We start from the raw sequence: 72,089 nt of genomic DNA, 5'->3' as shown, positions 1-72,089 counted from the left end.
GCAGCATTGTAAATAGTGGGACTTTCACAGTACCCCTGGCATAACCGGGTAAAAGTCCAAGATCTCCCTTCAAACTAAAAAGCAAACCAAAATGGGCTATCAGGGTGCACTGGCGACAAGTCAACCACTGAGAAAAACTGTGCATCTGATGTAATTTGAGACAAAATAGTGTGTGGGTTGGGCACAGTAGGAGCATGTGGCTGAACTGCAGCATTCACCGCTTGGAGGTCCTGTACAAAACGCCATTCATCTGGCTGGCCAGCATCTTTAATCTTTTTAACAGGAAACAATGGAGTAAGCACAGGTGAATTTTCAAAAGGAACAATAACGCCTGTTTTCTGAAAAGATTGAAAAACAGGTTTAATCCCTTTAATTGCTTCAGGCTTAAAAGGGTATTGTTTTTTACATGGACAAAAGTCTGATTTAGGGGTGACAATTACTGGTTCACAGCCTTTTATCAACCCCACATCATATTTGCTCTTAGCCCAAAGATCATTGGGCACTTCAGCCAACATGGGTATCGAAGACAAATCTTTTTCAGATAAAAAACATGCTTCAAAATGTGATTCTGTGGTAGGAATTAAGTCCACAGTTCTTTGACAATGCATTGTACTCAAAAATGTTTTTTTGTATGCTGACAATCGTTCAGAAAACATCAAATTTGGATCAGCAGGTGAAACGGTCCACTCCATTTCTTTCTGACATGTAGCAACAAACTCTCCCACACCTTGTCACTGCCAGTGTGTACATTTGGCCAAGGAAATGTGAGGGCGAGTACCACAAACATTAAAAAAATCGAAGTGCTCTGGAGTGAGCGACACAGCCAATAAAGTAGGCGCACATATTTTTTCACTTCTTCTCATAGTCATTGTCAGGCCCCGAAGAAATGTGTGATGTGCAGTGCAAATCAGTAGGTTGCATGAAATCAGAAAGGGGTGAAACTAACGCTTTTGCTTCTTCCACTAGTTGTTGTGAAAAAGGAGAGCTGGGAAGTTTCCACTCATAAGCATATGTAAGTGCCGATGAATCAAACTGCACTGCTGTGAAAACTTTGTCAGGCTGTAACATAACCTTAACACCCTCTGGTGTAGAAGTTAAAATAATGCCTAATTTACACATGAGATCACAGCCCATCAGGTTAATGGGACACAACTCTGATAACAAAAATGAGTGTTTGAAGGAGAGCTCATCGGGAGTGACAACACGCAATGGGCATTGTCATTTTCTCCTTCACAACCTGGCCTGAGGCAGACATACAGTAAACGTGGTTTCCACTTAACTTTTGAGGACAATCAAACTCCCCTGACGTCACTACTGATGAACATAAGTTCCTATATTCTGAAAGAAATATCTTTGCTCTAGGACGGAAATAGCATGCAAAACTTTACTACGTGAATCACAGTCGGCAAGCGTTTCTTCACTACACAGAGCAGGAAAAATGTGTGAGTGTGTTTGTGCTATCACCCATCAGTGGAGGCTCCGCTGCCGCGTGACGTCCAGAACCTGCCTCCCACCCTCAGTCAGCCTTTTGCCCAATTTCATCACTTTTCAGCTGTGGACAGTTGCAGTTTTGTTTTTTCTCACGTTTAGATCTCTGAAGTCCAGATTGTGGGTAAAGGATTTTTGTCACTTGCGTTAAAAGTTCTTGGGCAGGTACGCTGGAGAACCAAACGTCTTCCTTTTCCTCATCATCAGACCTATGTAACTGATGTTGTGAGAATGATGGAATTTCTTCCAGAGGGAGGATGGAAGAAGTCCCTTCTTCCCGAGAGGCTTGTGGCAGGGCTGGCTGTTGTTGTTGCAGGGCAGGAGTCCAGGTCTGGATCCGGCACAGCTAATACTAAATTATTATCATCATTCCGTCATGGCATTTGTTTAACATTTTCCTTTCTTTCTCTTAATACACTTTATTTTTTCCAAAATTCTATACCTTTCTTACTTCTTATTTAAACTTAATTTTCTTTTTTTTGCTTCATCTCTTTCTCATATTTGCAAAACTTTTCTTCTAATTTTCTTATTTCTAACATACTAAAAGAACCTTCAGGTGGAAAACCTCTGGACCATATGTCTTTTTCATTTCATCATGCTTAGGTCCCCCGGTAGGGTCAAAAGTCTGAGACCTACTGTTTCCCATTCTCAGACTTGGAATGGGGAAATATATTCCTTCACTCAAAGGACGTCTCCAATGAGGACCTTAATCTGTACTCACACTTCTTCGGAGTACTTCACACTTCTTCGGACTGCTTCAAAAGTTTCACTTACTCATGAAATCTCTGTCTCACTGATGACACAACCGGGAAACACTCTTTTATTCAAATAAAAACTAAAAAGCAGTCCTATCGTCTCAGACTATCATATTTCAAAAATGATCCCAGCGCTGGTATTCAAGAAAAGGACCTGCCAGTCCTCTCTCTCAGAAAAGGCCTTGGAGGTATGAGGCTGGAACAGCTACTTCAGTCCAGGCTGGCCATGCACTGCGATCCGGTCCAGAGACACCAGTCGAGGGATCCTGTTCTTGACGCCAAAATTGTGGTGGAAATTTAGTAACGCACAGAGTCAGTTATTTTCTTCTGAGGAGATAAGAGGCTTTAATAATAATATCTTGAAAGAGAGAACAACACAGTACAGAATACAGAGTTGCTCTGACCACTGAAGCAAAAACACACAGTTATATTGCCCGCTCATCACGTCATCTGTCTTTGGTTGATAGTTGATTGTTCTTCTAACTTTCCTCCCCAACCATCAGTTTAGGTTACCCAAAAGGAGTGTATTGCTCCATCGCAAGTATGCTTCTTTCACATACAGGGTAATATGAAGAATTTTATGCCTGAAACCTATTTAGACATGCAAAAATATGAAGGACAAAGCAGTTTTAACTTGGTTTGAGTGAAGGAATTCATTTTATATCAAAATCCGGAATTGTGCATTATGGCAGCAGAATTGTAGTCTGAATACCTTTATGCCAAACAGATTTGCTTTGCCAAGGGAAGTTTTATAAATGTTTATTGTTTATGTTTACAATATATAAACTAGCAGAATAATTAATTCATCCTCCTGGTCCCTCCCACCCCGGAGAGGGCAGCCAGAGACTGGCTGCAATAGGCATCCCCGCTACCTGGGACCCAACACAGGGCAGGAGGGCCTGATGTCCACCAGGCTCGGGGCCTGCAGTCACCATATTCCGGGAGCTACTGTACCCCCAGAAGGAACCCATCCCGCCCCACCCCACTCAACCCAACCCCACCCCGGAGGACCTCTACAAAAACAAACAAACAACAACAAAAATCAAACAAACAAACAAACAAATCACCCGGTCACACCAGTCGCAGCAGCGAGACCCACCATCACCCAGGCCCCCCCCAACAGGGGAAAAGCACACCCCCACTCAGACCCCCTTCCCCTCACCGCACGCCCCAACACCCTAAAAAAAATAACCACCTGCGGACACCTTGGAGTTCCCAGAGCAACAAGGCCGGCACCAGGATCTGCACCAACCCACGCATATTGTGGCATGTCCAGGGCAACCCAGACCCCCCAGGCACAGGCAGGGCCCCGCCCCGGGCGCAAGGCAGCGGCAAGCCACCAGGTCCAGGCCCAGCTCCACCACCCACGCCAGAGCGGCCCGGTCACCCGGTACAGAGCCAGCAGCCACCACCCCAAGGCCCCTAAGGGACCCCGCCCCACACCGCAAGACAGCCCCACCCGCAAGCCCCCAAAACTGCCCTCCAAGCCCGACACACAGTCCCCCCCAGCAATGACCAACCCGGTCCCCACGACCCGAGAGACCACCAGACGCCCGAAGCCACACAGCCCCCCCCAGCACACACCCAACCGCCCAGAGCGACGGGACAGCAACCCACCACCAACACTATGTGATCAAGCTAATCAGAGGGGACCAGAGAGAATTAAATTCAGCCAATTGATGTTTTGAGGAGGCAGACATTGTTTCCATGCTAATATAATCTAAAAGAAAATTTCTAAACTGGTAAATACACAGATTGTTCTTCGCTTTCCAGTTCATGAGAATAGTTTTCTTTGCTATACATAACACTGTGAGGATCATGTGTGCTAAGCTAAATTCCACGTTGATGTTGTCTAAGTCACCCAGTATACACAGTGTGGGGCATGCAGGAATGCTACACTTTAGCCATGTTGATAGGTCCGCACAGACTTCAAGCCAGAACTTCTGGACAGGCGCACAAAACCACAAAGCGTGTGCATAATCATCAGGTGTGTTATCTGTGCAATGTGAGCAGATGTTTGAGTGTGTTAGACCCATCCTGAACATCCTTTGTCCTGTATAGTGTGTTCTATGAAGAATTTTGTATTGTATGAGCTGTAAATTAGGATTTTGAGTCATTCTGAAGGTGTTCAAACATATTTGTGGCCAGAAGCTATGACTAGAACTGATGGATAAATCTGCCTCCCATTTTGAGGACGGTAGAGACATTGTGTCATCTATCTTAGACAATAATTTATATATTTTTGATAGTAGTTTTGGGGTGCAGATGCTTAGAAATTCTGCTACCCTAATCGGGAGTTGTAAGTCTGGTTGGTGGAGGATATATTTCTTTGTTATTATAGACTTAAGTTGTTGATATTCTAGGAATTTATTGCTGCCTATCTCATGTTGTGATATGAGCTCATCAAATGAAATAAAATGTCCATTTTGGATTATATGTTCCAGATGTTTGATTCCTTTGATCTTCCACAGAGTAAAGTTTAGCATTTTTTTGTTTTGCAGGATGTCAGGATTGTTCCAGATGGGTGTAAGCTTACACGGGACAAGTGAAGACTTTGTTATTTTAAGAAATTCCCACCAGGCTGTCAGAGAGGTGCTGGTGTTAATGCTTTTGAAACATTTGTGATTTTTTACGTTTTGACTAATAAGTGGCTGGTCAGAGATTTCCAGATTATCACACAATGCTTGTTCTATATTTATCCATGTTCATCTATTGGGCTAGGTTTAAACCATTTTGATATATACTGTAACCTATTGGCTAAGGAATAGTGCTGAAAATTAGGTAAATCTAATCCACCCTGTCCTTGGTCTTCTGTAGGGTTTTTAAACTAATACGCGGTGGTTTGTTTTTCCACGGAAATTTGGAGATGCATGAATCTAGTGACTTAAACCAAGTAGCAGGTTGGTTTTATGGGGATCATTGAGAACAAATAGTTAACTTTTGGTAGTATCATCATTTTAATGGTTGTAACTCTCCCCATAAGTGATATAGGTAAGGACTTCCAACGAGAGAGATTGTCCTCTACTGTCTTTAATAATTGCACATAAATTAGCTTTGTTAGCTCTGAGAGCCTGGAGGAAATGTTTATGCCTAAATATCTAATCTTTCCTGACTGTAAAGTGATCGCAGGTATATTCTGGACCCTACAGTTAATGGGCAGAACTGTGGTCTTAGACCAATTGATAGAGTAGTCAGAAAGTGCTGAGAATTTATTTATGAGTGTGATCGTGAGTGAGAGACGTCTGTGAGTTCTGAAGGAAAAGTAATACATCATCAGCATAAAGACTTATTTTATGCTCAATATTTTGGGGTTGGATGTCTTTAATATTTCTATCTTGTCTGATAGCAGCTGCTAAAGGTTTGATGAAAATAGCAAAAAGTGAGGGAGAAAGTGAGCAACCCTGTCTTGTACTTCTCTGCAGACTGAAGCTTGGAGAAGTTTGATCATTTGTCCTGACACTTGCATTTGGGGAGTCAGTTATTTTCTTGTGAGGAGATAAGAGACTTTAATAATAATATCTTGCAAGAGAGAACAACACAGTACAGAATACAGAGTTGCTCTGACCACTGAAGCAAAAACACACAGTTATATTGCCCGCTCATCACGTCATCTGTTTTTGGGTATAATTGATTGTTCTTCTAACTTTCCTCCCCAACCATCAGTTGAGGTTACCCAGACACACTCGTAAATACCAGCCTAACCCTGTCCCCCCTAAAGTGCAGCTATCTCATTATAACAAGCCCACCATTGTAAAGAGGAATTTAAGAAAACAGGGCAGGGTGGTACCTTGCAGCTCGGTCATTTGCAGGTTATACACAGTAACACTCAATACAATGCATATAAGAATTATTTTCCATTACATTCCTCCCTTTTGATTATAATAATACCATTATATTAATCAACCCAAAAGAAACAAGGAAAATAATAACTTTATCTGTAAAACATCAGCCTGCATTTGCACACAACGTGAGTTTAAAATGCAGGCATCATAGTAATAAAGGGTCCAATGATAAACAATCAAAACATGAACAATTAAACGTGATTATCTTCATCCCTCTCTAAGTCAGTGTCACTAGAGGAAAAATTTTGAAAGCAAGAAAGTTATTTGAGTCATTTGGTCTTTTTCACACTGTTGTTTAGATGGACTACATAAAATGATGTCATCCACATACTGCAAAAGAGCAGAGCCTGTGGTTGATTGAAGTTAATCCAGACTAGCTTTGAGGGCAGCATTGTAAATAGTGGGACTTTCACAGTACCCCTGGCATAACCGGGTAAAAGTCCAAGATCTCCCTTCAAACTAAAAAGCAAACCAAAATGGGCTATCAGGGTGCACTGGCGACAAGTCAACCACTGAGAAAAACTGTGCATCTGATGTAATTTGAGACAAAATAGTGTGTGGGTTGGGCACAGTAGGAGCATGTGGCTGAACTGCAGCATTCACCGCTTGGAGGTCCTGTACAAAACGCCATTCATCTGGCTGGCCAGCATCTTTAATCTTTTTAACAGGAAACAATGGAGTAAGCACAGGTGAATTTTCAAAAGGAACAATAACGCCTGTTTTCTGAAAAGATTGAAAAACAGGTTTAATCCCTTTAATTGCTTCAGGCTTAAAAGGGTATTGTTTTTTACATGGACAAAAGTCTGATTTAGGGGTGACAATTACTGGTTCACAGCCTTTTATCAACCCCACATCATATTTGCTCTTAGCCCAAAGATCATTGGGCACTTCAGCCAACATGGGTATCGAAGACAAATCTGTTTCAGATAAAAAACATGCTTCAAAATGTGATTCTGTGGTAGGAATTAAGTCCACAGTTCTTTGACAATGCATTGTACTCAAAAATGTTTTTTTGTATGCTGACAATCGTTCAGAAAACATCAAATTTGGATCAGCAGGTGAAACGGTCCACTCCATTTCTTTCTGACATGTAGCAACAAACTCTCCCACACCTTGTCACTGCCAGTGTGTACGTTTGGCCAAGGAAATGTGAGGGCGAGTACCACAAACATTAAAAAAATCGAAATGCTCTGGAGTGAGCGACACAGCCAATAAAGTAGGCGCACATATTTTTTCACTTCTTCTCATAGTCATTGTCAGGCCCCAAAGAAATGTGTGATGTGCAGTGCAAATCAGTAGGTTGCATGAAATCAGAATGGGGTGAAACTAATGCTTTTGCTTCTTCCACTAGTTGTTGTGAAAAAGGAGAGCTGGGAAGTTTCCACTCATAAGCATATGTAAGTGCCGATGAATCAAACTGCACTGCTGTGAAAACTTTGTCAGGCTGTAACATAACCTTAACACCCTCTGGTGTAGAAGTTAAAATAATGCCTAATTTACACATGAGATCACAGCCCATCAGGTTAATGGGACACAACTCTGATAACAAAAATGAGTGTTTGAAGGAGAGCTCATCGGGAGTGACAACACGCAATGGGCATTGTCATTTTCTCCTTCACAACCTGGCCTGATGCAGACATACAGTAAACGTGGTTTCCACTTAACTTTGGAGGACAATCAAACTCCCCTGACGTCACTACTGATGAACATAAGTTCCTATATTCTGAGAGAAATATCTTTGCTCTAGGACGGAAATAGCATGCAAAACTTTACTACGTGAATCACAGTCGGCAAGCGTTGCTTCACTACACAGAGCAGGAAAAATGTGTGAGTGTGTTTGTGCTATCACCCATTAGTGGAGGCTCCGCTGCCGCGTGACGTCCAGAACCTGCCTCCCACCCTCAGTCAGCCTTTTGCCCAATTTCATCACTTTTTAGCTGTGGACAGTCCTTCTTCCAGTGTCCAGTCTGGCCACAGTAAAAACAAATATTCGGATCATAGCTCTGGCGTGGCTCCTCTCCCACACGTCCACGTCTTCGACTTCGGCCTCGTCCTCTGTTTACACCAACTGCGTAATACATGGTCATGGTTGCCACATGCAGCTCCTTTTCACACTTGTCCCTTTTGGTTGTCTTACGCGTCTCAACTTGGTTCTGAGCATGGCGAGCATATCGGCGAACGTCAGCCAAACGAGGACCCTCACACCATCCCACGTAAATGTTCTTTACTTCAGTGGCGACATCTATATAATATTGTCTGGGTCCCGTTAAAACATGTATTTTTCCCATCTAATTCCTTGTTTGCTTTAAAACAAGTATTCCCCATTTTCTATCCCTTCAGTAGCCAACCAGTTTGTATGGAGTACACTGGAGCAACTTGACTGATCAGTAAAACACTGCTTTTGTTGTCACCGCAAGGCTTCCCCCGTCGGTTGTTTCACTGAGACACTACTGAGTAACTACAACTCAACACAGTTTATACACATAACATTCATATACATACTAACAAACAAACAAACAATAATTTATCGCAATTTTCTCATCTCTGTTTGAACGTACACCCAGGTAAATATTCCTGTAGTCTTCTCATACCGACTATGGACCCATTCATTGTTTAACTTCACTGTTTTGCAAATCCTAATTGGATATTACACATTGACATTGAACTTTACTGGATAAGCAGGTCTTCATTGCATTCAGCAGCCTATATGTGAGCATTTATGTGTAAGCTGTTCTTCTTTGCATTTATCAGCAGCAAGCAATTCTTCACTGCACATGCATATGTAAATAGTAAAACAATTCCAATGTGTTAGCGAAACCTTCTATATCACAGTGGTTTCTAAGGTCTATTTTAAGTTCTTTGCCATCAGTGAGATGACATTGTTTACAAAGTGTGTCAAATTATCACTGAAGATCTTTTCAGGAATTTCAAATCTAGAAATGAGTTATTTTACGCGTGATTTTGCTACTGAGAGTGCATCTGCTTGTGCACATGGAAATATTTCAGACCATTTGGTAAAAACCTCTGTTGTCACTGAGCAGAATCGTTTCCCTTAACATTAATTTAGTTCAATGAAATCTACAAAATAATGAAATAATGAAATCCAAACAAATATGTTGAAAAAGATACACTGGCTTAGGGAATTATCTTCGTTTTGGTCTTAGATTGCCCTGTGGAATGTGTTTTGCACATATTTGACCTGCTAGACAAAACTTTATTCATTTATTTATTCTAAAAAAATGTTTTTAATAATTAGTAAAACCATATGCTGTAAAAACCTGGTTCATTATTGCTTCCATCCCTCCTGTTGAGACATGACATGGTCCGTGGCTCAATACTGCAGCATATTTAAACAAATTCTTTGGCAGTATGGTTTTCCTTCCGGTCATTCATACGAGTCTATTGTAGATGGCAATTGAATAACATCTAATAATGCTAAAATATTTGTAGTTTATACATTTAGCTGTGGATGTCAACATACCTGTTTTTCCAATGCTGTGTTAACACATGTACAGTTGAGAAGGCATACTGACTGTCAGTGTAAACGTTAACAACCTTTTTGTTATTTAATTTACAAGCTTCAGTTAAAGCTACCAATTCGACTGCTTGAACAGAGTAATTTTTTGGTAGTGGTTGTTTTAAGAAAACTTCAGTTTCTGTTACTACTGCAAATCCTGTAGCATTTGTGCCATCAGGGTTTTTTTCTTTGATCTGTTGAATAAATATAGTTATTTCTGCATTTTCATAATGTATATCAGTTAAGTCTGGCCTGGGTAAAACACTGATGGTTATTTCTGACATGCAATCATGAGGCTTTCCATCTGTGGGGTAGGTAGCAGTGTGGATGGATTAAGTGTAGCACATCTCTCGACAACAAGGTGTGGCTGTGAAAGAAGAACTGTTATGTAGGAGAGATGTCTGGTAAAGATATTTTGTTAAGTAACCATATCACAGCCACTGCATGAGGTACCTTAAGTGTTAATGGGTGAAATAACACCATTATTGTTGATGCCTGCACTGCCAATGGCTTCTGGCCATTGATTCAAAAGTACGATCTCGTCCCTTTTTCCCCCTTTCAGTGGACACTGGCCCCTAATTACCGCAATTCAGCAGGGGGTCTTTCATTAGGAGTACTGGACTCCCCCGTGCACGGTTTCAGCTCCGACCCTGGACAGCGGAAAAAACGTTGAGATCTGGTTTGAGGACCCAATTGTTGAGAAAAGTCTCTCAATGAGACTCAGAGTTGCTGGAGTCAGTTAATGCAAAGGTTTAATCTTGCAGCAAGTTCAAGAATGTGTGTGTGTATGGGTGTATGTGTGCGAACGTGTGTGAGTTTGTGTGTGTGAGAGTTTAAAGAACCTGTAATCCACAGGCAGGCCTTAACTAGTATGGCACGGGTCCAGCCTGTCTCATCTTTTTTGGAAGGTCCAGCGCTCGGCCGTAACCCTTCTGTCTGTTTGGACTCTCACATACATTCGGTTAATCATAGAAAAACGAGAACAAAACTTTTTAGCCCCTTAAATTCATAAAACAGACATGGTGCAGTTATTTCCATTGTAGAAAATAAGAGTAATCACCACCATTCCTATAAATTCTGGATATTCTAACAATCTGAATCTTTTTTAAATGTTCGATGAAGCCCTTTGCTGTTCTGTTTAGAGACTCAGCTGATCATAAACCAAGTTTTGCTCTTGAACCAAGCTTCTAAACTCTTCACCTTTTTCATTTCTCAGTTAGTATTCACTTTAAAACTGATTAAAAGAAAAATTAAATGAATGCCTATCAACAAATGTGGGATCTAAACTCTAGTGCTTCCTCTAAAATAATTTCCTTTCTCAATTCAGAAATGTGTGTGTGTAAGTCACAACACCCGTGACACCAAAACGGCTTTCTTTTCTCTCTTTTCTCTACACTCTGCACTGTGAGCACACACAACAAATCAGAAAGGCTTTTTTCTCTCTTTTCTACATTATGGACTGTGGGGACACAAAACCGCTCTCTCTTTTTTTTTTTTTGATTGTGTGCCAGGGCGTTGTCTCACGTATTAGATTATGCTTAAGATACGAATGAGTTTATCAGTCACATCAGAATCCATATATACTGATCCTCCCGTAATAAAATGGTCGGATCTTATCAAACACACTTTGTTTCTTGTGACAAGTCAGCGAAACAGCGTATACACGTCAATACACTGAATCAAGTTTGCCACAAGAACTCATAAGTTTGGCAGTATTGCTCTGCCGTCAGCAATCATACACCCATTTTATTTTTATGAGACATGTGCAGGCACCTGTTCATCTACTGTTCTATCACTATGAATTAGTTTATCTATTATCAATAAGGATACTTCTACAACTACTATCAAAGTATGTCCGGACTTCTTATGTTGTCAGTTGCTATATATGAATAAGTGGGTTGCTACTGAAAAGCATTAAGCATGTCACACAGCCCAAACATATAACATTTCAGGACACACCACACAGTTAACAACCACAGTGAAGCGTGTCAAAGCCCAAACATGTAACATTCAACAGGACACTTACACAACACATTCAAATCAAACAGTCAGACAACATACAAGAACCTATACCCCAGCCGGCATTGCTCCCTGCCTATTTTCCTACAACTCACTATGTGTGTGCACACCTTTATTCACAAACTCTTCAACTTATACTCTTTTACCGAAGCTGCTACAGCTCGATTGGCCAAATACCCTTAGATCCTATTTCGGTGAATTTGACATCTGCCTTGCATGTAACAGATTAGCGGTTTAGCAGTTTTAATTTAGTTTGAGTGAAGGAATTCATTTTATAGCAAAATCCGAAATCGTGAAGAACTCATGGAAGTAAGCTTATTCTCGGATTCCTGAATCTTTAGATTTGCTCTTTCTTTTACTGCAAAGTACAACGTTGAGCAGCACTAATGAGTTGTTTCTATTTTTGGCAGGCTTTACCTTTACGGATGAAGCCCTTTCTGTCTGTGCAAAAGAAATCTTGTTACTGTGCAGAGTGACTTCTCTGAGTAGAGTCGCCTTACTTACTGTGCCAATGTTCGAAGCTGGATGCAAAGTTGTTGCTTGAATGGTGCTCGCTGGAGCGTGCGGTAGTGTAAAGTTATACCATTTAAAAGGGCTGAAGAGTGCTCAGTGCAGCGGGTGGGCCGAGGTGCAAAGTGACACTATGGCCATAAAAAGAACACCGCTACAAGTGCGCATTGTGCCAGGAAGGGCCCTCGGACGTGAACCAGTGGACAGTTATCGCTTCTCGGCCTTTTGGCTAAGATCAAGTGTAGTATCTGTTCTTATCAGTTTAATGTCTGATGTGTCCTCTATGCGAGGACTACATATTAAATGGATTTGTATCAATAGGAGTTGAAAAAGGAGCTTGCTCCGTTCACTCCAAGCATCGACCCGGTACTGTAGTGCCCCTGGGAACGGTGCGCTCTCCTCTGCTCTTGTGAAAAAGCAAACAGCGGTGCAGGATGGAGGTTTCAGGGAGCCCAAGATGAAACTTTCTTTTAGTCTGCTGAGAAAAGAGAGTGAATGCGAAGTAGACTTTAACACGGCTCTGGGAGCGAGCCGAGTGCGGGCTAACCAGGCGAATTGCTTGAAAGAAACGCGACACCGAATGAGCGGTCAGAACAAAGCCTCAATACGGTGTTCCTGTGGTGTTTTTATAAAATGCGGTGAAAAAAAAGGTGTGAATGCCCCATAGAAAACTAAAAGGTGGAGCGGAAGTGTTCGGCTGCAAGAAGGTGTGAATGTCCGACTATATTTGGTGAAAAGCAGGTGAAGCAAGGTCTGAATGCCCAACCTTACATCATCAAAAGCGAGATCAGAGGTTTTTGGCTGCAAGAAGGCCATAGTTTGCCAAAAGTGGGTAAGGTGCGAATGACCGACTAAATATCAACAAAAGTGGGGGCGGAGGTCTTCGGATGCAAGTGGGTGTGAATATCCCACCATAGAAGTATGGTGGAGAGGAAGCTGTGAATGGCCGACCATAGTTTGCAAAAAGCGGGTGAGAAAAGGTGCGAATGTCCAACCATACATGATCAAAACAGGGAGCGGAGGTGTTTGGCTGCGACAAGGTGTGAATGTCCACCCATAATTAATGAAAAGCGGGCAACAAGTAGGTTCGAATGCCATACCATACATCATCAAAAGCAGGAGTGGATGTGTTCGGCTACAAGAAGGTTTGAATGTCCGAGCATAGTTTGTAAAAAGCTGGTAAGAAAAGGTTCGAATGCCTGAACATACATCATCAAAAGCAGGACTGGATGTGTTCGGCTACAAGAAGGTTTGAATGTCCGACCATAGTTGGTAAAAAGTGGGTATGAAAAGGTTCGAATGCCCAAGTTCGGCTGAAAAAAACTGTGTTCGGCTGCAAAAAGGTGTGAATGTTTGACTAAAGTTTGTAAGACAAGGTTCGAATGCCTGACAATGTATGATCAAAAGCGGGAGCGGAGGTGTTCAGCTGCAAGAAGGTCTAAATGTCCATCATTAATTGCTAGAAAACATGAAAGAAAATTTTCGAAAATCAATCTGCACATGATCATAAGTGGGAGAGGAGGTGTTCAGCTGCAAGAAGGTGTGAATGTCCTACCATAATTGCTGAAAAATGTGTTAGAAACGGTAAGAATGCCGGACCATACATCATCAAAAGCTAGAGAGGTGGTGTTCGGCTGCAAGTAGGTGTGAATGTCTGACTAAAGTTCAAATATATTAACAAAAGCGGGAGGAGAGGTCTTCGGATGAGTGGTTGAGAATTTCCAACCATAATCTATAAAATGCGGTGAAAAAAAAGGTGTGATAGAAACCTAAAAGGTGGAGCGGAAGTGTTCGGCTGCAAGAAGGTGTGAATGTCCGTCTATAGTTGGTGAAAAGCAGGAAAAGCAAGGTCTGAATGCCCAATCTTACATCATCAAAACCGAGATCAGAGGTGTTTGGCTGCAAGAAAACGGGTAAGGTGTGAATGACCGACTAAATATCAACAAAAGTGGGGGCGGAGGTCTTCGGATGCAAGTGGGTGTGAATATCCCACCATACAAGTATGGTGGAGAGGAAGCTGTGAATGTCCGACCATGGTTTGTAAAACGCGGGTAAGACAAGGTGCGAATGTCCGACAATGTATGATCAAAAGAGGGAGCGGAGGTGTTCGGCTGCAAGGTCTGAATTTCCAACCATAATTTGTAAACACCGTTGAAGAAAAGCCTCGAAAGCCCGACTATACACCATCAAAAGCGGGAGCAGAGGTGTTCAGCTGCAAGAAGGTCTGAATGTCCACCAATAATTACTGAAAAATGGGTAAGAAGAGGTGTGAATGCCCAACTATACATCATCAAAAGCAGAAGTGGATGTGTTCGGCCACAAGAAGGTTTGAATGTCCGACCATAGTTTGTAAAAGGCGGGTAAGAAAAGGTTTGAATGCCCGAACATACACAATCAAAAGAGGGAGCGGAGGTGTTTCGCTGCAAGAAGGTGTGAATGTCCGAGCATAGTTTGTAAAAAGCGGGTAAGAAAAGGTTCGAATGCCCGAACATACACCATCAAAAGAGGGAGCGGAGGTGTTCCGCTGTAAGAAGGTGTGAATGTCCAACCATAGTTGGTAAAAAGCGGGTAAGAAAAGGTTAAAATACCCGACTCTACACAATCAATAGCGGGAGCGGAGTTGTTCGGCTAAAAGAAGGTGTGAAAGTCCGACCATGGTTTGTAAAAAGCGGGTAAGAAAAGGTTCGAATGCAAAAATATACACCATCAAAAGCGGAAGCCGAGGTGTTCGGCTGCAAGTAGGTCTGAATGTCCACCCATAATTAATGAAAAGCGGGCAACAAGTAGGTTCGAATGCCCAACCATACATCAACAAAAGCAGGAGTGGATGTGTTTGGCTACAAGAAGGTTTGAATGTCCAACCATAGTTTGTAAAAAGCGGGTAAGAAAAGGTGCGAATGCCCGAAAATACACCATCAAAAGAGGGAGCGGAGGTGTTCCGCTGTAAGATGGTGCGAATGTCCGACCATAGTTGGTAAAAAGCGGGTAAGAAAAGGTTCGAATGCCCGAATATATACCATCATAAGCGGAAGCGGAGGTGTTCGGCTGCAAGAAGGTGTGAACGTCCGACCAAAGTTTGTAAAAAGCAGTTAAGAAAAGGTTCGAATATCCAACCAAACATAATCAAAAGTGGGAGCAGAGCTGTTCGACTGCAAGTAGGTGTGAATTTCCACCCATAATTCCTGAAAAATGGGTAAGAAAAGGTGCGAATGCCCAACCATACATCATCAAAAGAAGAAGTGGATGTGTTCTGCTACAAGAAGGTTTGAATGTCCGACCATAGCTTGTAAAAAGTGGGTAAGAAAAAGTTCGAATGCTCGAACATACACCATCAAATTTGGGAGCGGAGGTGTTCCGCTGTAAGACGGTGTGAATGTCCGACCATAATTGGTAAAAAGCGGGTAAGAAAAGGTTAAAATACCCGACTGTACACAATCAATAGCGGGAGCGGAGTTGTTCGGCTACAAGAAGGTGTGAAAGTCCGACCATGGTTTGTAAAACGCGGGTAAGACAAGGTGCGAATGCCCGACAATGTATGATCAAAAGAGGGAGCGGAGGTGTTCGGCTGCAAGGTCTGAATTTCCAACCATAATTTGTAAACACCGTTGAAGAAAAGCCTCGAAAGCCCGACTATACACCATCAAAAGCGGGAGCAGAGGTGTTCAGCTGCAAGAAGGTCTGAATGTCCACCAATAATTACTGAGAAATGGGTAAGAAAAGGTGTGAATGCCCAACTATACATCATCACAAGCAGAAGTGGATGTGTTCGGCCACAAGAAGGTTTGAATGTCCGACCATAGTTTGTAAAAGGCGGGTAAGAAAAGGTTTGAATGCCCGAACATACACAATCAAAAGAGGGAGCGGAGGTGTTCCGCCATAAGAAGGTGTGAATGTCCGACCGTAGTTGCTAAAAAGTGGGTAAGAAAAGGTTAAAATACCCGACTGTACACAATCAATAGCGGGAGCGAATGTGTTCGGCTACAAGAAGGTGTGAAAGTCCGACCATGTTTTGTAAATAGCGGGTAAGAAAAGGTGCGAATGCCCGACAATGTATGATCAAAAGAGGGAGCGGAGGTTTTCGGCTAAAAGAAGGTCTGAATGTCCAACCATAATTTGTAAAAACCGGGGAAGAAAAGGCTCGAAAGCCCGACTATACACCATCAAAAGCGGGAGCAGAGGGGTTCAGCTGCAAGAAGGTCTGAATGTCCATCAATAATTGCTAGAAAACATGAAAGAAAATTTTCGAATATCAAACCGCACATGATCATAAGTGGGAGCGGAGGTGTTTAGCTGCAAGAAGGTGTGAATGTCCACCCATAATTCCTCAAAAATGGGTAAAAAAAAAGGTGCGAATGCCCAACCATACATCATCAAAAGCAGGACTGGATGTGTTCGGCTACAAGGTTTGAATGTCCGAGCATAGTTTGTTAAAAGCGGGTAAGAAAAGGTGCAAATGCCCGAACATACACCATCAAAAGAGGGAGCGGAGGTGTTACACTTGAAAGACGGTGTGAATGTCCGACCATAGTTGGTAAAAAGTGGGTAAGAAAAGGTTCGAATGCCCGAATATATACCATCAAAAGCGGAAGCGGAGGTGTTCGGCTGCAAGAAGGTGTGAACGTCCGACCAAAGTTTGTAAAAAGCAGTTAAGAAAAGGTTCGAATATCCAACCAAACATAATCAAAAGTGGGAGCAGAGCTGTTCGACTGCAAGTAGGTGTGAATTTCCACCCATAATTCCTGAAAAATGGGTAAGAAAAGGTGCGAATGCCCAACCATACATCATCAAAAGAAGAAGTGGATGTGTTCTGCTACAAGAAGGTTTGAATGTCCGACCATAGCTTGTAAAAAGTGGGTAAGAAAAAGTTCGAATGCTCGAACATACACCATCAAATTTGGGAGCGGAGGTGTTCCGCTGTAAGACGGTGTGAATGTCCGACCATAATTGGTAAAAAGCGGGTAAGAAAAGGTTAAAATACCCGACTGTACACAATCAATAGCGGGAGCGGAGTTGTTCGGCTACAAGAAGGTGTGAAAGTCCGACCATGGTTTGTAAAACGCGCGTAAGACAAGGTGCGAATGCCCGACAATGTATGATCAAAAGAGGGAGCGGAGGTGTTCGGCTGCAAGGTCTGAATTTCCAACCATAATTTGTAAACACCGTTGAAGAAAAGCCTCGAAAGCCCGACTATACACCATCAAAAGCGGGAGCAGAGGTGTTCAGCTGCAAGAAGGTCTGAATGTCCACCAATAATTACTGAGAAATGGGTAAGAAAAGGTGTGAATGCCCAACTATACATCATCACAAGCAGAAGTGGATGTGTTCGGCCACAAGAAGGTTTGAATGTCCGACCATAGTTTGTAAAAGGCGGGTAAGAAAAGGTTTGAATGCCCGAACATACACAATCAAAAGAGGGAGCGGAGGTGTTCCGCCATAAGAAGGTGTGAATGTCCGACCGTAGTTGCTAAAAAGTGGGTAAGAAAAGGTTAAAATACCCGACTGTACACAATCAATAGCGGGAGCGAATGTGTTCGGCTACAAGAAGGTGTGAAAGTCCGACCATGTTTTGTAAATAGCGGGTAAGAAAAGGTGCGAATGCCCGACAATGTATGATCAAAAGAGGGAGCGGAGGTTTTCGGCTAAAAGAAGGTCTGAATGTCCAACCATAATTTGTAAAAACCGGGGAAGAAAAGGCTCGAAAGCCCGACTATACACCATCAAAAGCGGGAGCAGAGGGGTTCAGCTGCAAGAAGGTCTGAATGTCCATCAATAATTGCTAGAAAACATGAAAGAAAATTTTCGAATATCAAACCGCACATGATCATAAGTGGGAGCGGAGGTGTTTAGCTGCAAGAAGGTGTGAATGTCCACCCATAATTCCTCAAAAATGGGTAAAAAAAAAGGTGCGAATGCCCAACCATACATCATCAAAAGCAGGACTGGATGTGTTCGGCTACAAGGTTTGAATGTCCGAGCATAGTTTGTTAAAAGCGGGTAAGAAAAGGTTCGAATGCCCGAACATACACCATCAAAAGAGGGAGCGGAGGTGTTCAGCCATAAGAAGGTGTGAATGTCCGACCGTAGTTGGTAAAAAGCGGGTAAGAAAAGGTTAAAATGGCCGTCTGTACACAATCAATAGCGGGAAGGGATGTGTTCGGCTACAAGAAGGTGTGAAAGTCCGACCATGTTCTGTAAAAAGCGGTTAAGAAAAGGTGTGAATGCCCGACAATGTATGATCAAAAGAGGGAGCGGAGGTTTTCGGCTGCAAGAAGGCCTGAATGTCCAACCATAATTTGTAAAAACCGGGGAAGAAAAGGCTCGGAAGCCCGACTATACACCATCAAAAGCGGGAGCAGAGGTGTTCAGCTGCAAGAAGGTCTCAATGTCCATCAATAATTGCTAAAAAACATGAAAGAAAATTTTCGAATATCAAACCGCACATGATCATATGCGGGAGAGGAGGTGTTCAGCTGCAAGAAGGTGTGAATGTCCACCCATAATTCCGGAAAAATGGGTAAAAAAAGGTGCGAATGCCCAACCATACATCATCAAAAGCAGGTGTGAATATCAGATCATAATTTGCAAAAACCTGATGAGAAATGGTGAGAATGCCCGACTATACACCATCAAATGCGGGAGCGGAGGTGTTCGGCTGTGAGTAGGTGTGAATGTCCGACCATACTTGCTGAAAAAAATGACAAAGCAGTTTTCACTTGGTTTGAGTGAAGGATTTCATTTTATATAGAAATCCGAAATTGTGTAGAACTCGTGGAAATAAGTTTATTCTCGGATTCCTAAAGGTTTAGTGTTGTTCTTTGGTATACTGCAAAGTAATACTTTTTATTTTGTTGAAACCGATTCAGACATGGATAAATATCAAGGAAAAAGCAGTTTTAACTTGGTTTGAGTGAAGGAATTCATTTTATATCAAAATCCGAAATTGTGTAGAACTCGTGGAAATAAGTTTATTCTCGGATTCCTAAAGGTTTAGTGTTGTTCTTTGGTATACTGCAAAGTAATACTTTCTATTTTGTTGAAACCGATTAAGTTAAAACTGCTTTGTCCTTCATATTTATCCATGTCATAATAGCTTTAAACAAAAAAGAACGTTGTACTTTGCAGGATAGGAAAGAACAACACTAAACCTTTAGGAATCCGAGAATAATCTTCTTTTCACGAGTTCTACACAATTTCGGATTTTGATATAAAATGAATGCCTTCACTCAAACCAAGTTAAAACTGCTTTGTCCTTCATATTTATTCATGTCTAAATAGCTTTAAACAAAAAAGAACGTTGTACTTTGCAGGATAGGAAAGAACAACTCTAAACCTTTTCAGGAATCCGAGAATAAGCGTCGATTGACGAGTTCTACACAATTTCGGATTTTGATATAAAATGAATTCGTTCACTCAAACCAAGTTAAAACTGCTTTTGTCCTTCATATTTATCCATGTCTGAATAGGTTTCAACAAAAAAGAAAGTATTACTTTGCAGTATACCAAAGAACAACACTAAACCTTTAGAAATCCGAAAATAAGCTTCTTATCACCAGTTCTACACAATTTCGGATTTTGATATAAAATGAATTCCTTCACTCAAACCAAGTTAAAACTGCTTTGTCCTTAATATTTATCCATGTCTGAATAGGTTTCAACAAAAAAGAAAGTATTACTTTGCAGTATACCAACGAACAACACTAAACCTTTAGGAATCCGAGAATAAGCTTCTTTTCACCAGTTCTACACAATTTTGGATTTTGATATAAAATGAATTCCTTCACTCAAACCAAGTTAAAACTGCTTTGTCCTTCATATTTATCCATGTCTGAATGGGTTTCAACAAAATAGAAAGTATTACTTTGCAGTATACCAAAGAACAACACTAAACCTTTAGGAATCCGAGAATAAGCTTCTTTTCACCAGTTCTACAAAATTTTGGATTTTGATATAAAATGAATTCCTTCACTCAAACCAAGTTAAAACTGCTTTGTCCTTCATATTTATCCATGTCTGAATCGGTTTCAACAAAATAGAAAGTATTACTTTGCAGTATACCAAAGAACAACACTAAACCTTTAGGAATCCGAGAATAAACTTATTTCCACGAGTTCTACACAATTTCGGATTTTGATAGAAAATGAATTCCTTCACTCAAACCAAGTGAAAACTGCTTTGTCATATTTTTCAGCAAGTATGGTCGGACATTCACACCTACTCACAGCCGAACACCTCCGCTCCCGCATTTGATGGTGTATAGTCGGGCATTCTCACCATTTCTCATCAGGTTTTTGCAAATTATGATCTGACATTCACACCTGCTTTTGATGTTGTATGGTTGGGCATTCGCACCTTTTTTTACCCATTTTTCAGGAATTATGGGTGGACATTCACACCATCTTGCAGCTGAACACCTCCTCTCCCGCATATGATCATGTGCGGTTTGATATTCGAAAATTTTCTTTCATGTTTTCTAGCAATTATTGATGGACATTGAGACCTTCTTGCAGCTGAACACCTCCGCTCCCGCTTTTGATGATGTATAGTCGGGCTTTCGAGCCTTTTCTTCCCCGGTTTTTACAAATTATGGTTGGACATTCAGACCTTCTTGCAGCCGAAAACCTCCGCTCCCTCTTTTGATCATACATTGTCGGGCATTCGCACCTTTTCTTAACCACTTTTTACAAAACATGGTTGGACTTTCACACTTTCTTGTAGCCGAACACATCCCTTCCCGCTATTGATTGTGTACAGTCGGGTATTTTAACCTTTTCTTACCCGCTTTTTACCAACTACGGTCGGACATTCACACCTTCTTATGGCGGAACACCTCCGCTCCCTCTTTTGATGGTGTAGGTTCGGGCATTCGAACCTTTTCTTACCCGCTTTTTACAAACTATGCTCGGACATTCAAACCTTCTTGTAGCCGAACACATCCAGTCCTGCTTTTGATGATGTATGGTTGGGCATTCGCACTTTTTTTTTTACCCATTTTTGAGGAATTATGGGTGGACATTCACACCTTCTTGCAGCTGAACACCTCCTCTCCCACTTATGATCATGTGCGGTTGGATATTCGAACATTTTTTTTCATGTTTTCTAGCAATTATTGATGGACATTCAGACCTTCTTGCAGCTGAACACCTCCGCTCCCGCTTTTGATGGTGTATAGTCGGGCTTCCGAGCCTTTTCTTCCCCGGTTTTTACAAATTATGGTTGGACATTTAGACCTTCTTGCAGCCGAAAACCTCCGTTCCCTCTTTTGATCATACATTGTCCGGCATTCGCAACTTTTCTTACCCGCTTTTTACAAACCATGGTCGGACTTTCACACCTTTTAGTAGCCAAACAACTCCGCTCCCGCTATTGATTGTGTACAGTCGGGTATTTTAACCTTTTCTTACCCGCTTTTTACCAATTATGGTGGGACATTCACACCTTCTTACAGCGGAACACCTCCGCTCCCTGTTTTGATCATTTATGGTCTGGCAATACTACCTTTTCTTACCCGTTTTTGAGTTATTATGGCTGGACATTCACAGCTTCTTGCAGCCGAACACCTCTTCTCCCGCTTTTGATGATGAATGGTCCGGCATTCTTACCTTTTCTAACACATTTTTCAGCAATTATTGTTGGTCATTCACACCTTTCTCATCAGCTTTTTACAAATTATGATCTGACATTCACACCTACTTGCAGCCGAACATCTCGGCTTCCGCTTTTGATGGTGTATATTTTGGCATTCGAACCTTTTCTTACCCGCTTTTTACAAACCATGGTCGGACTTTCATACCTTCTTTTAGCCGAACAACTCCGCTCCCGCTATTGATTGTGTAGAGTTGGGTATTTTAGCCTTTTCTTACCCGCTTTTTACCAACTATGGTCGGACATTCACACTTTCTTACAGCGGAACACCTCCGCTCCCTCTTTTGATGGTGTATGTTCTGGCATTCGAACCTTTTCTTACCCACTTTTTACAAACTATGCTCGGACATTCACACCTTCTTGCAGTGAAACACCTCCGCTCCCTCTTTTGATGGTGTATGTTCGGGCATTCGCACCTTTACTTACCCGCTTTTTACAAACTATGGTCGTACATTCAAACCTTGTAGCCGAAAACCTCCACTCCCTCTTTTGATCATACTTTGTCGGGCATTCGCACCTTTTCTTACCCGCTTTTTACAAACTATGCTCGGACATTCAAACCTTCTTGTATCCAAACACATCCACTCCTGCTTTTGTTGATGTATGGTTGGGCATTCGAACCTACTTGTTGCCCGCTTTTCATTAATTATGGGTGGACATTCACACCTTGTCACAGCCAAACACCTCCGCTCCCTCTTTTGATCATGTATGGTTGGACATTCGCACCTTTTCTCACCCGCTTTTTGCAAACTATGGTCGGCCATTCACAGCTTCCTCTCCACCATACTTGTATGGTGGGATATTCACACCCACTTGCATCCGAAGATCTCCGCCCCCACTTTTGTTGATATTTAGTCGGTCATTCACACCTTACCTGTTTTCTTGCCGCCAAACACCTCTGATCTCGCTTTTGATGATGTAAGATTGGGCATTCAGACCTTGCTTTTCCTGCTTTTCACCAACTATAGATGGACATTCACACCTTCTTGCAGCCGAACACTTCCGCTCCACCTTTTAGGTTTCTATCACACCTTTTTTTTCACCGCATTTTATAGATTATGGTTGGAAATTCTCAACCACTCATCCGAAGACCTCTCCTCCCGCTTTTGTTAATATATTTGAACTTTAGTCAGACATTCACACCTACTTGTAGCCGAACACCACCTCTCTAGCTTTTGATGAGGTATGGTCCGGGATTCTTACCGTTTCTAACACATTTTTCAGCAATTATGGTAGGATATTCACACCTTCTTGCAGCTGAACACCTCCTCTCCCACTTATGATCATGTGCGGATTGATTTTCGAAAATTTTCTTTCATGTTTTCTAGCAATTAATTATGGACATTTAGACCTTCTTGCAGCTGAACACCTCCGCTCCCGCTTTTGATCATACATTGTCAGGCATTCGCACCTTGTCTTACCCGCTTTTTACAAACTTTAGTCGAACATTCACACCTTTTTGCAGCCGAACACAGTTTTTTGCAGCCGAATTTGGGCATTCGCACCTTTTCATACCCACTTTTTACCAACTATGGTCGGACATTCACACCGTCTTACAGCGGAACACCTCCGCTCCCTCTTTTGATGGTGTATGCTCGGACATTCAAACCTTCTTGTAGCCGAACACATCCACTCCTGCTTTTGATGATGTATGGTATGGCATTCGAACCTACTTGTTGCCCGCTTTTCATTAATTATGGGTGGACATTCACACCTTGTCGCAGCCAAACACCCTGTTTCGATCATGTATGGTTGGACATTCGCACCTTTTCTCACCCGCTTTTTGCAAACTATGGTCGGCCATTCACAGCTTCCTCTCCACCATACTTGTATGGTGGGATATTCACACCCACTTGCATCCGAAGACCTCCGCCCCCACTTTTGTTGATATTTAGTCGGTCATTCGCACCTTACCCGCTTTTGGCAAACTATGGCCTTCTTGCAGCCAAAAACCTCTGATCTCGCTTTTGATGATGTAAGGTTGGGCATTCAGACCTTGCTTCACCTGCTTTTCACCAAATATAGTCGGACATTCACACCTTCTTGCAGCCGAACACTTCCGCTCCACCTTTTAGTTTTCTATGGGGCATTCACACCTTTATTTTCACCGCATTTTATAAAAACACCACAGGAACACCGTATTGAGGCTTTGTTCTGACCGCTCATTCGGTGTCGCGTTTCTTTCAAGCATTTCTCCTGGTTAGCCCGCACTCGGCTCGCTCCCAGAGCCGTGTTAAAGTCTACTTCGCATTCACTCTCTTTTCTCAGCAGACTAAAAGAAACTTCCATCCTGCACCGCTGTTAGCTTTTTCACAAGAGCAGAGGAGAGCGCACCGTTCCCAGCGGCACTGCAGTACCGGGTCGATGCTTGGAGTGAACGGAGCAAGCTCCTTTTTCAACTCCTATTGATAAAAATCCATTTAATATGTAGTCCTTGCATAGACATATCACATATTAAACTGATAAGTACAGATGGATTATGTGCAATTAGTAAAGAGAGTAGAGGACGATCTCTCTCGTTGGAAGTCCTTACCTATATCACTTATGGGGAGAGTTACAACCATTAAAATGATGATACTACCAAAAGTTAACTATTTGTTCTCAATGATCCCCATAAAACCATCTGCTACTTGGTTTAAGTCACTAGATTCATGCATCTCCAAATTTCTGTGGAAAAACAAACCACCACGTATTAGTTTAAAAACCCTACAGAAGACCAAGGACAGTGGTGGATTAGATTTACCTCATTTTCAGCACTATTCCTTAGCCAATAGGTTACAATATATATCAAAATGGTTTAAACCTTGTTGTTGTCACAGTTCCCAGAGACGTTGTAATCGTTGAGGATTCTATATTCACCCCCTCATTAGAGGCACGTGTTGCAGATTGATGACACTGAATCTTCTTCTCTGTTCATTGCTGGCATCATTCCCAGCATCGTAAGTGTTCGTGGCATTGTTAGCCTCTTCTTCTGGATCTTGATATCAAGCATCCTTTTGTGTTTCTGGTTTGTAAGTCCTCTCTCTTCGTTCACCGGAGTCTTCGTCTCTTTGTCCTTGAGTTTGGTGATTTTTTCTTCTTTTGATGCCTTGACACAGTGTGACAGGTGATACCACATGGGAGATCCTTTAACTTGGACTGCTGTCCCTGTGCTGCGAAATGGCTGTGCTGCTCAAATGGTCTCTCCTTCATCATATACACAGTTATTTATACATCACCTTCCACCATGAAGCGTTGTCCCTTTTTGTTTCTCTCTTTGTTCTTAAAATGCTGTTATAAATGTCTAAACCAATCCATTAAACTAGATCATTTTGGCAGTAAAGCGATCTACAATGTGCTTGGTCGCAAAGCTGCTCATCTGTGGTAAACAGCTCTTCAGAAAGGCATTCTTCAATTGATTTCACTCATTTTATGTAATAATTTTGTGATTTCCTACAAAACTACACTTCTTCTCCCATCTGTCTGAGTATTTAATATTGTCTGGGTCCCGTTAAAACATGTATTTTTCCCATCTAATTCCTTGTTTGCTTTAAAACAAGTATTCCCCATTTTCTATCCCTTCAGTAGCCAACCAGTTTGTATGGAGTACACTGGAGCAACTTGACTGATCAGTAAAACACTGCTTTTGTTGTCACCGCAAGGCTTCCCCCGTCGGTTGTTTCACTGAGACACTACTGAGTAACTACAACTCAACACAGTTTATACACATAACATTCATATACATACTAACAAACAAACAAACAATAATTTATCGCAATTTTCTCATCTCTGTTTGAACGTACACCCAGGTAAATATTCCTGTAGTCTTCTCATACCGACTATGGACCCATTCATTGTTTAACTTCACTGTTTTGCAAATCCTAATTGAATATTACACATTGACATTGAACTTTACTGGATAAGCAGGTCTTCATTGCATTCAGCAGCCTATATGTGAGCATTTATGTGTAAGCTGTTCTTCTTTGCATTTATCAGCAGCAAGCAATTCTTCACTGCACATGCATATGTAAATAGTAAAACAATTCCAATGTGTTAGCGAAACCTTCTATATCACAGTGGTTTCTAAGGTCTATTTTAAGTTCTTTGCCATCAGTGAGATGACATTGTTTACAAAGTGTGTCAAATTATCACTGAAGATCTTTTCAGGAATTTCAAATCTAGAAATGAGTTATTTTACGCGTGATTTTGCTACTGAGAGTGCATCTGCTTGTGCACATGGAAATATTTCAGACCATTTGGTAAAAACCTCTGTTGTCACTGAGCAGAATCGTTTCCCTTAACATTAATTTAGTTCAATGAAATCTACAAAATAATGAAATAATGAAATCCAAACAAATATGTTGAAAAAGATACACTGGCTTAGGGAATTATCATCGTTTTGGTCTTAGATTGCCCTGTGGAATGTATTTTGCACATATTTGACCTGCTAGACAAAACTTTATTCATTTATTTATTCTAAAAAAATGTTTTTAATAATTAGTAAAACCATATGCTGTAAAAACCTGGTTCATTATTGCTTCCATCCCTCCTGTTGAGACATGACATGGTCCGTGGCTCAATACTGCAGCATATTTAAACAAATTCTTTGGCAGTATGGTTTTCCTTCCTGTCATTCATACGAGTCTATTGTAGATGGCAATTGAATAACATCTAATAATGCTAAAATATTTGTAGTTTATACATTTAGCTGTGGATGTCAACATACCTGTTTTTCCAATGCTGTGTTAACACATGTACAGTTGAGAAGGCATACTGACTGTCAGTGTAAACGTTAACAACCTTTTTGTTATTTAATTTACAAGCTTCAGTTAAAGCTTCCAATTCGACTGCTTGAACAGAGTAATTTTTTGGTAGTGGTTGTTTTAAGAAAACTTCAGTTTCTGTTACTACTGCAAATCCTGTAGCATTTGTGCCATCAGGGTTTTTTTGCTTGATCTGTTGAATAAATATAGTTATTTCTGCATTTTCATAACGTATATCAGTTAAGTCTGGCCTGGGTAAAACACTGATGGTTATTTCTGGCTTTCCATCTGTGGGGTAGGTAGCAGTGTGGATGGATTAAGTGTAGCACATCTCTCGACAACAAGGTGTGGCTGTGAAAGAAGAACTGTTATGTAGGAGAGATGTCTGGTAAAGATATTTTGTTAAGTAACCATATCACAGCCACTGCATGAGGTACCTTAAGTGTTAATGGGTGAAATAACACCATTATTGTTGATGCCTGCACTGCCAATGGCTTCTGGCCATTGATTCAAAAGTACGATCTCGTCCCTTTTTCCCCCTTTCAGTGGACACTGGCCCCTAATTACCGCAATTCAGCAGGGGGTCTTTCATTAGGAGTACTGGACTCCCCCGTGCACGGTTTCAGCTCCGACCCTGGACAGCGGAAAAAACGTTGAGATCTGGTTTGAGGACCCAATTGTTGAGAAAAGTCTCTCAATGAGACTCAGAGTTGCTGGAGTCAGTTAATGCAAAGGTTTAATCTTGCAGCAAGTTCAAGAATGTGTGTGTGTATGGGTGTATGTGTGCGAACGTGTGTGAGTTTGTGTGTGTGAGAGTTTAAAGAACCTGTTATCCACAGGCAGGCCTTAACTAGTATGGCACGGGTCCAGCCTGTCTCATCTTTTTTGGAAGGTCCAGCGCTCGGCCGTAACCCTTCTGTCTGTTTGGACTCTCACATACATTCGGTTAATCATAGAAAAACGAGAACAAAACTTTTTAGCCCCTTAAATTCATAAAACAGACATGGTGCAGTTATTTCCATTCTAGAAAATAAGAGTAATCACCACCATTCCTATAAATTCTGGATATTCTAACAATCTGAATCTTTTTTAAATGTTCGATGAAGCCCTTTGCTGTTCTGTTTAGAGACTCAGCTGATCATAAACCAAGTTTTGCTCTTGAACCAAGCTTCTAAACTCTTCACCTTTTTCATTTCTCAGTTAGTATTCACTTTAAAACTGATTAAAAGAAAAATTAAATGAATGCCTATCAACAAATGTGGGATCTAAACTCTAGTGCTTCCTCTAAAATAATTTCCTTTCTCAATTCAGAAATGTGTGTGTGTAAGTCACAACACCCGTGACACCAAAACGGCTTTCTTTTCTCTCTTTTCTCTACACTCTGCACTGTGAGCACACACAACAAATCAGAAAGGCTTTTTTTCTCTCTTTTCTACATTATGGACTGTGGGGACACAAAACCGCTCTCTCTTTTTTTTTTTTTTGATTGTGTGCCAGGGCGTTGTCTCACGTATTAGATTATGCTTAAGATACGAATGAGTTTATCAGTCACATCAGAATCCATACATACTGATCCTCCCGTAATAAAATGGTCGGATCTTATCAAACACACTTTGTTTCTTGTGACAAGTCAGCGAAACAGCGTATACACGTCAAGACACTGAATCAAGTTTGCCACAAGAACTCATAAGTTTGGCAGTATTGCTCTGCCGTCAGCAATCATACACCCATTTTATTTTCATGAGACATGTGCAGGCACCTGTTCATCTACTGTTCTATCACTATGAATTAGTTTATCTATTATCAATAAGGATACTTCTACAACTACTATCAAAGTATGTCCGGACTTCTTATGTTGTCAGTTGCTATATATCAATAAGTGGGTTGCTACTGAAAAGCATTAAGCATGTCACACAGCCCAAACATATAACATTTCAGGACACACCACACAGTTAACAACCACAGTCAAGCGTGTCAAAGCCCAAACATGTAACATTCAACAGGACACTTACACAACACATTCAAATCAAACAGTCAGACAACATACAAGAACCTATACCCCAGCCGGCATTGCTCCCTGCCTATTTTCCTACAACTCACTATGTGTGCGCACACCTTTATTCACAAACTCTTCAACTTATACTCTTTTACCGAAGCTGCTACAGCTCGATTGGCCAAATACCCTTAGATCCTATTTCGGTGAATTTGACATCTGCCTTGCATGTAACAGATTAGCGGTTTAGCAGTTTTAATTTAGTTTGAGTGAAGGAATTCATTTTATAGCAAAATCCGAAATCGTGAAGAACTCATGGAAGTAAGCTTATTCTCGGATTCCTGAATCTTTAGATTTGCTCTTTGTTTTACTGCAAAGTACAACGTTGAGCAGCACTAATGAGTTGTTTCTATTTTTGGCAGGCTTTACCTTTGCGGATGAAGCCCTTTCTGTCTGTGCAAAAGAAATCTTGTTACTGTGCAGAGTGACTTCTCTGAGTAGAGTCGCCTTACTTGTTGCGACTGTGCCAATGTTCGAAGCTGGAGTGCAAAGTTGTTGCTTGAATGGTGCTCGCTGGAGCGTGCGGTAGTGTAAAGTTATACCATTTAAAAGGGCTGAAGAGTGCTCAGTGCAGCGGGTGGGCCGAGGTGCAAAGTGACACTATGGCCATAAAAAGAACACCGCTACAAGTGCGCATTGTGCCAGGAAGGGCCCTCGGACGTGAACCAGTGGACAGTTATCGCTTCTCGGCCTTTTGGCTAAGATCAAGTGTAGTATCTGTTCTTATTAGTTTAATGTCTGATGTGTCCTCTATGCGAGGACTACATATTAAATGGATTTGTATCAATAGGAGTTGAAAAAGGAGCTTGCTCCGTTCACTCCAAGCATCGACCCGGTACTGTAGTGCCCCTGGGAACGGTGCGCTCTCCTCTGCTCTTGTGAAAAAGCAAACAGCGGTGCAGGATGGAAGTTTCAGGGAGCCCAAGATGAAACTTTCTTTTAGTCTGCTGAGAAAAGAGAGTGAATGCGAAGTAGACTTTAACACGGTTCTGGGAGCGAGCCGAGTGCGGGCTAACCAGGAGAATTGCTTGAAAGAAACGCGACACCGAATGAGCGGTCAGAACAAAGCCTCAATACGGTGTTCCTGTGGTGTTTTTATAAAATGCGGTGAAAAAAAAGGTGTGAATGCCCCATAGAAAACTAAAAGGTGGAGCGGAAGTGTTCGGCTGCAAGAAGGTGTGAATGTCCGACTATATTTGGTGAAAAGCAGGTGAAGCAAGGTCTGAATGCCCAACCTTACATTATCAAAAGCGAGATCAGAGGTTTTTGGCTGCAAGAAGGCCATAGTTTGCCAAAAGTGGGTAAGGTGCGAATGACCGACTAAATATCAACAAAAGTGGGGGCGGAGGTCTTCGGATGCAAGTGGGTGTGAATATCCCACCATAGAAGTATGGTGGAGAGGAAGCTGTGAATGGCCGACCATAGTTTGCAAAAAGCGGGTGAGAAAAGGTGCGAATGTCCAACCATACATGATCAAAACAGGGAGCGGAGGTGTTTGGCTGCGACAAGGTGTGAATGTCCACCCATAATTAATGAAAAGCGGGCAACAAGTAGGTTCGAATGCCCAACCATACATCATCAAAAGCAGGAGTGGATGTGTTCGGCTACAAGAAGGTTTGAATGTCCGAGCATAGTTTGTAAAAAGCGGGTAAGAAAAGGTTCGAATGCCTGAACATACATGATCAAAAGCAGGACTGGATGTGTTCGGCTACAAGAAGGTTTGAATGTCCGACCATAGTTGGTAAAAAGTGGGTATGAAAAGGTTCGAATGCCCAAAATCGGCTGAAAAAAACTGTGTTCGGCTGCAAAAAGGTGTGAATGTTTGACTAAAGTTTGTAAGACAAGGTTCGAATGCCTGACAATGTATGATCAAAAGCGGGAGCGGAGGTGTTCAGCTGCAAGAAGGTCTAAATGTCCATCATTAATTGCTAGAAAACATGAAAGAAAATTTTCGAAAATCAATCTGCATATGATCATAAGTGGGAGAGGAGGTGTTCAGCTGCAAGAAGGTGTGAATGTCCTACCATAATTGCTGAAAAATGTGTTAGAAACGGTAGGAATGCCGGACCATACATCATCAAAAGCTAGAGAGGTGGTGTTCGGCTGCAAGTAGGTGTGAATGTCTGACTAAAGTTCAAATATATTAACAAAAGCGGGAGGAGAGCTCTTCGGATGAGTGGTTGAGAATTTCCAACCGTAATCTATAAAATGCGGTGAAAAAAAAGGTGTGATAGAAACCTAAAAGGTGGAGCGGAAGTGTTCGGCTGCAAGAAGGTGTGAATGTCCGTCTATAGTTGGTGAAAAGCAGGAAAAGCAAGGTCTGAATGCCCAATCTTACATCATCAAAAGCGAGATCAGAGGTGTTTGGCTGCAAGAAAACGGGTTAGGTGTGAATGACCGACTAAATATCAACAAAAGTGGGGGCGGAGGTCTTCGGATGCAAGTGGGTGTGAATATCCCACCATACAAGTATGGTGGAGAGGAAGCTGTGAATGTCCGACCATGGTTTGTAAAACGCGGGTAAGACAAGGTGCGAATGTCCGACAATGTATGATCAAAAGAGGGAGCGGAGGTGTTCGGCTGCAAGGTCTGAATTTCCAACCATAATTTGTAAACACCGTTGAAGAAAAGCCTCGAAAGCCCGACTATACACCATCAAAAGCGGGAGCAGAGGTGTTCAGCTGCAAGAAGGTCTGAATGTCCACCAATAATTACTGAAAAATGGGTAAGAAGAGGTGTGAATGCCCAACTATACATCATCAAAAGCAGAAGTGGATGTGTTCGGCCACAAGAAGGTTTGAATGTCCGACCATAGTTTGTAAAAGGCGGGTAAGAAAAGGTTTGAATGCCCGAACATACACAATCAAAAGAGGGAGCGGAGGTGTTTCTTTGCAAGAAGGTGTGAATGTCCGAGCATAGTTTGTAAAAAGTGGGTAAGAAAAGGTTCGAATGCCCGAACATACACCATCAAAAGAGGGAGCGGAGGTGTTCCGCTGCAAGAAGGTGTGAATGTCCGAGCATAGTTTGTAAAAAGCGGGTAAGAAAAGGTTCGAATGCCCGAACATACACCATCAAAAGAGGGAGCGGAGGTGTTCCGCTGTAAGAAGGTGTGAATGTCCAACCATAGTTGGTAAAAAGCGGGTAAGAAAAGGTTAAAATAACCGACTCTACACAATCAATAGCGGGAGCGGAGTTGTTCGGCTAAAAGAAGGTGTGAAAGTCCGACCATGGTTTGTAAAAAGCGGGTAAGAAAAGGTTCGAATGCAAAAATATACACCATCAAAAGCGGAAGCCGAGGTGTTCGGCTGCAAGTAGGTCTGAATGTCCACCCATAATTAATGAAAAGCGGGCAACAAGTAGGTTCGAATGCCCAACCATACATCAACAAAAGCAAGAGTGGATGCGTTTGGCTACAAGAAGGTTTGAATGTCCGAGCATAGTTTGCAAAAAGCGGGTAAGAAAAGGTGCGAATGCCCGACAATGTATGATCAAAAGAGGGAGTGGAGGTTTTCGGCTACAAGAAGGTTTGAATGTCCAACCATAGTTTGTAAAAAGCGGGTAAGAAAAGGTGCGAATTCCCGAACATACACCATCAAAAGAGGGAGCGGAGGTGTTCCGCTGTAAGATGGTGCGAATGTCCGACCATAGTTGGTAAAAAGCGGGTAAGAAAAGGTTCGAATGCCCGAATATATACCATCATAAGCGGAAGCGGAGGTGTTCGGCTGCAAGAAGGTGTGAACGTCCGACCAAAGTTTGTAAAAAGCAGTTAAGAAAAGGTTCGAATATCCAACCAAACATAATCAAAAGTGGGAGCAGAGCTGTTCGACTGCAAGTAGGTGTGAATTTCCACCCATAATTCCTGAAAAATGGGTAAGAAAAGGTGCGAATGCCCAACCATACATCATCAAAAGAAGAAGTGGATGTGTTCTGCTACAAGAAGGTTTGAATGTCCGACCATAGTTTGTAAAAAGTGGGTAAGAAAAAGTTCGAATGCTCGAACATACACCATCAAAATTGGAAGCGGAGGTGTTCCGCTGTAAGACGGTGTGAATGTCCGACCATAATTGGTAAAAAGCGGGTAAGAAAAGGTTAAAATACCCGACTGTACACAATCAATAGCGGGAGCGGAGTTGTTCGGCTACAAGAAGGTGTGAAAGTCCGACCATGGTTTGTAAAACGCAGGTAAGACAAGGTGCGAATGCCCGACAATGTATGATCAAAAGAGGGAGCGGAGGTGTTCGGCTGCAAGGTCTGAATTTCCAACCAATAATTACTGAAAAATGGGTAAGAAAAGGTGTGACTGCCCAACTATACATCATAAAAAGCAGAAGTGGATGTGTTCGGCTGCAAGAAGGTGTGAATGTCCGAGCATAGTTTGTAAAAAGTGGGTAAGAAAAGGTTCGAATGCCAAAATATACACCATCAAAAACGGAAGCCGAGGTGTTCGGCTGCAAGTAGGTGTGAATGTCAGATCATAATTTGCAAAAAGCTGATGAGAAAGGTGTGAATGACCGACAATAATTACTGAAAAATGTGTTAGAAAAGGTAAGAATGCCGGACTATTCATCATCAAAAGCAGAGAAGAGGTGTTCGGATGCAAGAAGCTGTGAATGTCCAGCCATAATTACTCAAAAACGGGTAAGAAAAGGTAGTATTGCCAGACCATAAATGATCAAAACAGGGAGCGGAGGTGTTCCGCTGTAAGAAGGTGTGAATGTCCGACCATAATTGGTAAAAAGCGGGTAAGAAAAGGTTAAAATACCCGACTGTACACAATCAATAGCGGGAGCGGAGTGGTTTGGCTACTAAAAGGTGTGAAAGTCCGACCATACATCCTCAAAAGCAGAACTGGATGTGTTCGGCTACAAGAAGGTTTGAATGTCTGACCATAGTTTGTAAAAAGCGGGTAAGAAAAGGTTCGAATGCCCAAACATACACCATCAAAAGAGGGAGCAGAGGTGTTCCGCCATAAGAAGGTGTGAATGTCCGACCGTAGTTGGTAAAAAGCGGGTAAGAAAAAGTTCGAATGGCCAACCATACATCATCAAAAGCAGGACTGGATGTGTTCGGCTACAAGGTTTGAATGTCCGAGCATAGTTTGTTAAAAGCGGGTAAGAAAAGGTTCGAATGCCCGAACATACACCATCAAAAGAGGGAGCGGAGGTGTTCCGCCATAAGAAGGTGTGAATGTCCGACCGTAGTTGGTAAAAAGCGGGTAAGAAAAGGTTAAAATGGCCGTCTGTACACAATCAATAGCGGGAAGGGATGTGTTCGGCTACAAGAAGGTGTGAAAGTCCGACCATGTTTTGTAAAAAGCGGTTAAGAAAAGGTGTCAATGCCCGACAATGTATGATCAAAAGAGGGAGCGGAGGTTTTCGGCTGCAAGAAGGTCTGAATGTCCAACCATAATTTGTAAAAACCGGGGAAGAAAAGGCTCGGAAGCCCGACTATACACCATCAAAAGCGGGAGCAGAGGTGTTCAGCTGCAAGAAGGTCTCAATGTCCATCAATAATTGCTAAAAAACATGAAAGAAAATTTTCGAATATCAAACCGCACATGATCATATGCGGGAGAGGAGGTGTTCAGCTGCAAGAAGGTGTGAATGTCCACCCATAATTCCTGAAAAATGGGTAAAAAAAGGTGCGAATGCCCAACCATACATCATCAAAAGCAGGTGTGAATGTCAGATCATAATTTGCAAAAACCTGATGAGAAATGGTGAGAATGCCCGACTATACACCATCAAATGCGGGAGCGGAGGTGTTCGGCTGTGAGTAGGTGTGAATGTCCGACCATACTTGCTGAAAAATATGACAAAGCAGTTTATGACATATGACATATGATATATAATAATAATAATATGACACCTCCGTTCCCTCTTTTGATCATACATTGTCCGGCATTCGCACCTTTTCTTACCCGCTTTTTACAAACCATGGTCGGACTTTCACACCTTTTAGTAGCCGAACAACTCCGCTCCCGCTATTGATTGTGTACAGTCCGGTTTTTTAACCTTTTCTTACCCGCTTTTTACCAACTATGGTCGGACATTCGCAGCATCTTACAGCGGAACACCTCCGCTCCCTCTTTTGATGGTGTATGTTCGGGCATTCGAACTTTTTCTTACCCGCTTTTTACAAACTATGGTCGGACATTCAAACCTTCTTGTAGCAGAACACATCCACTTCTTCTTTTGATGATGTATGGTTGGGCATTCGCACCTTTTCTTACCCATTTTTCAGGAATTATGGGTGGATATTCACACCTACTTGCAGTCGAACAGCTCTGCTCCCACTTTTGATTATGTTTGGTTGGATATTCGAACCTTTTCTTAACTGCTTTTTACAAACTTTGGTCGGACGTTCACACCTTCTTGCAGCCGAACACCTCCGCTTCCGCTTTTGATGGTATATATTCGGGCATTCGAACCTTTTCTTACCCACTTTTTACCAACTATGGTCGGACATTCACACCGTCTTTCAAGTGTAACACCTCCGCTCTCTCTTTTGATGGTGTATGTTCGGGCATTTGCACCTTTTCTTACCCGCTTTTTACAAACTATGGTCGTACATTCAAACCTTGTAGCCGAAAACCTCCACTCCCTCTTTTGATCATACTTTGTCGGGCATTCGCACCTTTTCTTACCCGCTTTTTACAAACTATGCTCGGACATTCAAACCTTCTTGTAGCCAAACACATCCACTCCTGCTTTTGTTGATGTATGGTTGGGCATTCGAACCTACTTGTTGCCCGCTTTTCATTAATTATGGGTGGACATTCACACCTTGTCACAGCCAAACACCTCCGCTCCCTGTTTTGATCATGTATGGTTGGACATTCGCACCTTTTCTCACCCGCTTTTTGCAAACTATGGTCGGCCATTCACAGCTTCCTCTCCACCATACTTGTATGGTGGGATATTCACACCCACTTGCATCCGAAGATCTCCGCCCCCACTTTTGTTGATATTTAGTCGGTCATTCACACCTTACCCGTTTTCTTGCCGCCAAACACCTCTGATCTCGCTTTTGATGATGTAAGATTGGGCATTCAGACCTTGCTTTTCCTGCTTTTCACCAACTATAGATGGACATTCACACCTTCTTGCAGCCGAACACTTCCGCTCCACCTTTTAGGTTTCTATCACACCTTTTTTTTCACCGCATTTTATAGATTATGGTTGGAAATTCTCAACCACTCATCCGATGACCTCTCCTCCCGCTTTTGTTAATATATTTGAACTTTAGTCAGACATTCACACCTACTTGTAGCCGAACACCACCTCTCTAGCTTTTGATGAGGTATGGTCCGGGATTCTTACCGTTTCTAACACATTTTTCAGCAATTATGGTAGGATATTCACACCTTCTTGCAGCTGAACACCTCCTCTCCCACTTATGATCATGTGCGGATTGATTTTCGAAAATTTTCTTTCATGTTTTCTAGCAATTAATTATGGACATTTAGACCTTCTTGCAGCTGAACACCTCCGCTCCCGCTTTTGATCATACATTGTCAGGCATTCGCACCTTGTCTTACCCGCTTTTTACAAACTTTAGTCGAACATTCACACCTTTTTGCAGCCGAACACAGTTTTTTGCAGCCGAATTTGGGCATTCGCACCTTTTCATACCCACTTTTTACCAACTATGGTCGGACATTCACACCGTCTTACAGCGGAACACCTCCGCTCCCTCTTTTGATGGTGTATGTTCGGGCATTCGAACCTTTTCTTACCCGCTTTTTACAAACTATGCTCGGACATTCAAACATTCTTGTAGCCAAACACATCCACTCCTGCTTTTGATGATGTATGGTATGGCATTGGAACCTACTTGTTGCCCGCTTTTCATTAATTATGGGTGGACATTCACACCTTGTCGCAGCCAAACACCCTGTTTCGATCATGTATGGTTGGACATTCGCACCTTTTCTCACCCGCTTTTTGCAAACTATGGTCGGCCATTCACAGCTTCCTCTCCACCATACTTGTATGGTGGGATATTCACACCCACTTGCATCCGAAGACCTCCGCCCCCACTTTTGTTGATATTTAGTCGGTCATTCGCACCTTACCCGCTTTTGGCAAACTATGGCCTTCTTGCAGCCAAAAACCTCTGATCTCGCTTTTGATGATGTAAGGTTGGGCATTCAGACCTTGCTTCACCTGCTTTTCACCAAATATAGTCGGACATTCACACCTTCTTGCAGCCGAACACTTCCGCTCCACCTTTTAGTTTTCTATGGGGCATTCCCACCTTTATTTTCACCGCATTTTATAAAAACACCACAGGAACACCGTATTGAGGCTTTGTTCTGACCGCTCATTCGGTGTCGCGTTTCTTTCAAGCATTTCTCCTGGTTAGCCCGCACTCGGCTCGCTCCCAGAGCCGTGTTAAAGTCTACTTCGCATTCACTCTCTTTTCTCAGCAGACTAAAAGAAACTTCCATCCTGCACCGCTGTTAGCTTTTTCACAAGAGCAGAGGAGAGCGCACCGTTCCCAGCGGCACTGCAGTACCGGGTCGATGCTTGGAGTGAACGGAGCAAGCTCCTTTTTCAACTCCTATTGATAAAAATCCATTTAATATGTAGTCCTTGCATAGACATATCACATATTAAACTGATAAGTACAGATGGATTATCTGCAATTAGTAAAGAGAGTAGAGGACGATCTCTCTCGTTGGAAGTCCTTACCTATATCACTTATGGGGAGAGTTACAACCATTAAAATGATGATACTACCAAAAGTTAACTATTTGTTCTCAATGATCCCCATAAAACCATCTGCTACTTGGTTTAAGTCACTAGATTCATGCATCTCCAAATTTCTGTGGAAAAACAAACCACCACGTATTAGTTTAAAAACCCTACAGAAGACCAAGGACAGTGGTGGATTAGATTTACCTCATTTTCAGCACTATTCCTTAGCCAATAGGTTACAATATATATCAAAATGGTTTAAACCTTGTTGTTGTCACAGTTCCCAGAGACGTTGTAATCGTTGAGGATTCTATATTCACCCCCTCATTAGAGGCACGTGTTGCAGATTGATGACACTGAATCTTCTTCTCTGTTCATTGCTGGCATCATTCCCAGCATCGTAAGTGTTCGTGGCATTGTTAGCCTCTTCTTCTGGATCTTGATATCGAGCATCCTTTTGTATTTCTGGTTTGTAAGTCCTCTCTCTTCGTTCACCGGAGTCTTCGTCTCTTTGTCCTTGAGTTTGGTGATTTTTTCTTCTTTTGATGCCTTGACACAGTGTGACAGGTGATACCACATGGGAGATCCTTTAACTTGGACTGCTGTCCCTGTGCTGCGAAATGGCTGTGCTGCTCAAATGGTCTCTCCTTCATCATATACACAGTTATTTATACATCACCTTCCACCATGAAGCGTTGTCCCTTTTTGTTTCTCTCTTTGTTCTTAAAATGCTGTTATAAATGTCTAAACCAATCCATTAAACTAGATCATTTTGGCAGTAAAGCGATCTACAATGTGCTTGGTCGCAAAGCTGCTCATCTGTGGTAAACAGCTCTTCAGAAAGGCATTCTTCAATTGATTTCACTCATTTTATGTAATAATTTTGTGATTTCCTACAAAACTACACTTCTTCTCCCATCTGTCTGAGTATTTAATATTGTCTGGGTCCCGTTAAAACATGTATTTTTCCCATCTAATTCCTTGTTTGCTTTAAAACAAGTATTCCCCATTTTCTATCCCTTCAGTAGCCAACCAGTTTGTATGGAGTACACTGGAGCAACTTGACTGATCAGTAAAACACTGCTTTTGTTGTCACCGCAAGGCTTCCCCCGTCGGTTGTTTCACTGAGACACTACTGAGTAACTACAACTCAACACAGTTTATACACATAACATTCATATACATACTAACAAACAAACAAACAATAATTTATCGCAATTTTCTCATCTCTGTTTGAACGTACACCCAGGTAAATATTCCTGTAGTCTTCTCATACCGACTATGGACCCATTCATTGTTTAACTTCACTGTTTTGCAAATCCTAATTGAATATTACACATTGACATTGAACTTTACTGGATAAGCAGGTCTTCATTGCATTCAGCAGCCTATATGTGAGCATTTATGTGTAAGCTGTTCTTCTTTGCATTTATCAGCAGCAAGCAATTCTTCACTGCACATGCATATGTAAATAGTAAAACAATTCCAATGTGTTAGCGAAACCTTCTATATCACAGTGGTTTCTAAGGTCTATTTTAAGTTCTTTGCCATCAGTGAGATGACATTGTTTACAAAGTGTGTCAAATTATCACTGAAGATCTTTTCAGGAATTTCAAATCTAGAAATGAGTTATTTTACGCGTGATTTTGCTACTGAGAGTGCATCTGCTTGTGCACATGGAAATATTTCAGACCATTTGGTAAAAACCTCTGTTGTCACTGAGCAGAATCGTTTCCCTTAACATTAATTTAGTTCAATGAAATCTACAAAATAATGAAATAATGAAATCCAAACAAATATGTTGAAAAAGATACACTGGCTTAGGGAATTATCTTCGTTTTGGTCTTAGATTGCCCTGTGGAATGTATTTTGCACATATTTGACCTGCTAGACAAAACTTTATTCATTTATTTATTCTAAAAAAATGTTTTTAATAATTAGTAAAACCATATGCTGTAAAAACCTGGTTCATTATTGCTTCCATCCCTCCTGTTGAGACATGACATGGTCCGTGGCTCAATACTGCAGCATATTTAAACAAATTCTTTGGCAGTATGGTTTTCCTTCCGGTCATTCATACGAGTCTATTGTAGATGGCAATTGAATAACATCTAATAATGCTAAAATATTTGTAGTTTATACATTTAGCTGTGGATGTCAACATACCTGTTTTCCCAATGCTGTGTTAACACATGTACAGTTGAGAAGGCATACTGACTGTCAGTGTAAACGTTAACAACCTTTTTGTTATTTAATTTACAAGCTTCAGTTAAAGCTACCAATTCGACTGCTTGAACAGAGTAATTTTTTGGTAGTGGTTGTTTTAAGAAAACTTCAGTTTCTGTTACTACTGCAAATCCTGTAGCATTTGTGCCATCAGGGTTTTTTTCCTTGATCTGTTGAATAAATATAGTTATTTCTGCATTTTCATAAGGTATATCAGTTAAGTCTGGCCTGGGTAAAACACTGATGGTTATTTCTGGCTTTCCATCTGTGGGGTAGGTAGCAGTGTGGATGGATTAAGTGTAGCACATCTCTCGACAACAAGGTGTGGCTGTGAAAGAAGAACTGTTATGTAGGAGAGATGTCTGGTAAAGATATTTTGTTAAGTAACCATATCACAGCCACTGCATGAGGTACCTTAAGTGTTAATGGGTGAAATAACACCATTATTGTTGATGCCTGCACTGCCAATGGCTTCTGGCCATTGATTCAAAAGTACGATCTCGTCCCTTTTTCCCCCTTTCAGTGGACACTGGCCCCTAATTACCGCAATTCAGCAGGGGGTCTTTCATTAGGAGTACTGGACTCCCCCGTGCACGGTTTCAGCTCCGACCCTGGACAGCGGAAAAAACTTTGAGATCTGGTTTGAGGACCCAATTGTTGAGAAAAGTCTCTCAATGAGACTCAGAGTTGCTGGAGTCAGTTAATGCAAAGGTTTAATCTTGCAGCAAGTTCAAGAATGTGTGTGTGTATGGGTGTATGTGTGCGAACGTGTGTGAGTTTGTGTGTGTGAGAGTTTAAAGAACCTGTAATCCACAGGCAGGCCTTAACTAGCATGGCACGGGTCCAGCCTGTCTCATCTTTTTTGGAAGGTCCAGCGCTCGGCCGTAACCCTTCTGTCTGTTTGGACTCTCACATACATTCGGTTAATCATAGAAAAACGAGAACAAAACTTTTTAGCCCCTTAAATTCATAAAACAGACATGGTGCAGTTATTTCCATTCTAGAAAATAAGAGTAATCACCACCATTCCTATAAATTCTGGATATTCTAACAATCTGAATCTTTTTTAAATGTTCGATGAAGCCCTTTGCTGTTCTGTTTAGAGACTCAGCTGATCATAAACCAAGTTTTGCTCTTGAACCAAGCTTCTAAACTCTTCACCTTTTTCATTTCTCAGTTAGTATTCACTTTAAAACTGATTAAAAGAAAAATTAAATGAATGCCTATCAACAAATGTGGGATCTAAACTCTAGTGCTTCCTCTAAAATAATTTCCTTTCTCAATTCAGAAATGTGTGTGTGTAAGTCACAACACCCGTGACACCAAAACGGCTTTCTTTTCTCTCTTTTCTCTACACTCTGCACTGTGAGCACACACAACAAATCAGAAAGGCTTTTTTCTCTCTTTTCTACATTATGGACTGTGGGGACACAAAACCGCTCTCTCTTTTTTTTTTTTGATTGTGTGCCAGGGCGTTGTCTCACGTATTAGATTATGCTTAAGATACGAATGAGTTTATCAGTCACATCAGAATCCATACATACTGATCCTCCCGTAATAAAATGGTCGGATCTTATCAAACACACTTTGTTTCTTGTGACAAGTCAGCGAAACAGCGTATACACGTCAAGACACTGAATCAAGTTTGCCACAAGAACTCATAAGTTTGGCAGTATTGCTCTGCCGTCAGCAATCATACACCCATTTTATTTTCATGAGACATGTGCAGGCACCTGTTCATCTACTGTTCTATCACTATGAATTAGTTTATCTATTATCAATAAGGATACTTCTACAACTACTATCAAAGTATGTCCGGACTTCTTATGTTGTCAGTTGCTATATATGAATAAGTGGGTTGCTACTGAAAAGCATTAAGCATGTCACACAGCCCAAACATATAACATTTCAGGACACACCACACAGTTAACAACCACAGTGAAGCGTGTCAAAGCCCAAACATGTAACATTCAACAGGACACTTACACAACACATTCAAATCAAACAGTCAGACAACATACAAGAACCTATACCCCAGCCGGCATTGCTCCCTGCCTATTTTCCTACAACTCACTATGTGTGCGCACACCTTTATTCACAAACTCTTCAACTTATACTCTTTTACCGAAGCTGCTACAGCTCGATTGGCCAAATACCCTTAGATCCTATTTCGGTGAATTTGACATCTGCCTTGCATGTAACAGATTAGCGGTTTAGCAGTTTTAATTTAGTTTGAGTGAAGGAATTCATTTTATAGCAAAATCCGAAATCGTGAAGAACTCATGGAAGTAAGCTTATTCTCGGATTCCTGAATCTTTAGATTTGTTCTTTCTTTTACTGCAAAGTACAACGTTGAGCAGCACTAATGAGTTGTTTCTATTTTTGGCAGCCTTTACCTTTGCGGATGAAGCCCTTTCTGTCTGTGCAAAAGAAATCTTATTACTGTGCAGAGTGACTTCTCTGAGTAGAGTCGCCTTACTTGTTGCGACTGTGCCAATGTTCGAAGCTGGAGTGCAAAGTTGTTGCTTGAATGGTGCTCGCTGGAGCGTGCGGTAGTGTAAAGTTATACCATTTAAAAGGGCTGAAGAGTGCTCAGTGCAGCGGGTGGGCCGAGGTGCAAAGTGACACTATGGCCATAAAAAGAACACCGCTACAAGTGCGCATTGTGCCAGGAAGGGCCCTCGGACGTGAACCAGTGGACAGTTATCGCTTCTCGGCCTTTTGGCTAAGATCAAGTGTAGTATCTGTTCTTATCAGTTTAATGTCTGATGTGTCCTCTATGCGAGGACTACATATTAAATGGATTTGTATCAATAGGAGTTGAAAAAGGAGCTTGCTCCGTTCACTCCAAGCATCGACCCGGTACTGTAGTGCCCCTGGGAACGGTGCGCTCTCCTCTGCTCTTGTGAAAAAGCAAACAGCGGTGCAGGATGGAAGTTTCAGGGAGCCTAAGATGAAACTTTCTTTTAGTCTGCTGAGAAAAGAGAGTGAATGCGAAGTAGACTTTAACACGGCTCTGGGAGCAAGCCGAGTGCGGGCTAACCAGGAGAATTGCTTGAAAGAAATGCGACACCGAATGAGCGGTCAGAACAAAGCCTCAATACGGTGTTCCTGTGGTGTTTTTATAAAATGCGGTGAAAAAAAAGGTGTGAATGCCACATAGAAAACTAAAAGGTGGAGCAGAAGTGTTCGGCTGCAAGAAGGTGTGAATGTCCGACTATATTTGGTGAAAAGCAGGTGAAGCAAGGTCTGAATGCCCAACCTTACATCATCAAAAGCGAGATCAGAGGTTTTTGGCTGCAAGAAGGCCATAGTTTGCCAAAAGTGGGTAAGGTGCGAATGACCGACTAAATATCAACAAAAGTGGGGGCGGAGGTCTTCGGATGCAAGTGGGTGTGAATATCCCACCATAGAAGTATGGTGGAGAGGAAGCTGTGAATGGCCGACCATAGTTTGCAAAAAGCGGGTGAGAAAAGGTGCGAATGTCCAACCATACATGATCAAAACAGGGAGCGGAGGTGTTTGGCTGCGACAAGGTGTGAATGTCCACCCATAATTAATGAAAAGCGGGCAACAAGTAGGTTCGAATGCCCAACCATACATCATCAAAAGCAGGAGTGGATGTGTTCGGCTACAAGAAGGTTTGAATGTCCGAGCATAGTTTGTAAAAAGCTGGTAAGAAAAGGTTCGAATGCCTGAACATACATCATCAAAAGCAGGACTGGATGTGTTCGGCTACAAGAAGGTTTGAATGTCCGACCATAGTTGGTAAAAAGTGGGTATGAAAAGGTTCGAATGCCCAAGTTCGGCTGAAAAAAACTGTGTTCGGCTGCAAAAAGGTGTGAATGTTTGACTAAAGTTTGTAAGACAAGGTTCGAATGCCTGACAATGTATGATCAAAAGCGGGAGCGGAGGTGTTCAGCTGCAAGAAGGTCTAAATGTCCATCATTAATTGCTAGAAAACATGAAAGAAAATTTTCGAAAATCAATCTGCACATGATCATAAGTGGGAGAGGAGGTGTTCAGCTGCAAGAAGGTGTGAATGTCCTACCATAATTGCTGAAAAATGTGTTAGAAACGGTAAGAATGCCGGACCATACATCATCAAAAGCTAGAGAGGTGGTGTTCGGCTGCAAGTAGGTGTGAATGTCTGACTAAAGTTCAAATATATTAACAAAAGCGGGAGGAGAGGTCTTCGGATGAGTGGTTGAGAATTTCCAACCATAATCTATAAAAAGCGGTGAAAAAAAAGGTGTGATAGAAACCTAAAAGGTGGAGCGGAAGTGTTCGGCTGCAAGAAGGTGTGAATGTCCGTCTATAGTTGGTGAAAAGCAGGAAAAGCAAGGTCTGAATGCCCAATCTTACATCATCAAAAGCGAGATCAGAGGTGTTTGGCGGCAAGAAAACGGGTAAGGTGTGAACGACCGACTAAATATCAACAAAAGTGGGGGCGGAGGTCTTCGGATGCAAGTGGGTGTGAATATCCCACCATACAAGTATGGTGGAGAGGAAGCTGTGAATGTCCGACCATGGTTTGTAAAACGCGGGTAAGACAAGGTGCGAATGTCCGACAATGTATGATCAAAAGAGGGAGCGGAGGTGTTCGGCTGCAAGGTCTGAATTTCCAACCATAATTTGTAAACACCGTTGAAGAAAAGCCTCGAAAGCCCGACTATACACCATCAAAAGCGGGAGCAGAGGTGTTCAGCTGCAAGAAGGTCTGAATGTCCACCAATAATTACTGAAAAATGGGTAAGAAGAGGTGTGAATGCCCAACTATACATCATCAAAAGCAGAACTGGATGTGTTCGGCCACAAGAAGGTTTGAATGTCCGACCAGAGTTTGTAAAAGGCGGGTAAGAAAAGGTTTGAATGCCCGAACATACACAATCAAAAGAGGGAGCGGAGGTGTTTCGCTGCAAGAAGGTGTGAATGTCCGAGCATAGTTTGTAAAAAGCGGGTAAGAAAAGGTTCGAATGCCCGAACATACACCATCAAAAGAGGGAGCGGAGGTGTTCCGCTGTAAGAAGGTGTGAATGTCCAACCATAGTTGGTAAAAAGCGGGTAAGAAAAGGTTAAAATACCCGACTCTACACAATCAATAGCGGGAGCGGAGTTGTTCGGCTAAAAGAAGGTGTGAAAGTCCGACCATGGTTTGTAAAAAGCGGGTAAGAAAAGGTTCGAATGCAAAAATATACACCATCAAAAGCGGAAGCCGAGGTGTTCGGCTGCAAGTAGGTCTGAATGTCCACCCATAATTAATGAAAAGCGGGCAACAAGTAGGTTCGAATGCCCAACCATACATCAACAAAAGCAGGAGTGGATGTGTTTGGCTACAAGAAGGTTTGAATGTCCGAGCATAGTTTGTAAAAAGCGGGTAAGAAAAGGTGCGAATGCCCGACAATGTATGATCAAAAGAGGGAGTGGAGGTTTTCGGCTACAAGAAGGTTTGAATGTCCAACCATAGTTTGTAAAAAGCGGGTAAGAAAAGGTTCGAATGCCCGAATATATACCATCATAAGCGGAAGCGGAGGTGTTCGGCTGCAAGAAGGTGTGAACGTCCGACCAAAGTTTGTAAAAAGCAGTTAAGAAAAGGTTCGAATATCCAACCAAACATAATCAAAAGTGGGAGCAGAGCTGTTCGACTGCAAGTAGGTGTGAATTTCCACCCATAATTCCTGAAAAATGGGTAAGAAAAGGTGCGAATGCCCAACCATACATCATCAAAAGAAGAAGTGGATGTGTTCTGCTACAAGAAGGTTTGAATGTCCGACCATAGCTTGTAAAAAGTGGGTAAGAAAAAGTTCGAATGCTCGAACATACACCATCAAAATTGGGAGCGGAGGTGTTCCGCTGTAAGACGGTGTGAATGTCTGACCATAATTGGTAAAAAGCGGGTAAGAAAAGGTTAAAATACCCGACTGTACACAATCAATAGCGGGAGCGGAGTTGTTCGGCTACAAGAAGGTGTGAAAGTCCGACCATGGTTTGTAAAACGCGGGTAAGACAAGGTGCGAATGCCCGACAATGTATGATCAAAAGAGGGAGCGGAGGTGTTCGGCTGCAAGGTCTGAATTTCCAACCATAATTTGTAAACACCGTTGAAGAAAAGCCTCGAAAGCCCGACTATACACCATCAAAAGCGGGAGCAGAGGTGTTCAGCTGCAAGAAGGTCTGAATGTCCACCAATAATTACTGAGAAATGGGTAAGAAAAGGTGTGAATGCCCAACTATACATCATCACAAGCAGAAGTGGATGTGTGCGGCCACAAGAAGGTTTGAATGTCCGACCATAGTTTGTAAAAGGCGGGTAAGAAAAGGTTTAAATGCCCGAACATACACAATCAAAAGAGGGAGCGGAGGTGTTTCGCTGCAAGAAGGTGTGAATGTCCGAGCATAGTTTGTAAAAAGTGGGTAAGAAAAGGTTCGAATGCCAGAACATACACCATCAAAAGAGGGAGCGGAGGTTTTCCGCTGTAAGAAGGTGTGAATGTCCGACCATAGTTGGTAAAAAGCGGGTAAGAAAAGGTTCGAATGCCCGAATATATACCATCAAAAGCGGAAACGGAGGTGTTCGGCTGCAAGAAGGTGTGAACGTCCGACCAAAGTTTGTAAAAAGCAGTTAAGAAAAGGTTCGAATATCCAACCAAACATAATCAAAAGTGGGAGCAGAGCTGTTCGACTGCAAGTAGGTGTGAATGTCCACCCATAATTCCTGAAAAATGGGTAAGAAAAGGTGCGAATGCCCAACCATACATCATCAAAAGAAGAAGTGGATGTGTTCTGCTACAAGAAGGTTTGAAGGTCCGACCATAGTTTGTAAAAAGTGGGTAAGAAAAAGTTTGAATGCCCGAACATACACCATCAAAAGAGGGAGCGGAGGTGTTCCGCTGTAAGACGGTGTGAAAGTCCGATCATAATTGGTAAAAAACGGGTAAGAAAAGGTTAAAATACCCGACTCTACACAATCAATAGCGGGAGCGGAGTTGTTCGGCTACAAGAAGGTGTGAAAGTCCGACCATGGTTTGTAAAACGCGGGTAAGACAAGGTGCGAATGCCCGACAATGTATGATCAAAAGAGGGAGCGGAGGTGTTCGGCTGCAAGGTCTGAATTTCCAACCAATAATTACTGAAAAATGGGTAATAAAAGGTGTGAATGCCCAACTATACATCATAAAAAGCAGAAGTGGATGTGTTCGGCCACAAGAAGGTTTGAATGTCCGACCATAGTTTGTAAAAAGCGGGTAAGAAAAGGTTCGAATGCCCGAACATACACAATCAAAAGAGGGAGCGGAGGGGTTTCGCTGCAAGAAGGTGTGAATGTCCGAGCATAGTTTGTAAAAAGTGGGTAAGAAAAGGTTCGAATGCCAAAATATACACCATCAAAAACGGAAGCCGAGGTGTTCGGCTGCAAGTAGGTGTGAATGTCAGATCATAATTTGCAAAAAGCTGATGAGAAAGGTGTGAATGACCGACAATAATTACTGAAAAATGTGTTAGAAAAGGTAAGAATGCCGGACTATTCATCATCAAAAGCAGAGAAGAGGTGTTCGGATGCAAGAAGCTGTGAATGTCCAGCCATAATTACTCAAAAACGGGTAAGAAAAGGTAGTATTGCCAGACCATAAATGATCAAAACAGGGAGCGGAGGTGTTCCGCTGTAAGAAGGTGTGAATGTCCGACCATAATTGGTAAAAAGCGGGTAAGAAAAGGTTAAAATACCCGACTGTACACAATCAATAGCGGGAGCGGAGTTGTTTGGCTACTAAAAGGTGTGAAAGTCCGACCATACATCCTCAAAAGCAGAACTGGATGTGTTCGGCTACAAGAAGGTTTGAATGTCCGACCATAGTTTGTAAAAAGCGGGTAAGAAAAGGTTCGAATGCCCAAACATACACCATCAAAAGAGGGAGTGGAGGTGTTCCGCCATAAGAAGGTGTGAATGTCCGACCGTAGTTGGTAAAAAGTTGGTAAGAAAAGGTTAAAATACCCGACTGCACACAATCAATAGCGGGAGCGAATGTGTTCGGCTACAAGAAGGTGTGAAAGTCCGACCATGTTTTGTAAAAAGCGGGTAAGAAAAGGTGCGAATGCCCGACAATGTATGATCAAAAGAGGGAGCGGAGGTTTTCGGCTAAAAGAAGGTCTGAATGTCCAACCATAATTTGTAAAAACCGGGGAAGAAAAGGTTTGAAAGCCCGACTATACACCATCAAAAGCGGGAGCAGAGGGGTTCAGCTGCAAGAAGGTCTGAATGTCCATCAATAATTGCTAGAAAACATGAAAGAAAATTTTCGAATATCAAACCGCACATGATCATAAGTGGGAGCGGAGGTGTTTAGCTGCAAGAAGGTGTGAATGTCCACCCATAATTCCTCAAAAATGGATAAAAAAAAAAAGGTGCGAATGCCCAACCATACATCATCAAAAGCAGGTGTGAATGTCAGATCATAATTTGCAAAAACCTGATGAGAAATGGTGAGAATGCCCGACTATACACCATCAAATGCGGGAGCGGAGGTGTTCGGCTGTGAGTAGGTGTGAATGTCCGACCATACTTGCTGAAAAATATGACAAAGCAGTTTTCACTTGGTTTGAGTGAAGGATTTCATTTTATATCAAAATCCGAAATTGTGTAGAACTCGTGGAAATAAGTTTATTCTCGGATTCCTAAAGGTTTAGTGTTGTTCTTTGGTATACTGCAAAGTAATACTTTCTATTTTGTTGAAACCTATTCAGACATGGATAAATATTAAGGACAAAGCAGTTTTAACTTGGTTTGAGTGAAGGAATTCATTTTATATCAAAATCCAAAATTGTGTAGAACTGGTGAAAAGAAGCTTATTCTCGGATTCCTAAAGGTTTAGTGTTGTTCTTTGGTATACTGCAAAGTAATACTTTCTTTTTTGTTGAAACCTATTCAGACATGGATAAATATGAAGGACAAAGCAGTTTTAACTTGGTTTGAGTGAAGGAATTCATTTTATATCAAAATCCGAAATTGTGTAGAACTCGTGGAAATAAGTTTATTCTCGGATTCCTAAAGGTTTAGTGTTGTTCTTTAGTATACTGCAAAGTAATACTTTCTATTTTGTTGAAACCGATTAAGTTAAAACTGCTTTGTCCTTCATATTTATCCATGTCATAATAGCTTTAAACAAAAAAGAACGTTGTACTTTGCAGGATAGGAAAGAACAACTAAACCTTTTCAGGAATCCGAGAATAAGCTTCTTATCACCAGTTCTACACAATTTCGGATTTTGATATAAAATGAATTCCTTCACTCAAACCAAGTTAAAACTGCTTTGTCCTTCATATTTATCCATGTCTGAATAGGTTTCAACAAAAAAGAAAGTATTAATTTGCAGTATACCAAAGAACAACACTAAACCTTTAGGAATCCGAGAATAAGCTTCTTATCACCAGTTCTACACAATTTCGGATTTTGATATAAAATGAATTCCTTCACTCAAACCAAGTTAAAACTGCTTTGTCCTTAATATTTATCCATGTCTGAATAGGTTTCAACAAAAAAGAAAGTATTACTTTGCAGTATACCAAAGAACAACACTAAACCTTTAGGAATCCGAGAATAAGCTTCTTATCGCCAGTTCTACACAATTTCGGATTTTGACATAAAATGAATTCCTTCACTCAAACCAAGTTAAAACTGCTTTGTCCTTAATATTTATCTGTGTCTGAATAGGTTTCAACAAAAAAGAAAGTATTACTTTACAGTATACCAAAGAACAACACTAAACCTTTAGGAATCCGAGAATAAGCTTCTTATCACCAGTTCTACACAATTTCGGATTTTGATATAAAATGAATTCCTTCACTCAAACCAAGTTAAAACTGCTTTGTCCTTCATATTTATCCATGTCTGAATGGGTTTCAACAAAATAGAAAGTATTACTTTGCAGTATACCAAAGAACAACACTAAACCTTTAGGAATCCGAGAATAAACTTATTTCCACGAGTTCTACACAATTTCGGATTTTGATATAAAATGAATTCCTTCACTCAAACCAAGTGAAAACTGCTTTGTCATATTTTTCAGCAAGTATGGTCGGACATTCACACCTACTCACAGCCGAACACCTCCGCTCCCGCATTTGATGGTGTATAGTCGGGCATTCTCACCATTTCTCATCAGGTTTTTGCAAATTATGATGACATTCACACCTGCTTTTGATGTTGTATGGTTGGGCATTCGCACCTTTTTTTACCCATTTTTCAGGAATTATGGATGGACATTCACACCATCTTACAGCTGAACACCTCCTCTCCCGCATATGATCATGTGCGGTTTGATATTCGAAAAATTTTCTTTCATGTTTTCTAGCAATTATTGATGGACATTGAGACCTTCTTGCAGCTGAACACCTCTGCTCCAGCTTTTGATGGTGTATAGTTGGGCTTTCGAGCCTTTTCTTCCCCGGTTTTTACAAATTATGGTTGGACATTCAGACCTTCTTGCAGCCGAAAACCTCCGCTCCCTCTTTTGATCATACATTGTCGGGCATTCGCACCTTTTCTTACCCGCTTTTTACAAAACATGGTCGGACTTTCACACCTTCTTGTAGCCGAACACATCCCTTCCCGCTATTGATTGTGTACAGTCGGGTATTTTAACCTTTTCTTACCCGCTTTTTACCAATTATGGTGGGACATTCACACCTTCTTACAGCGGAACACCTCCGCTCCCTGTTTTGATCATTTATGGTCTGGCAATACTACCTTTTCTTACCCGTTTTTGAGTTATTATGGCTGGACATTCACAGCTTCTTGCAGCCGAACACCTCTTCTCCGGCTTTTGATGATGAATGGTCCGGCATTCTTACCTTTTCTAACACATTTTTCAGCAATTATTGTCGGTCATTCACACCTTTCTCATCAGCTTTTTACAAATTATGATCTGACATTCACACCTACTTGCAGCCGAACACCTCGGCTTCCGCTTTTGATGGTGTATATTTTGGCATTCGAACCTTTTCTTACCCGCTTTTTACAAACCATGGTCGGACTTTCATACCTTCTTTTAGCCGAACAACTCCGCTCCCGCTATTGATTGTGTAGAGTTGGGTATTTTAGCCTTTTCTTACCCGCTTTTTACCAACTATGGTCGGACATTCACACCTTCTTACAGCGGAACACCTCCGCTCCCTCTTTTGATGGTGTATGTTCTGGCATTCGAACCTTTTCTTACCCACTTTTTACAAACTATGCTCGGACATTCACACCTTCTTGCAGTGAAACACCTCCGCTCCCTCTTTTGATTGTGTATGTTCGGGCATTCGAACCTTTTCTTACCCGCCTTTTACAAACTATGGTCGGACATTCAAACCTTCTTGTGGCCGAACACATCCACTTCTGCTTGTGATGATGTATAGTTGGGCATTCACACCTTTTCTTACCCATTTTTCAGTAATTATTGGTGGACATTCAGACCTTCTTGCAGCTGAACACCTCCGCTCCCGCTTTTGATGGTGTATAGTCGGGCTTTCGAGCCTTTTCTTCAACGGTGTTTACAAATTATGGTTGGAAATTCAGACCTTGCAGCCGAACACCTCCGCTCCCTCTTTTGATCATACATTGTCGGGCATTCACACCTTGTCTTACCCGCTTTTTACAAACCATGGTCGGACTTTCACACCTTCTTGTAGCCGAACAACTCCGCTCCCGCTATTGATTTTGTACAGTCCGGTTTTTTAACCTTTTCTTACCCGCTTTTTACCAACTATGGTCGGACATTCGCAGCATCTTACAGCGGAACACCTCCGCTCCCTCTTTTGATGGTGTATGTTCGGGCATTCGAACTTTTTCTTACCCGCTTTTTACAAACTATGGTCGGACATTCAAACCTTCTTGTAGCAGAACACATCCACTTCTTCTTTTGATGATGTATGGTTGGGCATTCGCACCTTTTCTTACCCATTTTTCAGGAATTATGGGTGGATATTCACACCTACTTGCAGTCGAACAGCTCTGCTCCCACTTTTGATTATGTTTGGTTGGATATTCGAACCTTTTCTTAACTGCTTTTTACAAACTTTGGTCGGACGTTCACACCTTCTTGCAGCCGAACACCTCCGCTTCCGCTTTTGATGGTATATATTCGGGCATTCGAACCTTTTCTTACCCACTTTTTACCAACTATGGTCGGACATTCACACCGTCTTTCAAGTGTAACACCTCCGCTCCCTCTTTTGATGGTGTATGTTCGGGCATTCGCACCTTTTCTTACCCGCTTTTTACAAACTATGGTCGTACATTCAAACCTTGTAGCCGAAAACCTCCACTCCCTCTTTTGATCATACTTTGTCGGGCATTCGCACCTTTTCTTACCCGCTTTTTACAAACTATGCTCGGACATTCAAACCTTCTTGTAGCCAAACACATCCACTCCTGCTTTTGTTGATGTATGGTTGGGCATTCGAACCTACTTGTTGCCCGCTTTTCATTAATTATGGGTGGACATTCACACCTTGTCACAGCCAAACACCTCCGCTCCCTGTTTTGATCATGTATGGTTGGACATTCGCACCTTTTCTCACCCGCTTTTTGCAAACTATGGTCGGCCATTCACAGCTTCCTCTCCACCATACTTGTATGGTGGGATATTCACACCCACTTGCATCCGAAGACCTCCGCCCCCACTTTTGTTGATATTTAGCCGATCATTCGCACCTTACCCGCTTTTGGCAAACTATGGCCTTCTTGCAGCCAAAAACCTCTGATCTCGCTTTTGATGATGTAAGGTTGGGCATTCAGACCTTGCTTCACCTGCTTTTCACCAAATATAGTCGGACATTCACACCTTCTTGCAGCCGAACACTTCCGCTCCACCTTTTAGTTTTCTATGGGGCATTCACACCTTTTTTTACACCGCATTTTATAAAAACACCACAGGAACACCGTATTGAGGCTTTGTTCTGACCGCTCATTCGGTGTCGCGTTTCTTTCAAGCAATTCTCCTGGTTAGCCCACACTCGGCTCGCTCCCAGAGCCATGTTAAAGTCTGCTTCGCATTCACTCTCTTTTCTCAGCAGATTAAAGAAACTTCCATCCTGCACCGCTGTTTGCTTTTTCACAAGAGCAGAGGAGAGCGCACCGTTCCCAGCGGCACTGCAGTACCGGGTCGATGCTTGGAGTGAACGGAGCAAGCTCCTTTTTCAACTCCTATTGATAAAAATCCATTTAATATGTAGTCCTTGCATAGACATATAACATATTAAACTGATAAGTACAGATACTACACTTGATCTTAGCCAAAATGCCGAGAAGCGATAACTGTCCACTGGTTCACGTCCGAGGGCCCTTCCTGGCACAATGCGCACTTGTAGCGGTGTTCGTTTTATGGCCATAGTGTCACTTTGCACCTCCGCCCACCCGCTGCACTGAGCACTCTTCAACCCTTTTAAATGGCATAACTTTACACTACCGCACGCTCCAGCGAGCACCATTCAAGCAACATCGGCACAGTCGCAGCAAGTGAGGCGACTCTACTCAGAGAAGTCACTCTGCGCAGTAACAAGATTTCTTTTGCACAGACAGAAAGGGCTTCACCCGCAAAGGTAAAGCCTGCCAAAAATAGAAACAACTCATTAGTGCTGCTCTACACAGAAGTCTTTAGTAAAAGGCGAAAGACTTGTACATTATGAAGAGAAACCAGTGTATGATTATCCATCACTGCGGGAGCAGGGCATCAGGCTAGTTGGCATAGCCACCTTCCCCATGGTGAGCTTTGCTTGGTTGAGACGCTTGCTCCCCCCCCTTGCTCCTCGGCTGACCAAGTAGGAACAATCGGGCCATATTCGATGGCTGCCTTGTCTTTTACTCTGTGCAAAAGACAAGGCAGCCACAAACAACACGGGAACACCGTGTTGAGGCTTTGATCTGACTGCTCATTCGGTGTCGCGTTTCTTTCAAGCAATTCTCCCAGTTAGCCTGCACTCGGCTCGCTCCCAGAACCGTGTTAAAGTCTGCTTCGCATTCACTCTCTTTTATCAGCAGATTAAAAGAAAGTTTCATCTTAGGCTCCCTGAAACTTCCATCCTGCACCGCTGTTTGCTTTTTCACAAGAGCAGAGGAGAGCGCACCGTTCCCAGCGGCACTGCAGTACCGGGTCGATGCTTGGAGTGAACGGAGCAAGCTCCTTTTTCAACTCCTATTGATACAAATCCATTTAATATGTAGTCTCGCATAGAGGACATATCAGACATTCAATTCAATTCAATTCAATTCAATTTTATTTATATAGCGCCAGATTACAACAATTGTCATCTCAAGGCACTTAAGTAATATAGTCCAATTCAAGCCAATTGGAATTCAATTCATTGTAATCATGATCCAATTAATTCATATAGAGCCAATTCAAAAAATTAATATCCTAGCTAAGGAAACCAACAGATTGCACCGAAACGTGTCTTCAGTCCAATCTCCCGTCCTGAGCGTGCCTGTGGCAACTGTGGAAAGGAACGACTCCCTTTTAACAGGAAGAAACCTCTGGCAGAACCAGACTCAGGAAGGGTGGCCATCCGCCTCGACCAGCTGGGGTTTAAGAAGATAAGAACAGATACTACACTTGATCTTAGCCAAAAGGCCGAGAAGCGAGAACTGTCCACTGGTTCACGTCCGAGGGCCCTTCCTGGCACAATGCGCACTTGTAGCGGTGTTCTTTTTATGGCCATAGTGTCACTTTGCACCTCCGCCCACCCGCTGCACTGAGCACTCTTCAGCCCTTTTAAATGGTATAACTTTACACTACCACACGCTCCAGCGAGCACCATTCAAGCAACAACTTTGCACTCCAGCTTCGAACATCGGCACAGTCGCAACAAGTAAGGCGACTCTACTCAGAGAAGTCACTCTGCACAGTAACAAGATTTCTTTTGCACAGACAGAAAGGGCTTCATCCGCAAAGGTAAAGCCTGCCAAAAATAGAAACAACTCATTAGTGCTGCTCAACGTTGTACTTTGCAGTAAAAGAAAGAGCAAATCTAATGTTTCAGGAATCCGAGAATAAGCTTACTTTCATGAGTTCTTCACGATTTCGGATTTTGCTATAAAATGAATTCCTTCACTCAAACTAAATTAAAACTGCTAAACCGCTAATCTGTTACATACAAGGCAGATGTCAAATTCACCGAAATAGGATCTAAGGGTATTTGGCCAATCGAGCTGTAGCAGCTTCGGTAAAAGAGTATAAGTTGAAGAGTTTGTGAATAAAGGTGTGCGCACACATAGTGAGTTGTAGGAAAATAGGCAGGGAGCAATGCCGGCTGGGGTATATGTTCTTGTATGTTGTCTGACTGTTTGATTTGAATGTGTTGTGTAAGTGTCCTGTTGAATGTTACATGTTTGGGCTTTGACACGCTTCACTGTGGTTGTTAACTGTGTGGTGTGTCCTGAAATGTTATATGTTTGGGCTGTGTGACATGCTTAATGCTTTTCAGTAGCAACCCACTTATTCATATATAGCAACTGACAACATAAGAAGTCCGGACATACTTTGATAGTAGTTGTAGAAGTATCCTTATTGATAATAGATAAACTAATTCATAGTGATAGAACAGTAGATGAACAGGTGCCTGCACATGTCTCATGAAAATAAAATGGGTGTATGATTGCTGACGGCAGAGCAATACTGCCAAACTTATGAGTTCTTGTGGCAAACTTGATTCAGTGTCTTGACGTGTATACGCTGTTTCGCTGACTTGTCACAAGAAACAAAGTGTGTTTGATAAGATCCGACCATTTTATTACGGGAGGATCAGTATGTATGGATTCTGATGTGACTGATAAACCCATTCGTATCTTAAGCATAATCTAATACGTGAGACAACGCCCTGGCACACAATCAAAAAAAAAAAAGAGAGAGAGCGGTTTTGTGTCCCCACAGTCCATAATGTAGAAAAGAGAGAAAAAAGCCTTTCTGATTTGGTGTGTGTGCTCACAGTGCAGAGTGTAGAGAAAAGAGAGAAAAGAAAGCCGTTTTGGTGTCACGGGTGTTGTGACTTACACACACACATTTCTGAATTGAGAAAGGAAATTATTTTAGAGAAAGCACTAGAGTTTAGATCCCACATTTGTTGATAGGCATTCATTTAATTTTTCTTTTAATCAGTTTTAAAGTGAATACTAACTGAGAAATGAAAAAGGTGAAGAGTTTAGAAGCTTGGTTCAAGAGCAAAACTTGGTTTATGATCAGCTGAGTCTCTAAACAGAACAGCAAAGGGCTTCATCGAACATTTAAAAAAGATTCAGATTGTTAGAATATCCAGAATTTATAGGAATGGTGGTGATTACTCTTATTTTCTAGAATGGAAATAACTGCACCATGTCTGTTTTATGAATTTAAGGGGCTAAAAAGTTTTGTTCTCGTTTTTCTATGATTAACCGAATGTATGTGAGAGTCCAAACAGACAGAAGGGTTACGGCCGAGCGCTGGACCTTCCAAAAAAGATGAGACAGGCTGGACCTGTGCCATACTAGTTAAGACCTGCCTGTGGATAACAGGTTCTTTAAACTCTCACACACACAAACTCACACACGTTCGCACACATACACCCATACACACACACCTTCTTGAACTTGCTGCAAGATTAAACATTTGCATTAACTGACTCCAGCAACTCTGAGTCTCATTGAGAGACTTTTCTCAACAATTGGGTCCTCAAACCAGATCTCAACGTTTTTTCCGCTTTCCAGGGTCGGAGCTGAAACCGTGCACGGGGGAGTCCAGTACTCCTAATGAAAGACCCCCTGCTGAATTGCGGTAATTAGGGGCCAGTGTCCACTGAAAGGGGGAAACAGGGACGAGATCGTACTTTTGAATCAATGGCCAGAAGCCATTGGCAGTGCAGGCATCAACAATAATGGTGTTATTTCACCCATTAACACTTAAGGTACCTCATGCAGTGGCTGTGATATGGTTACTTAACAAAATATCTTTACCAGACATCTCTCCTACATAACAGTTCTTCTTTCACAGCCACACCTTGTTGTCGAGAGATGTGCTACACTTAATCCATCCACACTGCTACCTACCCCACAGATGGAAAGCCTCATGATTGCATGTCAGAAATAACCATCAGTGTTTTACCCAGGCCAGACTTAACTGATATACGTTATGAAAATGCAGAAATAACTATATTTATTCAACAGGTCAAGCAAAAAACCCTGATGGCACAAATGCTACAGGATTTGCAGTAGTAACAGAAACTGAAGTTTTCTTAAAACAACCACTACCAAAAAATTACTCTGTTCAAGCAGTCGAATTGGTAGCTTTAACTGAAGCTTGTAAATTAAATAACAAAAAGGTTGTTAACGTTTACACTGACAGTCAGTATGCCTTCTCAACTGTACATGTGTTAACACAGCATTGGAAAAACAGGTATGTTGACATCCACAGCTAAATGTATAAACTACAAATATTTTAGCATTATTAGATGTTATTCAATTGCCATCTACAATAGACTCGTATGAATGACCGGAAGGAAAACCATACTGCCAAAGAATTTGTTTAAATATGCTGCAGTATTGAGCCACGGACCATGTCATGTCTCAACAGGAGGGATGGAAGCAATAATGAACAAGGTTTTTACAGCATATGGTTTTACTAATTATTGAATTTTTTTTTTTAGAATAAATAAATGAATAAAGTTTTGTCTAGCAGGTCAAATATGTGCAAAATACATTCCACAGGGCAATCTAAGACCAAAACGAAGATAATTCCCTAAGCCAGTGTATCTTTTTCAACATATTTGTTTGTATTTCATTATTTCATTATTGTGTAGATTTCATTGAACTAAATTAATGTTAAGGGAAACGATTCTGCTCAGTGACAACAGAGGTTTTTACCAAATGGTCTGAAATATTTCCATGTGCACAAGCAGATGCACTCTCAGTAGCAAAATCACGCGTAAAATAACTCATTTCTAGATTTGAAATTCCTGAAAAGATCTTCAGTGATAATTTGACACACTTTGTAAACTATGTCATCTCACTGATGGCAAAGAACTTAAAATAGATCTTAGAAACCACTGTGATATAGAAGGTTTCGCTAACACATTGGAATTGTTTTACTATTTACATATGCATGTGCAGTGAAGAATTGCTTGCTGCTGATAAATGCAAAGAAGAACAGCTTACACATAGATGCTCACATATAGGCTGCTGAATGCAATGAAGACCTGCTTATCCAGTAAAGTTCAATGTCAATGTGTAATATTCAATTAAGATTTGCAAAACAGTGAAGTTAAACAATGAATGGGTCCATAGTCGGTATGAGAAGACTACAGGAATATTTACCTGGGTGTACGTTCAAACAGAGATGAGAAAATTGCGATAAATTATTGTTTGTTTGTTTGTTAGTATGTATATGAATGTTATGTGTATAAACTGTGTTGAGTTGTAGTTACTCAGTAGTGTCTCAGTGAAACAACCGACGGGGGAAGCCTTGCGGTGACAACAAAAGCAGTGTTTTACTGATCAGTCAAGTTGCTCCAGTGTACTCCATACAAACTGGTTGGCTACTGAAGGGATAGAAAATGGGGAATACTTGTTTTAAAGCAAACAAGGAATTAGATGGGAAAAATACATGTTTTAACGGGACCCAGACAATATTATATAGATGTCGCCACTGAAGTAAAGAACATTTACGTGGGATGGTGTGAGGGTCCTCGTTTGGCTGACGTTCGCCGATATGCTCGCCATGCTCAGAACCAAGTTGAGACGCGTAAGACAACCAAAAGGGACAAGTGTGAAAAGGAGCTGCATTTGGCAACCATGACCATGTATTACGCAGTTGGTGTAAACAGAGGACGAGGCCGAAGTCGAAGACGTGGACGTGTGGGAGAGGAGGTCGAAATGGGCCACGCCAGAGCTGTGATCCGAATATTTGTTTTTACTGTGGCCAGACTGGACACTGGAAGAAGGACTGTCCACAGCTAAAAAGTGATGAAATTGGGCAAAAGGCTGACTGACGGTGGGAGGCAGGTTCTGGACGTCACGCGGCAGCGGAGCCTCCACTAATGGGTGATAGCACAAACACACTCACACATTTTTCCTGCTCTGTGTAGTGAAGCAACGCTTGCCGACTGTGATTCACGTAGTAAAGTTTTGCATGCTATTTCCGTCCTAGAGCAAAGATATTTCTCTCAGAATATAGGAACTTATGTTCATCAGTAGTGACGTCAGGGGAGTTTGATTGTCCTCCAAAGTTAAGTGGAAACCACGTTTACTGTATGTCTGCATCAGGCCAGGTTGTGAAGGAGAAAATGACAATGCCCATTGCGTGTTGTCACTCCCGATGAGCTCTCCTTCAAACACTCATTTTTGTTATCAGAGTTGTGTCCCATTAACCTGATGGGCTGTGATCTCATGTGTAAATTAGGCATTATTTTAACTTCTACACCAGAGGGTGTTAAGGTTATGTTACAGCCTGACAAAGTTTTCACAGCAGTGCAGTTTGATTCATCGGCACTTACATATGCTTATGAGTGGAAACTTCCCAGCTCTCCTTTTTCACAACAACTAGTGGAAGAAGCAAAAGCGTTAGTTTCACCCCTTTCTGATTTCATGCAACCTACTGATTTGCACTGCACATCACACATTTCTTTGGGGCCTGACAATGACTATGAGAAGAAGTGAAAAAATATGTGCGCCTACTTTATTGGCTGTGTCGCTCACTCCAGAGCACTTCGATTTTTTTAATGTTTGTGGTACTCGCCCTCACATTTCCTTGGCCAAACGTACACACTGGCAGTGACAAGGTGTGGGAGAGTTTGTTGCGACATGTCAGAAAGAAATGGAGTGGACCGTTTCACCTGCTGATCCAAATTTGATGTTTTCTGAACGATTGTCAGCATAGAAAAAAACATTTTTGAGTACAATGCATTGTCAAAGAACTGTGGACTTAATTCCTACCACAGAATCACATTTTGAAGCATGTTTTTTATCTGAAACAGATTTGTCTTCGATACCCATGTTGGCTGAAGTGCCCAATGATCTTTGGGCTAAGAGCAAATATGATGTGGGGTTGATAAAAGGCTGTGAACCAGTAATTGTCACCCCTAAATCAGACTTTTGTCCATGTAAAAAACAATACCCTTTTAAGCCTGAAGCAATTAAAGGGATTAAACCTGTTTTTCAATCTTTTCAGAAAACAGGCGTTATTGTTCCTTTTGAAAATTCACCTGTGCTTACTCCATTGTTTCCTGTTAAAAAGATTAAAGATGCTGGCCAGCCAGATGAATGGCGTTTTGTACAGGACCTCCAAGCGGTGAATGCTAAAGTTTAGCCACATGCTCCTACTGTGCCCAACCCACACACTATTTTGTCTCAAATTACATCAGATGCACAGTTTTTCTCAGTGGTTGACTTGTCGCCAGTGCACCCTGATAGCCCATTTTGGTTTGCTTTTTAGTTTGAAGGGAGATCTTGGACTTTTACCCGGTTATGCCAGGGGTACTGTGAAAGTCCCACTATTTACAATGCTGCCCTCAAAGCTAGTCTGGATTAACTTCAATCAACCACAGGTTCTGCTCTTTTGCAGTATGTGGATGACATCCTTTTATGTAGTCCATCTAAACAACAGTGTGAAAAAGACCAAATGACTCAAATAACTTTCTTGCTTTCAAAATCTTTCCTCTAGTGACGCTGACTTAGAGAGGGATGAAGATAATCATGTTTAATTGTTCATGTTTTGATTGTTTATCATTGGACCCTTTATTACTATGATGCCTGCATTTTAAACTCACGTTGTGTGCAAATGCAGGCTGATGTTTTACAGATAAAGTTATTATTTTCCTTGTTTCTTTTGGGTTGATTAATATAATGGTATTATTATAATCAAAAGGGAGGAATGTAATGGAAAATAATTCTTATATGCATTGTATTGAGTGTTACTGTGTATAACCTGCAAATGACCGAGCTGCAAGGTACCACCCTGCCCTGTTTTCTTAAATTCCTCTTTACAATGGTGGGCTTGTTATAATGAGATAGGTGCACTTTAACAGATGACGTGATGAGCGGGCAATATAACTGTGTGTTTTTGCTTCAGTGGTCAGAGCAACTCTGTATTCTGTACTGTGTTGTTCTCTCTTGCAAGATATTATTATTAAAGCCTCTTATCTCCTCACAAGAAAATAACTGACTCCCCAAATGCAAGTGTCAAGACAAATGATCAAACTTCTCCAAGCTTCAGTCTGCAGAGAAGTACAAGACAGGGTTGCTCACTTTCTCCCTCACTTTTTGCTATTTTCATCAAACCTTTAGCAGCTGCTATCAGACAAGATAGAAATATTAAAGACATCCAACCCCAAAATATTGAGCATAAAATAAGTCTTTATGCTGATGATGTATTACTTTTCCTTCAGAACTCACAGACGTCTCTCACTCACGATCACACTCATAAATAAATTCTCAGCACTTTCTGACTACTCTATCAATTGGTCTAAGACCACAGTTCTGCCCATTAACTGTAGGGTCCAGAATATACCTGCGATCACTTTACAGTCAGGAAATATTAGATATTTAGGCATAAACATTTCCTCCAGGCTCTCAGAGCTAACAAAGCTAATTTATGTGCAATTATTAAAGACAGTAGAGGACAATCTCTCTCGTTGGAAGTCCTTACCTATATCACTTATGGGGAGAGTTACAACCATTAAAATGATGATACTACCAAAAGTTAACTATTTGTTCTCAATGATCCCCATAAAACCAACCTGCTACTTGGTTTAAGTCACTAGATTCATGCATCTCCAAATTTCTGTGGAAAAACAAACCACCACGTATTAGTTTAAAAACCCTACAGAAGACCAAGGACAGTGGTGGATTAGATTTACCTAATTTTCAGCACTATTCCTTAGCCAATAGGTTACGGTATATATCAAAATGGTTTAAACCTAGCCCAATAGATGAACATGGATAAATATAGAACAAGCATTGTGTGATAATCTGGAAATCTCTGACCTGCCACTTATTAGTCAAAACGTAAAAAATCACAAATGTTTCAAAAGCATTAACATCAGCACCTCTCTGACAGCCTGGTGGGAATTTCTTAAAATAACAAAGTCTTCACTTGTCTAAGCTTACACCCATCTGGAACAATCCTGACATCCTGCAAAACAAAAAAATGCTAAACTTTACTCTCTGGAAGATCAAAGGAATCAAACATCTGGAACATATAATCCAAAATGGACATTTTATTTCATTTGATGAGCTCATATCACAACATGAGATAGGCAGCAATAAATTCCTAGAATATCAACAACTTAAGTCTATAATAACAAAGAAATATATCCTCCACCAACCAGACTTACAACTCCCGATTAGGGTAGTAGAATTTCTAAGCATCTGCACCCCAAAACTACTATCAAAAATATATAAATTATTGTCTAAGATAGATGACACAATGTCTCTACCGTCCTCAAAATGGGAGGCAGATTTATCCATCAGTTCTAGTCATAGCTTCTGGCCACATATATGTTTGAACACCTTCAGAATGACTCGAAATCCTAATTTACAGCTCATACAATACAAAATTCTTCATAGAACACACTATACAGGACAAAGGATGTTCAGGATGGGTCTAACACACTCAAACATCTGCTCACATTGCACAGATAACACACCTGATGATTATGTACACGCTTTGTGGTTTTGTGCGCCTGTCCAGAGGTTCTGGCTTGAAGTCTGTGCGGACCTATCAACATGACTAAAGTGTAGCATTCCTGCATGCCCCACACTGTGCATACTGGGTGACTTAGATAACATCAATGTGGAATTTAGCTTAGCACACATGATCCTCACAGTGTTATGTATAGCAAAGAAAACTATTCTCATGAACTGGAAAGCGAAGAACAATCTGTGTATTAACCAGTTTAGAAATTTTCTTTTAGATTATATTAGCATGGAAACAATGTCTGCTTCCTCAAAACATCAATTGGCTGAATTTAATTCTCTCTGGTCCCTTCTGATTAGCTTGATCACATAGTGGTGGTGGTGGGTTGCTGTCCCGTCGCTCTGGGCGGTTGGGTGTGTGCTGGGGGGGGCTGTGTGGCTTCGGGCGTCTGGTGGTCTCTCGGGTCGTGGGGAAATACAGCAGCCCTGTATTATTGCTTCCTGTGAAATCAAGATACAATGTGCACATGCTGGTTACAAATAAGAAAATACAAACAACAAACAGTTTCTTCCATGGTTCACAGCATGTGTATGATCATCTTCATCGCTGGTCTCAGTAAGGATGTTTCAATCTTCGGTGTCAGAGGTTACTAGCACACACACCGGTGGAGTACAGCTTTTACTGCTGACTCTTATCTTTGTCCTTCCGGGCGTGTTGGTTAGGCTGATGTATGTCAGGGTGGAAGTCATCTACTGGTTCTGGTACCTTCTTACAGTGACTGGCATGAATCCAGGTTGCTCTCTCTGCAACTTTAACAGCTGTGTGAGTGACCAGTAGCACCTGGAACGGGCCTTGCCAACGTTTGGACTTCCAATGTTTCCTGCGAAGTTCCTTCACCACCTGTCATCTGGTTGGAGTGGTGTGTTTTCTGTGGCTGGAAGGGCTGCTTTTACTGCCTGTGAAACTTGAGATAGAACAGTGGAAAGGTTTCGACAGTAAGACAACATAGCATCATCACAAACAGTTGTGGAAGGGAGGGGTCTGGTTACAGGTCCCAATCCCAGGTTAGGAGGTCTGCCAAATAAAATTTCAAATGGGCTGAGATTCACTTGAGCTCTGATTCTCATTCTCATGTAGGTAAGCACAATAGGTAATGCTTTTGTCCATGGCAGACCTGTTTCTTCACAACATTTGGCTAACTTGGACTTTAATGTACCATTTTCTCTTTCCACAGCACCTCCACTCTGTGGATGATAAGCACAATGTGTGCGCAAGCTTATTCCCAGGAATTTACCAACCTCAGTCAATGCAGTGTTTACAAAATGTGTGCCATTATCACTGCTGATCTTCTCTGGAATGCCCCATCTAGGAATGATTTCTGTTTAGCAGTGCTTTAGTCACTGCATTACTGTTTGCATGTTTTGCAGGGAAAACTTCAACCCATTTACTAAACACGTCCACTATTACTAGTGCATATTTCTTTCCTTCAGCTGGTGTGAGTTCAACAAAATCCATCATCAAATGTTCAAAAGGTTTCTCTGGTGGAGGGTGTGCAACTTGCGATGTGTGTAATGCCTTTCCTACATTATGTGTGGCACAAACCATACATGACTGACAGTATTTTTGCGCATATGAACTGAACCCTTTTGTGAACCACTGAGCAGTGAGTGCATTCAGCATCCCCCCTTTTGACACATGGTTCAACCCATGTGTCAATTTTGAAAAATGAGGAAAAAAATGTTTAGGTAGACAGGGTTTACCATCAGGTCCCATCCAAACACCATCCGTATGAGTTGCACCCACAGAGGACCAAATGCGTCCAGAGGACCAAATTTCATCTGCAGAGGCAAAAGTTTGCAAAGCATGGAGATCTGTGAGGGAGTCTTTTGCCTGCAAAGAGAGGGAAGCGAAAACAGGAAAAAAATTAGCTGCTTGCTTAGCTGCAGCATCAGCTCTGGCATTGCCACAAGCAACAGGATCGTCTGAGTTAGTGTGAGCCGCACACTTACAGACCGAGATTGCTGTAGGCAAAAGGATCGCATCAAGAAGATCAGAAACCTGCTTGGAGTTCAGAATAGTTTTACCATCTGATTTAAGGAAATGCCTGTGTTTCCACAGCGCACCAAAGTCATGAACAACACCAAAAGCATATCTGGAATCTGTGTAAATAGTGACAGACTTACCAGCTGCCAACTTACAAGCTTCAGTAAGTGCAATAAGCTCAGTAGTTTGAGCAGAGAAATGTTTAGGAAGAGAACCAGACAACAAAGTGTCATGTGAAGAACATACTGCAAACCAAACACAGTTAGTACCTGTGGCTGGATCACGCAAAGCTGATCCATCTACAAAAAGAATCATGTCAGAGTTTGGAAGAGGAGTCTCTAAAAGATCAGGTCGGGGTGTACAAACTTGTTCCAAAACAGCTTCACAGTCATGAGGCTCCCCATCCTCAGGAGTCGGAAGCAAAGTAGCAGGATTCAGAACAGTACAATGTTTAACAGTGACATTTGGCATATCACGGAGCACAGAGGTGTATCTGAGCCAATAAGCAGTTGAAAGATGTGAAGTTTTCTGCTCGAGAAGAATAATGGCAACAGCATGAGGAACCAAAACAGTCAAATTAGCGTAGCCCACAATATCTTGGGAGGCCAGGACAGCTTTCTCTGCAGCTGCAACAGCACGAAGACAACCAGGCAGGCCTGCAGCCACAGAGTCCAGTTTTGCTGAGAAATGAGCCACTGGCCTTTGCCTGCCCCATGTTCCTGCATAAGAACAGATGTCATACAACCATGCTTGTCATCAACTGCCTGTATGAAAGGTTTATGAGGATCTGGAATGCCAAGTGTTGGTGCTGTTTGAAGAGCCAGCTTAAGCTGACTAAAGGCTGATTCAGCCTCAGGAGTCCATGGAACACGATCAGCTGACTGGAGCTGCATGTCAGAACTGCAGCTGCCTTTACCATGGATAAGAGCACCTAAGAGAGCTTCGAGAAAAGAGTAGTTAGGAATAAAGTTCCTGCAGTAAGATGTTATACCTAAGAATGACATAAGCTGTTTTTTAGTAACCGGTTTAGGAATGATCTGAACTGCAGCAACATGTTTAGGAGAAAGTGAGCGCCCATCCTTAGAAATCACATGACCCAAAAAGGTGACTTCGTCCTGTACAAACTGTAACTTAGAAAGGCTGGCTTTATGGCCATAAGAAGGAAGATGTTTCAACAGATTCACTGTCTTTTTCACACTGTTGTTTAGATGGACTACATAAAAGGATGTCATCCACATACTGCAAAAGAGCAGAGCCTGTGGTTGATTGAAGTTAATCCAGACTAGCTTTGAGGGCAGCATTGTAAATAGTGGGACTTTCACAGTACCCCTGGCATAACCGGGTAAAAGTCCAAGATCTCCCTCCAAACTAAAAAGCAAACCAAAATGGGCTATCAGGGTGAGAAAAACTGTGCATCTGATGGAATTTGAGACAAAATAGTGTGTGGGTTGGGCACAGTAGGAGCATGTGGCTGAACTGCAGCATTCACCGCTTGGAGGTCCTGTACAAAACGCCATTCATCTGGCTGGCCAGCATCTTTAATCTTTTTAACAGGAAACAATGGAGTAAGCACAGGTGAATTTTCAAAAGGAACAATAACGCCTGTTTTCTGAAAAGATTGAAAAACAGGTTTAATCCCTTTAATTGCTTCAGGCTTAAAAGGGTATTGTTTTTTACATGGACAAAAGTCTGATTTAGGGGTGACAATTACTGGTTCACAGCCTTTTATCAACCCCACATCATATTTGCTCTTAGCCCAAAGATCATTGGGCACTTCAGCCAACATGGGTATCGAAGACAAATCTGTTTCAGATAAAAAACATGCTTCAAAATGTGATTCTGTGGTAGGAATTAAGTCCACAGTTCTTTGACAATGCATTGTACTCAAAAATGTTTTTTTCTATGCTGACAATCGTTCAGAAAACATCAAATTTGGATCAGCAGGTGAAACAGTCCACTCCATTTATTTCTGACATGTAGCAACAAACTCTCCCACACCTTGTCACTGCCAGTGTGTACGTTTGGCCAAGGAAATGTGAGGGCGAGTACCACAAACATTAAAAAAATCGAAGTGCTCTGGAGTGAGCGACACAGCCAATAAAGTAGGCGCACATATTTTTTCACTTCTTCTCATAGTCATTGTCAGGCCCCAAAGAAATGTGTGATGTGCAGTGCAAATCAGTAGGTTGCATGAAATCAGAAAGGGGTGAAACTAACACTTTTGCTTCTTCCACTAGTTGTTGTGAAAAAGGAGAGCTGGGAAGTTTCCACTCATAAGCATATGTAAGTGCCGATGAATCAAACTGCACTGCTGTGAAAACTTTGTCAGGCTGTAACATAACCTTAACACCCTCTGGTGTAGAAGTTAAAATAATGCCTAATTTACACATGAGATCACAGCCCATCAGGTTAATGGGACACAACTCTGATAACAAAAATGAGTGTTTGAAGGAGAGCTCATTGGGAGTGACAACACGCAATGGGCATTGTCATTTTCTCCTTCACAACCTGGCCTGAGGCAGACATACAGTAAACGTGGTTTCCACTTAACTTTGGAGGACAATAAAACTCCCCTGACGTCACTACTGATGAACATAAGTTCCCATATTCTGAGAGAAATATCTTTGCTCTAGGACGGAAATAGCATGCAAAACTTTACTACGTGAATCACAGTCGGCAAGCGTTTCTTCACTACACAGAGCAGGAAAAATGTGTGAGTGTGTTTGTGCTATCACCCATTAGTGGAGGCTCCGCTGCCGCGTGACGTCCAGAACCTGCCTCCCACCCTCAGTCAGCCTTTTGCCCAATTTCTTTGGTTGCCCGCTCATCACGTCATCTGTCTTTGGTTGATAGTTGATTGTTCTTCTAACTTTCCTCCTAAATTTCATCACTTTTCAGCTGTGGACAGTCCTTCTTCCAGTGTCAAGTCTGGCCACAGTAAAAACAAATATTCGGATCATAGCTCTGATCCCACACGTCCACGTCTTCGACTTCGGCCTCGTCCTCTGTTTACACCAACTGCGTAATACATGGTCATGGCTGCCAAATGCAGCTCCTTTTCACACTTGTCCCTTTTGGTTGTCTTACGCGTCTCAACTTGGTTATGAGCATGGCGAGCATATCGGCGAACGTCAGCCAAACGAGGACCCTCACACCATCCCACGTAAATGTTCTTTACTTCAGTGGCGACATCTGGCATATTTTCTTCTGAGGAGATAAGAGGCTTTAATAATAATATCTTGAAAGAGAGAACAACACAGTACAGAATACAGAGTTGCTCTGACCACTGAAGCAAAAACACACAGTTATATTGCCCGCTCATCACGTCATCTGTCTTTGGTTGATAGTTGATTGTTCTTCTAACTTTCCTCCTAAATTTCATCACTTTTCAGCTGTGGACAGTCCTTCTTCCAGTGTCCAGTCTGGCCACAGTAAAAACAAATATTCGGATCATAGCTCTGATCCCACACGTCCACGTCTTCGACTTCGGCCTCGTCCTCTGTTTACACCAACTGCGTAATACATGGTCATGGCTGCCAAATGCAGCTCCTTTTCACACTTGTCCCTTTTGGTTGTCTTACGCGTCTCAACTTGGTTATGAGCATGGCGAGCATATCGGCGAACGTCAGCCAAACGAGGACCCTCACACCATCCCACGTAAATGTTCTTTACTTCAGTGGCGACATCTGGCATGAGGCCTTTAATTATTGCATTGCATGCAATACTCTCCCATGGTCCTGATTCATTACCCAAATCCCTTGGTCTCTGATGACCGCTGTGCTTGCTGACTTCCTCAAGGAGGCGGTGTACAAAATCATCAGTCCCTTCACCGGGTTTCTGTTTGCAGGTGTAAATGTGGGACATATTGATTTTGGTTGGAAATTGAGTGGTGATGGCTTGACACAGTCTTTGGTTGGCTGCTTCATATTGAGCGTTATCATTATGTCCTCGTTCACTGTTGGTAGGTCGCAAATCCAGTTGTAGCATACTGGCCTCTATTTTGCAGAGGTCGGACGGTTTGAACTTTTTTGCCAATATGCGATGCAATTCAACCCCAGTCGGGCAGAATTGTGCGCAGAAATCTCGCAACTCGTCAGCAAAATGGGGTCCAGAAATCTCTGGATCTGGTAAGCATTGTTATGCTTCCATGATGTCAGTCTCAGTCCAGGGTCGATAAACCAGTAATGGTCCAGTGGGAACTGCAACTTTAACCATAGGCATGGTTTGAATCTGGTTTTGTTTTTTCTCACGTTTAGATCTCTGAAGTCCAGATTGTGGGTAAAGGATTTTTGTCACTTGCGTTAAAAGTTCTTGGGCAGGTACGCTGGAGAACCAAACGTCTTCCTTTTCCTCATCATCAGACCTATGTAGCTGATGTTGTGAGAATGATGGAATTTCTTCCCGAGGGAGGATGGAAGAAGTCCCTTCTTCCCGAGAGCCAGAGGCTTGTGGCAGGGCTGGCTGTTGTTGTTGCAGGCGTCGTGGAGGGCAGGAGTCCAGGTCTGGATCCGGCACAGCTAATACTAAATTATTATCATCATTCCGTCATGGCATTTGTTTAACATTTTCCTTTCTTTCTCTTAATACACTTTATTTTTTCCAAAATTCTATACCTTTCTTACTTCTTATTTAAACTTAATTTTCTTTTTTTTTGCTTCATCTCTTTCTCATATTTGCAAAACTTTTCTTCTAATTTTCTTATTTCTAACATACTAAAAGAACCTTCTGGTGGAAAACCTCTGGACCATATGTCTTTTTCATTTCATCATGCTTAGGTCCCCCGGTAGGGTCAAAAGTCTGAGACCTACTGTTTCCAATTCTCAGACTTGGAATGGGGAAATATATTCCTTCACTCAAAGGACGTCTCCAATGAGGACCTTAATCTGTACTCACACTTCTTCGGAGTACTTCACACTTCTTCGGACTGCTTCAAAAGTTTCACTTACCCATGAAATCTCTGTCTCACTAATGACACAACCGGGAAACCCTCTTTTATTCAAATAAAAACTAAAAAGCAGTCCTATCGTCTCAGACTATCATATTTCAAAAATGATCCCAGCGCTGGTATTCAAGAAAAGGACCTGCCAGTCCTCTCTCTCAGAAAAGCCCTTGGAGGTATGAGGCTGGAACAGCTACTTCAGTCCAGGCTGGCCATGCACTGCGATCCGGTCCAGAGACACCAGTCGAGGGATCCTGTTCGTGACGCCAAAATTGTGGTGGAAATTTAGTAACGCACAGAGTCAGTTATTTTCTTCTGAGGAGATAAGAGGCTTTAATAATAATATCTTGAAAGAGAGAACAACACAGTACAGAATACAGAGTTGCTCTGACCACTGAAGCAAAAACACACAGTTATATTGCCCGCTCATCACGTCATCTGTCTTTGGTTGATAGTTGATTGTTCTTCTAACTTTCCTCCCCAACCATCAGTTTAGGTTACCCAAAAGGAGTGTATTGCTCCATCACAAGTATGCTTCTTTCATATACAGGGTAATATGAATATGAATTTTATGCCTGAAACCTATTAAGACATGCAAAAATATGAAGGACAAAGCAGTTTTAACTTGGTTTGAGTGAAGGAATTCATTTTATAACAAAATCTGAAATTGTGTAGAACTCGTGAAAATAAGCTTATTCTCGGATTCCTAAAGGTTCAGTGTTGTTCTTTCCTATCCTGCAAAGTACAACGTTCTTTTTTGTTTAAAGCTATTTAGACATGGATAAATATGAAGGACAAAGCAGTTTTAACTTGGTTTGAGTGAAGGAATTAATTTTATATCAAAATCCGGAATTGTGTAGAACTCGTGAAAAGAAGCTTATTCTTGGATTCCTGAAAAAAATTAGTGTTGTTGTTTCCTATCCTGAAAAGTACTACGTTCGTTTTTGTTTAAAGGTATTTAGACATGGATAAATATGAAGGACAAAGCAGTTTTAACTTGGTTTGAGTGAAGGAATTGATTTTATATCAAAATCCGATATTGTGTAGAACTCGTCAAACGACGCTTATTCTCGGATTCCTGAAAAGGTTTAGTGTTGTTCTTTCCTATCCTGCAAAGTACAACGGTCTTTTTTGTTTAAAGCTATTTGGACATGGATAAATATGAAGGACAAAGCAGTTTTAACTTAGTTTGAGTGAAGGAATTCATTTTATATCAAAATCCGAAATTGTGTAGAACTCATGAAAGTAAGCTTATTCTCGGATTCCTGAAACTTTAGATTTGCTCTTTCTTTTACTGCAAAGTACAACGTTGAGCAGCACTAATGAGTTGTTTCTATTGTTGGCAGGCTTTACCTTTGCGGATGAAGCCCTTTCTGTCTGTGCAAAAGAAATCTTGTTACTGTGCAGAGTGACTTCTCTGAGTAGAGTCGCCTTACTTGTTGCGACTGTGCCGATGTTCGAAGCTGGAGTGCAAAGTTGTTGCTTGAATGGTGCTCGCTGGAGCGTGTGGTAGTGTAAAGTTATACCATTTAAAAGGGCTGAAGAGTGCTCAGTGCAGCGGGTGGGCGGAGGTGCGGAATGCGAAGTAGACTTTAACACGGCTCTGGGAGCGAGCCGAGTGCGGGCTAACCAGGAGAATTGCTTGAAAGAAACACGACACCGAATGAGGTGGCTGTTTTGGAACAAGTTTGTACACCCACGACCTGATCTTTTAGAGACTCCTCTTCCAAACTCTGACATGATTCTTTTTGTAGATGGATCAGCTTTGCGTGATCCAGCCACAGGTACTAACTGTGTTTGGTTTGCAGTATGTTCTTCACATGACACTTTGTTGTCTGGTTCTCTTCCTAAACATTTCTCTGCTCAAACTACTGAGCTTATTGCACTTACTGAAGCTTGTAAGTTGGCAGCTGGTAAGTCTGTCACTATTTACACAGATTCCAGATATGCTTTTGGTGTTGTTCATGACTTTGGTGCGCTGTGGAAACACAGGCATTTCCTTAAATCAGATGGTAAAACTATTCTGAACTCCAAGCAGGTTTCTGATCTTCTTGATGCGATCCTTTTGCCTACAGCAATCTCGGTCTGTAAGTGTGCGGCTCACACTAACTCAGACGATCCTGTTGCTTGTGGCAATGCCAGAGCTGATGCTGCAGCTAAGCAAGCAGCTAATTTTTTTCCTGTTTTCGCTTCCCTCTCTTTGCAGGCAGAAGACTCCCTCACAGATCTCCATGCTTTGCAAACTTTTGCCTCTGCAGATGAAATTTGGTCCTCTGGACGCATTTGGTCCTCTGTGGGTGCAACTCATACGGATGGTGTTTGGATGGGACCTGATGGTAAACCCTGTCTACCTAAACATTTTTTTCCTCATTTTTCAAAATTGACACATGGGTTGAACCATGTGTCAAAAGGGGGGATGCTGAATGCACTCACTGCTCAGTGGTTCACAAAAGGGTTCAGTTCATATGCGCAAAAATACTGTCAGTCATGTATGGTTTGTGCCACACATAATGTAGGAAAGGCATTACACACATCGCAAGTTGCACACCCTCCACCAGAGAAACCTTTTGAACATTTGATGATGGATTTTGTTGAACTCACACCAGCTGAAGGAAAGAAATATGCACTAGTAATAGTGGACGTGTTTAGTAAATGGGTTGAAGTTTTCCCTGCAAAACATGCAAACAGTAATGCAGTGACTAAAGCACTGCTAAACAGAAATCATTCCTAGATGGGGCATTCCAGAGAAGATCAGCAGTGATAATGGCACACATTTTGTAAACACTGCATTGACTGAGGTTGGTAAATTCCTGGGAATTGTGCTTATCATCCACAGAGTGGAGGTGCTGTGGAAAGAGAAAATGGTACATTAAAGTCCAAGTTAGCCAAATGTTGTGAAGAAACAGGTCTGCCATGGACAAAAGCATTACCTATTGTGCTTACCTACATGAGAATGAGAATCAGAGCTCAAGTGAAT

General features: G+C 41.8%; 5 non-coding genes and 4 pseudogenes across 5 annotated transcripts; 3 read left to right on the top strand and 6 right to left on the bottom strand.

Annotated features, from left to right (window-relative positions):
• Positions 1 to 12,340: 12,340 nt before the first annotated feature.
• LOC140285396 (U2 spliceosomal RNA) lies at positions 12,341 to 12,531 on the top strand. The gene has a single exon (XR_011910454.1). It is a non-coding gene; the product is annotated as a U2 spliceosomal RNA (small nuclear RNA).
• Positions 12,532 to 24,096: 11,565 nt separating this feature from the next.
• Positions 24,097 to 24,273, bottom strand: LOC140285479 (U2 spliceosomal RNA; annotated as a pseudogene).
• A 4,973-nt stretch (positions 24,274 to 29,246) lies between these two features.
• On the top strand, positions 29,247 to 29,437 carry LOC140285447 (U2 spliceosomal RNA). Its single transcript, XR_011910485.1, has one exon. It is a non-coding gene; the product is annotated as a U2 spliceosomal RNA (small nuclear RNA).
• A 7,617-nt stretch (positions 29,438 to 37,054) lies between these two features.
• LOC140285477 (U2 spliceosomal RNA) lies at positions 37,055 to 37,231 on the bottom strand (annotated as a pseudogene).
• Positions 37,232 to 42,201: 4,970 nt separating this feature from the next.
• LOC140285478 (U2 spliceosomal RNA) lies at positions 42,202 to 42,392 on the top strand. The gene has a single exon (XR_011910509.1). It is a non-coding gene; the product is annotated as a U2 spliceosomal RNA (small nuclear RNA).
• Positions 42,393 to 52,600: 10,208 nt separating this feature from the next.
• LOC140285468 (U2 spliceosomal RNA) lies at positions 52,601 to 52,788 on the bottom strand. The gene has a single exon (XR_011910504.1). It is a non-coding gene; the product is annotated as a U2 spliceosomal RNA (small nuclear RNA).
• A 275-nt stretch (positions 52,789 to 53,063) lies between these two features.
• LOC140285427 (U5 spliceosomal RNA) lies at positions 53,064 to 53,177 on the bottom strand. Its single transcript, XR_011910467.1, has one exon. It is a non-coding gene; the product is annotated as a U5 spliceosomal RNA (small nuclear RNA).
• Positions 53,178 to 53,588: 411 nt separating this feature from the next.
• LOC140285412 (U2 spliceosomal RNA) lies at positions 53,589 to 53,722 on the bottom strand (annotated as a pseudogene).
• A 302-nt stretch (positions 53,723 to 54,024) lies between these two features.
• On the bottom strand, positions 54,025 to 54,114 carry LOC140285409 (U2 spliceosomal RNA; annotated as a pseudogene).
• Between the last annotated feature and the right edge of the window lie 17,975 nt (positions 54,115 to 72,089).

This window comes from Leuresthes tenuis, unplaced genomic scaffold (assembly GCF_036924035.1).
Source record: "Leuresthes tenuis unplaced genomic scaffold, fLeuTen1.0.hap1 SCAF_40, whole genome shotgun sequence".
Classification (NCBI taxonomy): domain Eukaryota; kingdom Metazoa; phylum Chordata; class Actinopteri; order Atheriniformes; family Atherinopsidae; genus Leuresthes; species Leuresthes tenuis.
The sequence above is the reverse complement of the archived record's forward strand: the minus strand, read 5'-3'. Positions and strand labels throughout refer to the sequence as shown.